Below are 72,089 nucleotides of genomic sequence, written 5' to 3' on the forward strand. Positions count from 1 at the left end.
TTTTGAAAGACTTCAAGACACATATCAAAGTACTTCTACTTAACAAAAATGCTTACAATTACATCCTCGTTCAGTTTCATCAACAATTCTACTCGTATGCACCCGTATTCGTACTCGTACAATACACAGCTTTTAGATGTATGTACTATTGGTATATACACTCCAATGATCAGCTCTTAGTAGCCCAGGTGAGTCACCTAACACATGTGGGAACCATCATTTGGCAACTAGCATGAAATATCTCATAAAATTACAAAAATATTAGTAATCATTCATGACTTATTTACATGAAAACAAAATTACGTATCCTTTATATCTAATCCATGTACCAACGACCAAAAACACCTACAAACACTTTCATTCTTCAATTTTCTTCATCTAATTGATCTCTATCAAGTTCCATCTTCGAGTTCTAAGTGTTCTTCATAAATTCCATAAGTATAGTTTCATAAAAATCTAGAATACTTCCAAGTTTGCAAGTCTACTTCCAAGCTTTCTAATCCATTCCAAGTAATCATCTAAGATCAAGAAACCTTTGTTATTTACAGTAGGTTATCTTTCTAATTCAAGGAATATTCATATTCAAACTTTGATTCAATTTCTACAACTATAACAATCTTATTTCGAGTGAAAATCTTACTTGAACTGTTTTCGTGTCATGATTCTGCTTCAAGAACTTTCAAGCCATCCAAGGATACTTTAAAGCTAGATCCATTTTTCTCATTTCCAGTAGTTTTATCCAGAAAACTTGAGGTATTAATGATGTTCATAACATCATTCGATTCATACATATAAAGCTATCTTATTCGAAGGTTTAAACTTGTAATCACTAGAACATAGTTTAGTAAATTCTAAACTTGTTCGCAAACAAAAGCTAATCCTTCTAACTTGACTTTTAAAATCAACTAAGCACATGTTCTATATCTATATGATATGCTAACTTATTGATTTAAAACCTGGAAACACGATGAACACCATAAAATCGGATATACGCCGTCGTAGTGAAACCGGTGCCTGTTTTGGTTTGGATAATTAAAAACTATGATAAACTTTGATTTAAAAGTTGAACTTCTGGGAAAATGATTTTTCATATGAACATGAAACTATATCCAAAAATCTTGGTTAAACTCAAAGTGAAAGTATGTTTTTCAAAATGGTCATCAAGATGTCGTTCTTTCGACGGAAATGACTAACTCTTTAGTAATTGACATGTAACTTAAATTTCTGACTATAAACCTATTTTTTCTGTTTGGATTCTTAAATTAGAGTTCAATATGAAACCATAGCAATTTGATTCACTCAAAACGGATTTAAAATGAAGAAGTTATGGGTAAAACAAGATTAGATATTTTTGATCTTTTTAGCTACGGGAAATATTTAACAAATCTATACAAATCATATCCTAGCTAACTTATATTGTATTATACATGTATTCTAATATATTATGTAATCTTGGGCTACCATAGACACGTATGCAAATGTTTTGACATATCATATCGACCCATGTATATATATTATTTGGAACAACCATAGACACTCTATATGCAGTAATGTTGGAGTTAGCTATACAGGGTTGAGGTTGATTCCAAAAATATATATACTTTGAGTTGTGATCTAGCCTGAGACGTGTATACACTGGGTCGTGGATTGATTCAAGATAATATATATCGATTTATTTCTGTACATCTAACTGTGGACAACTAGTTGTAGGTTACTAACGAGGACAGCTGACTTAATACACTCAAATCTTTAAAACATAATAAAAATGGTTGTAATTATATTTTGATCATACTTTGATATATATGTACATATTTGTATAGGTTCGTGAATCGACCCGTGGCCAAGTCTTATTTCCGAGGAAGGAAATATCTGTGAAAGTGAGTTATAGTTCCACTTTTAAAATCTAATATTTTTGGGATGAGAATACATGCAGGTTTTATAAATGATTTACAAAATAGACACAAGTACGTGAAACTACATTCTATGGTCGAATTATCGAAATCGAATATGCACCTTTTTATTAAGTCTGGTAATCTAAGAATTAGGGAACAGACACCCTAATTGACGCGAATCCTAAAAATAGATCTATTGGGCCTAACAAACTCCATCCAAAGTACCGGATGCTTTAGTACTTCGAAATTTATATCATATCCGAAGGGTGTCCCGGAATGATGGGGATATTCTTATATATGCATCTTGTTAATGTCGGTTACCAGGTGTTCACCATATGAATGATTTTTATCTCTATGTATGGGATGTGTATTGAAATATGAAATCTTGTGGTCTATTGTTACGATTTGATATATATAGGTTAAACATATAACTCACCAACATTTTTGTTGACGTTTAAAGCATGTTTATTCTCAGGTGAATACTAAGAGCTTCCGCTGTTGCATACTAAAATAAGGACAAGATTTGGAGTCCATGTTTGTATGATATTGTGTAAAAACTGCATTCAAGAAACATATGTCGATGTAATATATTTCTATTGTAAACCATTATGTAATGGTCATGTGTAAATAGTATATTTTAGATTATCATTATTTGATAATCTACGTAATGTTTTTAAAACCTTTATTGATAAAATAAAGGTTATGGTTGTTTTAAAAATGAATACAGTCTTTGAAAAACGTCTCATATATAGGTCAAAACCTCGCAACGAAATCAATTAATATGGAACGTTTATAATCAATATGAACGGGAAATTTCAGGGTCGTCGTCAATAGCTAGGCATTTCTTGAAAAGAAAAAGACCGGACCTTAGTAGTAGTAGACAAACAATAAGGGACGAAACCGAATCGCCAGATCAATCGCTAAAGAGAACCAAAACTGACAGTGAGACACGAACTGTGAATATGTCTCAAAAAACAATAGCCAGCTATCAAACTAATAATGTTAATGAGAAACCAGCATCAAAACTCTCATTTCAAGAATTAGAAGAAACGTATATTGCCCATGCACTTGAAATTGAAGGTATCGATGAGCTTCGAAAAACTGTTTTTGATATTCTTCAGAAAGCACATAAAAAATATCCAAACACAACTTGCAAAATGATTAGTCCCAGTGTTAATGACGTTGCGTCTAAGAGTTCTTATTGATGTGTGCGAGGTGTTGTACGAAATAGATTATATTTTACTACGAAATACTATTAAATACGCTACAATTTTACACAAGTTATTTATTTATTTATTGAATTGATATACCTAAACCTTGCTACAACACTTATAGGCATTGTACCTGATCATAGAGTAGTGTAGTTTTTAGTAAGTTCGGTTCGTTCCACAGGGATCTGCTGAGTTTAACGCTATATTTTAAAACATTATATTTGTATAAATATATATATATATACATATATATATATATATATATATACATATATATATATATATATGAATATATATACATATATATATATATATGTATATATATACATATATATATATGTATATATATACATATATATATATGTATATATATACATATATATATATATATATATGTATATATATACATATATATATATATATATATATATATATATATATATATATATATATATATTATAAAAGGGGGTTTTACCGTTTAATGACCGGTTTGTCAATTTTAGGTCCTAATGCAAAATATTAAAAATAAATATAACTTAATTTAAAGCGTAAAGTAAATGACGATAAATAAAAATGCGATAATTAAAAGTACGATAAATAAAATGACAATAAATAAAAGTACGATGAGATATAAAATAAAGGAATTATGCTTATTTAAACTTCCGTAATCATGATGTTTGACGTGTTGATTTTAATTTATTACCATGGATTAATTGTCCTTTGTCCTGGATTATTCGATATGTCCATCTGGTTTTGTCCATAATAGTCCATCGGTCATAATTATAAAGTGCGAGGGTCTTCGCCAAATTAACCTTATACCCGAAGTCAAATATTCCAACTAATTGGGGACTTAAACTGTAACAAGGTCTTAATACTTTGTTTAATGAATACACCAAGTTATCGACTGCGTGTAATCCAAGGTTTTAATACTTTGTTAACAATTACACCAATTACCCTTGAATGTAATCCACCCCTATTTTAATGAGTCCATTGACTATTAATCCATCCCCGTGTCCGGTCAAATGAATAATTATTAGTATTTATAAATATCCCGCCTACCGTACCTAGTTAAGCGTATGTGGTTATATATAAATACGTCAAATTATAAATCTCTATATTAAATTAACGAGATATCATTTAATTAATATAAAGCACATTAATAGCCCATAGTCCAATTTCCACAAGTGTCAATTTTTTGTCCAAACCCCAATTATGGTCCAAAGCCCAATAACCCCATCTTAATATTTAGTCCAACATCACGATTACTTCGGCTTAAATAAACATAATAATAACTTAGCTACGAGACATTAATTTAAAAAGGTTGAACATAACATACAATGAGTATTAATCGCGTAGTGTTACAAGGACAGAATTTCGACTTACAAACTTAAAACATTCGCCACTATAACCTTATTATTATTAACTTAATATTAAAATTAAAATTATAAAATATAAATATAAATATATAATTGAGAGAGAGTTTGATGATTGATGATGGTGTACTCCTCTCGTCCAAATTCGATTGCTATTTATAGATGTGGCCAGGTTCTGGGTGCCATGCTGTGATGACCCGGGAATTTCCGATCAAATTTGAACTTAATCTTTATATGTTTCCGACACATAAACTGAGCCTCAGAACTTTTGAACTGTTTACATGAATGCATTTAACCTCAGACTATGCTCGACGATTCACGAACAATTATTTATAGTTAAATATAAATATATATATTTTAAATTTATCTGTTTCAATATATATAATTAATATAAACTTATCTATGTAATTAAATTTGAGAAAACATCATTATAGACATAGTAATTTGAAAATACATGAATATGAATTCAATACATAAATATAATTATATGTATATTGTAAAATATATAAAATTTATAAATATTAAACCTTCATTATATATAATTATAATAGTAAATATTACATACTTTATAATATGTAAAGTATATATATATTAAATTTTATTACAAGTTAAAATAAGATTTGTTATAGTAATAATATTATTTACTTCCAATATTATTGTCAACATTTATAATATTACTATTTTAAAGACATAACATATAAATATGAAATTTGATATAAAATGATATATTATTACTACTAATATTATTATTATCTTTATTAGTTAGTACTATGATTGTTATCAATAACAATATTAATGTTATCGTTTTCTTTATTATTATTATAATTATCAATATCATTATTATTACTATATATATATATATATATATATAAATAAATAATACAAAGTATTATTTTTTAATAAGATTATTATTATCATGGTTAATTACTATTATTATTATCATTATTATTTATTATATATATTAGTTATTAATATTAAACAAAATTTATAAATATAGATAAGTACGCGTATTTATTTGTACATCACTATCTGCATCTTTATTTTTTGTTTTCTTCTTTTATCTATATTCTTTTTCTGTTACGCCTGTGAGATGGAACCCCACCACAGCAATTAATTTTTTTTTGAAATCAATCTTTCGCACAGCAGGATTATAACCCAGTTCTGCATATTGAGCTAAAGAAGCAGATATGATTTATTTCTTTCTTTCTTTCTTCTTTTTTCAGAAAAACCTTTGTTCCAACTCGCTTACTATCAGAATTCAAATTCGATATAATTGTTAGAATCAATTAATGTAGCTTTGTTAGGAATCTTTTACTCAAAATATCTTCAAAATTTCAGTTTCCAATTCTTTAAAACGAATTCGAATTGTAGAGTCAAAGTTTATAATGAAAAAGTCAATAATTTTGTTCATAGAGAAATTTGAAATCGTTTTGATGTTATAGGTTCAATTGATGATCAAGATAGTTTCCAACAACGATTTAGAACTTATATTATTTAGGAATCTTTCATCTAAAACGTGCCCGTAGTCAAAATCAATTTTTTTTTTGTTTCAGTCGACGAACAGCTCAGCTGTTATTTTTATTTTTTTGTATGTTAATCAAATTACTCACTTAAAATTATTCTGGTACTGAATATTAAATCCTAACATCGATCCATTTCAAAGTTTTGCATCGATTGTATAAATTGGTCGATGTAGTGTTAGTTTTGGAAGAAGGAGAAGACAAGTGAAACAGAATTAAGATTGGTTTAATAATATATGGGTTGTATATTAAAACAGAAAAATTATATTGGATCAATGGTTTGAGAGAGTGTCGGTTTACAAGGACGTCTTGGGTTCGAGTCTCCTTCAGGACCATTCCTTTTAGAAAAGATTCTTAAAGGGTATACTTTTTTTTATATTTCATTTTTCATTATCATTATGATTATTATTATTATTGTTATGATTATTATTACAAGTTATTAATGTTATAATTATGATTATAATTATTATTGTTATTAGTGTTATTATTATTAGTATTATTATTATTATTATTATTAAGATCACCATTATGATAATTATCAATATTGTTAACATTAGTAATATATCTATTATTATTATTAAAAGTATTAAATATGATATTACAATTACATTTAAAACTTAAGTATTATTATCATTTTCGCAAGTATTAGTATTAATATCATTTTATAAATAGTAGAAGTGTTAATATTGACCAATGTAATATTACTATCCCGAGTGTTATTATTAAGCAAAAGTATCGTTATTAACAATATCACTATTATTATTAATATTATCATTATCATTAATATAATTATCATAACCGGTATTATATTATTAAAGTTTAGCATAATTATTATTAAAAGTATCATTACTTTTAAATCTATCATTTTTACTAAAAATTATTATTTTACTATCATTAATATTAGTATCGGTATTATCTATATCATTATTATTAAAATAATTATAACTATGAAAATAAAAGTTTTAACGACGTTGTTAAGATTATAAGTATATAACAACTATATTAATAAATTATTTTAGAAATATTCATATATAACAATTTAGGTATTCATAATATGACACTAAGCAGATATACATATATATTAAAATAATTATAAAATAATAACTATTTTGAATGTACATACAAATTAAAAATATATATTATTAACATAAAAATGGTGTAACCAATAAATTTATATATATATCTATTCATTCAATTACGATTATATGTATTAATAAATATACAAATGATATAGGTTCGTGAATCCGAGGCCAACCCTGCATTGTTCAATATAGTCATATGTATTTTTACTACAAAATACATTAGGTGAGTTTCATTTGCCCTTTTTACTCTTTACGTTTTTGGGCTGAGAATACATGCAAAATGCTTTATGAACTATTTTACAATATTTATATGTGTGAGTTTCATTTGCCCTTTTTACTCTTTACATTTTTGGGCTGAGAATACATGCAAATCCTTTATTAACTGTTTTACAATATTTATATGCGTGAGTTTCATTAATCCTTTTTTGAATGCATTTGCAATATATATTTTTGGGACTGAGAATACATGCACTGCTTTTATAAATGTTTTTACGAAATAGACACAAGTAATCAAAACTACATTATATGGTTGAATGATCGAAATTGAATATGCCCCTTTTTATTAAGTCTGGTAATCTAAGAATTAGGGAACAGACACCCTAATTGACGCGAACTCTAAAGATAGATCTATCGGGCCCAACAAGCCCCATCCAAAGTACCGAATGCTTTAGTACTTCGAAATTTATATCATGTCCGAAGGAGGATCCCAGAATGATGGGGATATTCTTATATACATATTGTGAATGTCGGTTACCAGGTGTTCAATCCATATGAATGATATTTTTGTCTCTATGCATGGGAGGTATGTTTATGAGAAATGGAAATATGAAATCTTGTGGTCTATTAAAATAATGGAAATGATTGTTATGATAAACTAATGAACTCACCAACCTTTTGGTTGACACTTTAAAGCATGTTTATTCTCAGGTACGAAAGAAATCTTCCGCTGTGCATTTCCTCATATTAGAGATATTACTTGGAGTCATTCATGACATATTTCAAAAGACGTTGCATTCGAGTCGTTGAATTCATCAAGATTATTATTAAGTCAATTATAGTTAGATATATTATGAAATGGTATGCATGCCATCAACTTTCGATGTTATGGAAGATTATCTTTTCAAAAATGAATGCAATGTTTGTAAAATGTATCATATAGAGGTCAAGTACCTCGCGATGTAACCAACTGTTATGAATCGTTTGTAATCGATGTGGACTTCGTCTGGATGGATTAGGACGGGTCATGAAAGTTGGTATCAGAGCGGTGGTCTTAGTGAACCAGGTCTTGCATTAGTATGTCTAACTGATAGTCGTTAGGATGCATTAGTGAGTCTGGACTTCGACCGTGTCTGCATGTCAAAAGTTTTGCTTATCATTTTTGTCGAAAATCATCTGCTTATCATCCTTAGGAAATTACCTACTCATTATTCTTAGTCTAGACACGTTTTACTGCATTGACTGCATGAATAGTGTATAGAAAAAATTCATATCTTAGCGTATCTGACAATTCATATCTTAGCATATCTGTCACTGTAGACTTTGTCTGATATCTCTCGTAAATTTCTCCTTAATTTAAGGGATCCTGGTACTATATATATCTATGCAAATTATGCATTGAGAATACTATCCAACTATCAATTGCTGTCACTAAACTCTTCATACAAAAAAAAAAAAAAAAAAAAAAAACTTTCCTGAGATCGCGTAATATGGCCTCTACGAATCGACCAACTACCGTGATTACTGGAGAAAATGGGGGTGGGTTCGCGACATACTCACCCTATGGAGAAAGGAAGAAGGTACTCCATATCATGAATCAAATCTACCACCTAACCTTGGAGTACTTGACCCGCTCACCGGCGAACCCGTTCGCAACACCGTTTATACCCTATTTACAAGAATCTTTCGTCTTGAAACTACCATTAACGGAACTAGAGAAGATATCCGACCTCTACCTCACACTGATAAACAACCAGGGTTAGTAGAAGAAGTTAGAGAACTCCGAGCTCGAGTATTAACTTTAGAGAGCACGGTATATAATTTGCAATCACCAACAGTATCACCAACACCAGTAACATCACCAGCCTCAGCACCAATGGCACCAGTACCACCAACAACCCAAGTTTCAACAACCCATGCCTCAACATCTCATTCTGTACCCCGAGTATAATTATCGTTCCATGAATCATTCTACATCATTTATCTTCGTTCGACATGACGATTATGTAAACTCTAATATTTTAGAGATTATGTATCATAGTTCTAATCGTAAATCTGATGAGTTTAATATCACATTGACTCATTAAATCCATGATTACGTCTGAAGAAAATATATATGTATGTGTATTTTTTCATAAAGATTGTAATTAAAATTCTTTTGTACCAACTGTTAATGGTGAAAATATTTTAACGGGTAGGTAATACCCGAGGAATATTTAGATTTCACATTAATAAGTTACACTCTACATTCTTAGAATCTGATTCAACGGTCGATTACCATCCTACCTACATCTATCGATATACGAATCCGTTCACCACAGAATAACCATTCTCATTCAAATTCAATTTCATATTTGGATTTTGACTTACCAGAATCCAACAAGTGGCATAATGAAGAAATAATGGACACAATAAAAATTGATTAGAAACAGACTAATTAACAATATGAAATTTTGTTAAGAAACCACGCTAACTGTTTCAGTTAACTGTTCCTAGCTAACTGATTACATTCTATTTATCGCATTTTATTTATCGCAATTTAATTATCGCAATTTACATTCTCGCAATTTTATTTATTGTCATCTAATTTCTGTTATTTACTTTACGCACTTTATTTATCGTTATTTAATTCCTGTTATTTATTTTACGCACTTTAAATATCAGGACACGTATACAAGGTTTTGACATATCATATCGACGCATCTATATATATTATTTGGAATCACCATAGACACTCTATATGCAGTAATGATCGAGTTCTCTATACAGGGTTGAGGTTGATTCTATAATAATATATATACTTTGAGTTGTGATCGAGTCTGAGACAAATACGGGTCACGATACGCATTAATTAATTCGAATATTATATATTAAATTATATATGAATTATTGGACTGTCAACTGTGGACTATCGACTGTGGACTAATGACATTGGACAATTAAAATGAATTAAAATATTGATTATAACATATGGAACTAAACAATTCTTCAAGTTTGCCACTTGATTTCATCTTAAACCCCATTTGTATCTTGACGACTACAATCTGCGATTCAAACCTTTCATGATTCTTGAAAACTCCTCAATTGATAGGATGAACCAACCGCACTTCATCTACGGAAGAAAAGATTAATGCATATAGTTATGCACTTGAAAAACTCTCGGAAACTGAGTAAACGTTTAATGCATATAGTTATGCACTTGAAAAACTCTCGGAAACTGAGTAAACGTTTAACACGTAACTGTGCTAATTTCTTTAGTATTATTATTACCTAAAATAACTTTGCAGTTCTTCTTCAAAATAGCCAATTTTGTCACTGATGTTTGAGCAGAGGGGTATAAAATGCTATTAAATTTTAGCAGAAAATACTATTAAATACGATACAATTTTACACAAGATATTTATTTATTTATTGAATGGATATACTTAAACCTTGCTACAACACTTATAGGCAGTGTACCTAATCGTACAGTAGTGTAGTTTTTAGTAAGTCCGGTTCGGTCCACAAGGAATCTTTTAAACAAAGCTTAACGCTATATTAGTTTTATTTTATAAAAATACAAATATATATATAAGTAATATTATTCTTATAAAGGGGGGTTTTTACCGTTTAATGACCGGTTTGTTGATTTTAAAACTTTAGTCGCAGTTAAAACCAAATGTAAAATATAAATAAAAGACTTAACTTAAAGCATAAAGTAAATAACGATAATGAAATTGCGAATAATAAAAGTGCGATAAAATAAACTTGCGATAATTAAAAAGTACGATAATTAAAAGTGCAATTAAATACAATAACAATAAAAATGCGATAATTAGAAGTGCAATTAAATATAAAATAAAGGAAATTAAATATGAAATAAAAGAATTATGCTTATTTAAACTTCCGTAATCATGATGTTTGACGTGTTGATTTTAGTTTTATGCCCATGGGTTAATTGTCCTTTGTCCTGGATTATTTAATATGTCCATACGGATTTGTTCATAATAGTCCAGCAGTCATAAATATAAAGAGCGAAAGCCTTCGTCAAATTATTCTTATTCCCGAAGTCAAATATTCCAACTAATTGGGGATTCGAATTGTAACAAGGTTTTAATACTTTGTTTAATGAATACACCAGGTTATCGACTGCGTGTAAACCAAGGTTTTACTACTTTGTTAACAATTACACCAATTACCCTTGAATGTAATTCACCCCTATTTCAACAAGTCTATTAACTATTAATCCAGTTCCGTGTCCGGTAAAATGAATAATTATTGGTATTTATAGATATCCCGCCCACCGTACCCAGTCAAGCGTATGTGGTTATATATAAATACGTCGAATTATAAGTTTGTATATTAAATTAACAAGGTATTGTTTAGTTAATATAAAACCCATTAATAGCCCATAGTCTAATTTCCACAAGTGTCGTTCTTTTATCCAAACCCCAATTATGGTACAAAGCCCAATTACCCAATTTTAGTAATTAGCCCAACATCATGATTACTTCGGATTAAATAAGCATAATAATAACTTAGCTACGAGACATTAAATTAAAAAGGTTGAACATAACTTACAATGATTAAAAATAGCGTAGCGTTACACGGACAGAATTTCGACTTACACCCTTACAACATTCGCTAACATACCCTTATTATTAGAATTAAAATTAAAATTAAAATTAAAATATAAATATAAATATATTTACGTATACATATATAGAGAGAGATTGAATTATGGTTATTATTTTGCGATCAAACTGCGTTTGCTTTATAGGCAGTTTCAAAATTTGGGGCTCCACGACTCGCGTCCCTTTTCTTCTTCAAACTCCGCAAGTCGCGGAGATCGTATTTCCAGCTCACACATCTTTGTCTTTTAATCTGCTGACGGAATTTAATATATAAATATAATATAAATATATAATTTATATAATTAATTATATATTATATTATATTTATATACATAATTAATTTATAACTTTCGGTCCGTTGCGTCGAGCGTTGAGAGTTGACTCTGGTCCCGGTTCCGGATTTTCGAACGTCCTTGCGTACTATTTTATATCTTGTACTTTGCGTTTTGAATCTTGTACTCTTGTAATTTCGAGACGTTTCTTATCAATAATTGGAACCTCTTTGATTGTATTTTGTACTTTTGAGCTTTTTGGTTGTTTGCGTCTTCAATTCGTCGAATCTGTCTTTTGTCTTCACCTTTTATTATTTAAACGAATATCACTTTTAAATAGAACAATTGCAACTAAAAGCTTGTCTTTCTTGGGGAATAATGCTATGAAATATATGTTCGTTTTTAGCATTATCAGTCACAGCTCCAGCAAGACAACTTCGACTTTTCGTACGAAACAACCTTATTATAACGTTGATATATACGCGTGCTCTTTTATTGTTACCAGGGAACCTTTCATATTCCACCATATTACCATCAGCATTTAATCATCTAAAAACACAATTCTCCTGAAACCACCTCTGATTAATAACCGATGATTTAGATATCATAGCATTAAATGCAGAGGAAACAGAAAAATGGTAGATGGTCTAAACGGCCAAAAGTCCGATGATAAAGAAAGGAGTGTTAGGAACGCAGATAGAAAATTGGGTATTGAAAGACAGATTGAGCTACCCATGGAGGAGACCAAGGACAAATACTGTAGTGACCCGAACTTTTCCATGTTTATATATATTAATTGAGATTGATATTTACATGATTAAATGTTTCCAACATGTTAAGCAATCAAACTTGTTAAGACTTGATTAATTGAAATATGTTTCATATAGACAATTGACCACCCAAGTTGACCGGTGATTCACGAACGTTAAAACTTGTAAAAACTATATGATGACATATATATGGATATATATATAGTTAACATGATACTATGATAAGTAAATATATCATTAAGTATATTAACAATGAACTACATATGTAAAAACAAGACTACTAACTTAATGATTTTTAAACGAGACATATATGTAACGATTATCGTTGTAAAGACATTTAATGTATATATATCATATTAAGAGATATTCATACATGATAATATCATGATAATATAATAATTTAAAATCTCATTTGATATTATAAACATTGGGTTAACAACATTTAACAAGATCGTTAACCTAAAGGTTTCAAAACAACACTTACATGTAACGACTAACGATGACTTAACGACTCAGTTAAAATGTATATACATGTAGTGTTTTAATATGTATTTATACACTTTTGAAAGACTTCAATACACTTATCAAAATACTTTTATTTAACAAAAATTCTTACAATTACATCCTCGTTCAGTTTCATCAACAATTCTACTCGTATGCACCCGTATTCGTACTCGTACAATACACAACTTTTAGATGTATGTACTATTGGTATATACACTCCAATGATCAGCTCTTAGCAGCCCATGTGAGTCACCTAACACATGTGGGAACCATCATTTGGCAACTAGCATGAAATATCTCATAAAATTACAAAAATATGAGTAATCATTCATGACTTATTTACATGAAAACAAAATTACATATCCTTTATATCTAATCCATACACCAACGACCAAAAACACCTACAAACACTTTCATTCTTCAATTTTCTTCATCTAATTGATCTCTCTCAAGTTCTATCTTCAAGTTCTAAGTGTTCTTCATATATTCTACAAGTTCTAGTTACATAAAATCAAGAATACTTTCAAGTTTGCTAGCTCACTTCCAATCTTGTAAGGTAATCATCCAACCTCAAGAAATCTTTGTTTCTTACAGTAGGTTATCATTCTAATACAAGGTAATAATCATATTCAAACTTTGGTTCAATTTCTATAACTATAACAATCTTATTTCAAGTGATGATCTTACTTGAACTTGTTTTCGTGTCATGATTCTGCTTCAAGAACTTCGAGCCATCCAAGGATCCGTTGAAGCTAGATCCATTTTTCTCTTTTCCAGTAGGTTTATCCAAGGAACTTAAGGTAGTAATGATGTTCATAACATCATTCGATTCATACATATAAAGCTATCTTATTCGAAGGTTTAAACTTGTAATCACTAGAACATAGTTTAGTTAATTCTAAACTTGTTCGCAAATAAAAGTTAATCCTTCTAACTTGACTTTTAAAATCAACTAAACACATGTTCTATATCTATATGATATGCTAACTTAATGATTTAAAACCTGGAAACACGAAAAACACCATAAAACCGGATTTACGCCGTCGTAGTAACACCGCGGGCTGTTTTGGGTTAGTTAATTAAAAAGTATGATAAACTTTGATTTAAAAGTTGTTATTCTGAGAAAATGATTTTTATTATGAACATGAAACTATATCCAAAAATTATGGTTAAACTCAAAGTGGAAGTATGTTTTCTAAAATGGTCATCTAGACGTCGTTCTTTCGACTGAAATGACTACCTTTACAAAAATGACTTGTAACTTATTTTTCCGACTATAAACCTATACTTTTTATGTTTAGATTCATAAAATAGAGTTCAATATGAAACCATAGCAATTTGATTCACTCAAAACGGATTTAAAATGAAGAAGTTATGGGTAAAACAAGATTGGATAATTTTTCTCATTTTAGCTACGTGAAAATTGGTAACAAATCTATTCCAACCATAACTTAATCAACTTGTATTGTATATTATGTAATCTTGAGATACCATAGACACGTATACAATGTTTCGACCTATCATGTTGACACATCTATATATATTTCGGAACAACCATAGACACTCTATATGTGAATGTTGGAGTTAGCTATACAGGGTTGAGGTTGATTCCAAAATATATATAGTTTGAGTTGTGATCAATACTGAGATACATATACACTGGGTCGTGGATTGATTCAAGATAATATTTATCGATTTATTTCTGTACATCTAACTGTGGACAACTAGTTGTAGGTTACTAACGAGGACAGCTGACTTAATAAACTTAAAACATCAAAATATATTAAAAGTGTTGTAAATATATTTTGAACATACTTTGATATATATGTATATATTGTTATAGGTTCGTGAATCAACAAGTGGTCAAGTCTTACTTCCCGACGAAGTAAAAATCTTTGAAAGTGAGTTATAGTCCCACTTTTAAAATCTAATATTTTTGGGATGAGAATACATGCAGGTTTTATAAATGATTTACAAAATAGACACAAGTACGTGAAACTACATTCTATGGTTGAATTATCGAAATCGAATATGCCCTTTTTTATTAAGTCTGGTAATCTAAGAATTAGGGAACAGACACCATAATTGACGCGAATCCTAAAGATAGATCTATTGGGCCTAACAAACCCCATCCAAAGTACCGGATGCTTTAGTACTTCGAAATTTATATCATATCCGAAGGGTGTCCTGGAATGATGGGGATATTCTTATATATGCATCTTGTTAATGTCGGTTACCAGGTGTTCACCATATGAATGATTTTTATCTCTATGTATGGGATGTGTATTGAAATATGAAATCTTGTGGTCTATTGTTACGATTTGATATATATAGGTTAAACCTATAACTCACCAACATTTTTGTTGATGTTTAAAGCATGTTTATTCTCAGGTGAATACTAAGAGCTTCCGCTGTTGCATACTAAAATAAGGACAAGATTTGGAGTCCATGTTTGTATGATATTGTGTAAAAACTGCATTCAAGAAACTGATTTCGATGTAACATATTTGTATTGTAAACCATTATGAAATGGTCGTGTGTAAACAGGATATTTTAGATTATCTTTATTTGATAATCTACGTAAAGCTTTTTAAACCTTTATTTATGAAATAAAGGTTATGGTTTGTTTTAAAAATGAATGCAGTCTTTGAAAAACGTCTCATATAGAGGTCAAAACCTCGCAACGAAATCAATTAATATGGAACGTTTTTAATCAATAAGAACGGGACATTTCAGTTGGTATCCGAGCGTTGGTCTTAGAGAACCTGAAAATTTGCATTAGTGTGTCTTATCGAGTTTGTTAGGATGCATTAGTGAGTCTGGACTTCGACCGTGTTTTTTCTTTAAAAATGATTGCTTAACATTTTTTGTTGGAGACTATATATTATTAACATGTATATATTATGTGATATATTAATCTCTTAACATTTTGATATTGTGTGATAGATGTCTACCTCTAGCACAAATCCCATTGACTCACCTAATAATAACGAAGAGTCGAATATATATTAGACTGATTCACAAGTTCCCGAAGAAGAATCGGAAGAAGAATCAGAACCGGAAGAAGAATCAGAACCGGAAGAGGAGGAACCGGAGGAGGAAATAGAACCGGTGGGAGAAATAATAAAAAGGTTAAGTAAAAGAAAATCCTCAACCAACTTACCAAGGTTAATTATGGTCAATGGTGTTTCCGCCAAGGAAGCAAAATATTGGGAGGATTACCAATTCTCCGATGAATCGAATTCTGATGATGTTATAGAAATTACCCTAACTGAATTTAAAAAGGCAAAAGAAAATAATAAGGGAAAGGGCATAAAAATAGAGAAATCTAATTCCAACCTCGATGAACTTTATATGTATCGTCAACCCCCGAAGTCCTTAAGTTGTAACAATGACCCGGGAACCTCTAAACCACCAGGTTTTTCTAAACCAATGTGGAAAACGACGGCTCGTATTAGGGGAACATCATATATCCCTAGAAACTTGGCAAAACGAACCAAAACTGAAGAAGAAGAAACAAGCGAGTCGGAATAAGTTAGTTGTATTCATGTGGTGTAATATATGTAATATAGTGTGCTTATGCTTTATGATATATGTAAAAATTTCTTGTATTAATAAGTATTTTTTTTATGAATCTAACTCTTGTCTATTTTACAGTATAAAAACACAAAATGGATAGACAACCCAATATTTTAAGAGACCTACCCGGAGACATGATTGATGAAATCTTGTCTAGAGTCGGTCAGAATTCTTCGGCACAACTATTTAAGGCGAGATCAGTTTGTAAGACATTCGAAGAACGTTCCAAGAATGCCTTGGTTTATAAAAGGCTTTCGTTCGAAAGATGGGGGATATCACATTGGGAAATCCATAAGTTACGATGTGTTTACTTTGACGCATATATTGTGGAGAACCCAAATGCTATTTTACGCAATGGGTTAAGAAATTATTTTGACTCAATATATCCGAATATTGGACTTCGTGATTTAGAAAATGCGGCTAACATGCAACATAAAGAAGCATGTTATACTTACGGATTAGTAATGTTCGCTTCTCACCAAAGTGAGAACATGAACATCGGGCTACAACTATTAAACAAAACGTTTCCACAAGTGACGGAGTCGGTAATTGGGGTAAGAAATGAGGTTTTTAGATTGTTACGGGACTGTTGGACATTACGTAACCCTCGTCCCTTTGACGACGTTACAACACGCTGTCTTATCAACGGCCATAACGGTTATGTTCCATAAGACCAAGGATGGGAAGTAGTCCTAGTAAAACCAGAATGCATGACTTGTTTCTGGACGTATGAATTACGTATCTTTATTGCCTTTGCTGAATGACTTGTGTACTAGCTAGAATTATCTTCACAACCATCTTGTATCAAATTTATTGTGTGCTATATTTCATGCTATATGTAAAATAAGCGGTATTGTAAGTTTGTAAAATATTGTGTAAAAGTTTGAACGCGATATATTATTATAATCAGTTTTTCATATAGAATTGTAGTAGTTGAATTGTATATTAGCTACTAAGTATTAACTTAACGGGTAGGTACTACCCGAATTTAAACTTATAAAACGCTAATATGAAGAAAAAGCTTTTATAAATGAGTTCGTATTATGCTACGAAATACTATTAACTACTCTTAATATTCTGTATGATTAACTTGTTCCATTTGACTATTTTGAAGAAAATGGCACCGACTACTCGACACACCGTGAATATGAATGAAGAGGAATTCCGTACTTTTCTAGCTTCAAACATAGCCGCAGTACAGGTTGTGCTACATACCAACAATAACCTTGGATCTAGCAGTACAGGAAATCGTGTAGGATGCACCTATAAAGAATTCAATGCCTGCAAACCTTTGGAATTTGATGGAACCGAAGGACCGATTGGATTGAAACGGTGGACCGAGAAGGTCGAATCGGTGTTTACCATAAGTAAGTGTACTGAAGAGGACAAAGTGAAGTACGCTACGCATACCTTCACAGGTTCTGCGTTAACATGGTGGAATACCTATCTAGAGCAAGTGGGACAAGACGATGCGTACGCACTACCGTGGTCAGCATTCAAGCACTTGATGAACGAGAAGTACCGTCCCAGAACCGAGGTCAATAAGCTCAAGACAGAACTTAGAGGGTTACGAACCCAAGGATTTGATATTACCACGTACGAAAGACGATTCACAGAATTGTGCCTATTGTGTCCGGGAGCATTCGAAGATGAGGAAGAGAAGATCAACGCGTTTGTGAAAGGATTACCGGAAAGAATCCAAGAAGATATAAGTTCACACGAGCCCGCCTCCATACAACAGGCATGTAGAATGGCTCACAAACTAGTGAACCAGATTGAGGAAAGAATTAAAGAACAGACGGCTGAAGAGGCCAATGTGAAGCAAGTCAAAAGAAAGTGGGAGGAAAACGGTGATAAGAATCACCAATACAACAACAACAGCAATTACAATAATAATCGCAACAATTATTCCAACAATCGCAACATCAATCGCAACTACAACAAACGGCCCAACAACATCAACAACAACAATAACAACAACAACAACAACAACAACAACAACTACAATAATCATCCCAACAACAATAACAACCACAACAACAACAACAATCAGAAGCAGCTATGCCAAAGGTGTGAAAAGTATCACTCGGGGTTCTGCACCAAATTTTGCAACAAGAGTAAAAGAAATGGTCATAGCGCGGTGAAGTGTGAGGTCTACGGATCAGGGGTTAACAGAACAAAAGGAACAAATGGTGTCGGAATGAGTAATGGAGGAGCAAGTAGTGTCGGAGCAAGTTATGCCAATGTAGTTTGTTATAAATGTGGAAAACCGGGCCACATTATTAGAAATTGCCCGAACCAGGAGAACACGAATGGACAAGGCTGCGGAAGAGTTTTCAATATTAATGCGGCAGAGGCACAGGAAGACCCGGAGCTTGTTACGGGTACGTTTCTTATTGATAATAAATCTGCTTACGTTTTATTTGATTCGGGTGCGGATAGAAGCTATATGAGTAGAGATTTTTGTGCTAAATTAAGTTGTCCATTGACACCGTTGGATAGTAAATTTTTACTCGAATTAGGAAACGGTAAATTAATTTCAGCAGATAATATATGCCGAAATCGAGAAATTAAACTGGGTAGCGAAATATTTAAGATTGATTTGATACCAGTAGAGTTAGGGAGTTTTGATGTAATAGTTGGCATGGACTGGCTGAAGAAGGTGAAAGCAGAGATCGTATGTTATAAAAATGCAATTCGCATTGTATGAGAAGAAGAAGAACCCTTAATGGTGTACGGAGAAAAGGGCAACATGAAGCTACATCTTATTAGTAATTTGAAGGCACAAAAACTAATAAGAAAAGGTTGCTATGCTGTTCTAGCACACGTCGAGAAAGTACAAACTGAAGAAAAGAGCATCAATGATGTTCCCGTCGCAAAAGAATTTCCAGATGTATTTCCGAAAGAATTACCGGGACTACCTCCACATCGATCTGTTGACTTTCAAATAGATCTTGTACCAGGAGCTGCACCAATAGCTCGTGCTCCTTATAGACTCGCACCCAGCGAGATGAAAGAACTGCAAAACCAACTGCAAGAACTATTAGAACGTGGTTTCATTCGACCAAGCACATCACCATGGGGAGCTCCTGTTTTGTTTGTCAAGAAGAAGGATGGTACATTTAGGTTGTGTATTGACAACCGAGAGTTGAACAAACTTACCATCAAGAATCACTACCCACTACCGAGAATCGACGACTTATTTGATCAACTACAAGGCTCGTCTGTTTATTCAAAGATTGACTTACATTCCGAGTATCATTAAATGTGGGTGAAAGAAGATGATATTCCAAAGACTGCTTTCAGAACACGTTACGGTCATTACGAGTTTATGGTCATGCCGTTTGGTTTAACTAATGCACCAGCTGTGTTCATGGACCTTATGAACCGAGTGTGTGGACCATACCTTGACAAGTTTGTCATTGTTTTCATTGATGACATACTTATTTACTCAAAGAATGACCAAGAACACGGTGAACATTTGAGAAAGGTGTTAGAAGTATTGAGGAAGGAAGAATTGTACGCTAAGTTTTCAAAGTGTGCATTTTGGTTGGAAGAAGTTCAATTCCTCGGTCACATAGTGAACAAAGAAGGTATTAAGGTGGATCCGGCAAAGATAGAAACTGTTGAAAAGTGGGAAACCCCAAAAACTCCGAAACACATACGCTAGTTTTTAGGACTAGCTGGTTACTACAGAAGGTTCATCCAAGACTTTTCCAGAATAGCAAAACCCTTGACTGCATTAACGCATAAAGGGAAGAAATTTGAATGGAATGATGAACAAGAGAAAGCGTTTCAGTTATTGAAGAAAAAGCTAACTACGGCACCTATATTGTCATTGCCTGAAGGGAATGATGATTTTGTGATTTATTGTGATGCATCAAAGCAAGGTCTCGGTTGTGTATTAATGCAACGAACGAAGGTGATTGCTTATGCGTCTAGACAATTGAAGATTCACGAACAAAATTATACGACGCATGATTTGGAATTAGGCGAGGTTGTTTTTGCATTAAAGACTTGGAGGCACTACTTATATGGGGTCAAAAGTATTATATATACCGACCACAAAAGTCTTCAACACATATTTAATCAGAAACAACTGAATATGAGGCAGCGTAGGTGGATTGAATTATTAAATGATTACGACTTTGAGATTCGTTACCACCCGGGGAAGGCAAATGTGGTATCCGATGCCTTGAGCAGGAAGGACAGAGAACCCATTCGAGTAAAATCTATGAATATAATGATTCATAATAACCTTACTACTCAAATAAAGGAGGCGCAACAAGGAGTTTTAAAAAAGGGAAATTTAAAGGATGAAATACCCAAAGGATCGGAGAAGCATCTTAATATTCGGGAAGACGGAACCCGGTATAGGGCTGAAAGGATTTGGGTACCAAAATTTGGAGATATGAGAGAAATGGTACTTAGAGAAGCTCATAAAACCAGATACTCAATACATCCTGGAACGGGGAAGATGTACAAGGATCTCAAGAAACATTTTTGGTGGCCGGGTATGAAAGCCGATGTTGCTAAATACGTAGGAGAATGTTTGACGTTTTCTAAGGTCAAAGCTGAGCATCAGAAACCATCAGGTCTACTTCAACAACCCGAAATCCCGGAATGGAAATGGGAAAACATTACCATGGATTTCATCACTAAATTGTCAAGGACTGCAAGTGGTTTTGATACTGTTTGGGTAATAGTTGATCGTCTCACCAAATCAGCACACTTCCTGCCAATAAGAGAAGATGACAAGATGGAGAAGTTAGCACGACTGTATTTGAAGGAAGTCGTCTCCAGACATGAAATACCAATCTCTATTATCTCTGATAGGGATGGCAGATTTATTTCAAGATTCTGGCAGACATTACAGCAAGCATTAGGAACTCGTCTAGACATGAGTACTGCCTATCATCCACAAACTGATGGGCAGAGCGAAAGGACGATACAAACGCTTGAAGACATGCTACGAGCATGTGTTATTGATTTCGAAAACAGTTGGGATTGACATCTACCGTTAGCAGAATTTTCCTACAACAACAGCTACCATTCAAGCATTGAGATGGCGCCGTTTGAAGCACTTTATGGTAGAAAGTGCAGGTCTCCAATTTGTTGGAGTGAAGTGGGGGATAGATAGATTACGGGTCCGGAGATTATACAAGAAACTACCGAGAAGATCATCCAAATTCAACAACAGTTGAAAACCGCCCAAAGTCGACAAAAGAGCTACGCTGACATTAAAAGAAAAGATATAGAATTTGAAATTGGAGAGATGGTCATGCTTAAAGTTGCACCTTGGAAAGGCGTTGTTCGATTTGGTAAACGAGGGAAATTAAATCCAAGGTATATTGGACCATTCAAGATTATTGATCGTGTCGGACCAGTAGCTTACCAACTTGAGTTACCTCAACAACTCGCGGCTGTACATAACACTTTTCACGTCTCGAATTTGAAGAAATGTTTTGCTAAAGAAGATCTCACTATTCCATTAGATGAAATCCAAATCAACGAAAAACTTCAATTCATCGAAGAACCCGTCGAAATAATGGATCGTGAGGTTAAAAGACTTAAGCAAAACAAGATACCAATTGTTAAGGTTCGATGGAATGCTCGTAGAGGACCCGAGTTCACCTGGGAGCATGAAGATCAGATGAAGAAGAAATACCCGCATCTATTTCCAGAAGATTCGTCAACACCTTCAATAGCTTAAAATTTCGGGACGGAATTTATTTAACGGGTAGGTACTGTAGTGACCCGAACTTTTCCATGTTTATATATATTAATTGAGATTGATATTTACATGATTAAATGTTTCCAACATGTTAAGCAATCAAACTTGTTAAGACTTGATTAATTGAAATATGTTTCATATAGACAATTGACCACCCAAGTTGACCGGTGATTCACGAACGTTAAAACTTATAAAAACTATATGATGACATATATATGGATATATATATAGTTAACATGATACTATGATAAGTAAACATATCATTAAGTATATTAACAATGAACTACATATGTAAAAACAAGACTACTAACTTAATGATTTTTAAACGAGACATATATGTAACGATTATCGTTGTAAAGACATTTAATGTATATATATCATATTAAGAGATATTCATACATGATAATATCATGATAATATAATAATTTAAAATCTCATTTGATATTATAAACATTGGGTTAACAACATTTAACAAGATCGTTAACCTAAAGGTTTTCAAAACAACACTTACATGTAACGACTAACGATGACTTAACGACTCAGTTAAAATGTATATACATGTAGTGTTTTAATATGTATTTATACACTTTTGAAAGACTTCAATACACTTATTAAAATACTTCTACTTAACAAAAATGCTTACAATTACATCCTCGTTCACTTTCATCAATAATTCTACTCGTATGCACCTGTATTCGTACTCGTACAATACACAGCTTTTAGATGTATGTACTATAGGTATATACACTCCAATGATCAGCTCTTAGCAGCCCATGTGAGTCACCTAACACATGTGGGAACCATCATTTGGCAACTAGCATGAAATATCTCATAAAATTACAAAAATATGAGTAATCATTCATGACTTATTTACATGAAAACAAAATTACATATCCTTTATATCTAATCCATACACCAACGACCAAAAACACCTACAAACACTTTCATTCTTCAATTTTCTTCATCTAATTGATCTCTCTCAAGTTCTATCTTCAAGTTCTAAGTGTTCTTCATATATTCTACAAGTTCTAGTTACATAAAATCAAGAATACTTTCAAGTTTGCTAGCTCACTTCCAATCTTGTAAGGTGATCATCCAACCTCAAGAAATCTTTGTTTCTTACAGTAGGTTATCATTCTAATACAAGGTAATAATCATATTCAAACTTTGGTTCAATTTCTATAACTATAACAATCTTATTTCAAGTGATGATCTTACTTGAACTTGTTTTCGTGTCATGATTCTGCTTCAAGAACTTCGAGCCATCCAAGGATCCGTTGAAGCTAGATCCATTTTTCTCTTTTCCAGTAGGTTTATCCAAGGAACTTAAGGTAGTAATGATATTCATAACATCATTCGATTCATACATATAAAGCTATCTTATTCGAAGGTTTAAACTTGTAATCACTAGAATATAGTTTAGTTAATTCTAAACTTGTTCGCAAACAAAAGTTAATCCTTCTAACTTGACTTTTAAAATCAACTAAACACATGTTCTATATCTATATGATATGCTAACTTAATGATTTAAAACCTGGAAACACGAAAAACACCATAAAACCGGATTTACGCCGTCGTAGTAACACCGCGGGCTGTTTTGGGTTAGTTAATTAAAAAGTATGATAAACTTTGATTTAAAAGTTGTTATTCTGAGAAAATGATTTTTATTATGAACATGAAACTATATCCAAAAATTATGGTTAAACTCAAAGTGGAAGTATGTTTTCTAAAATGGTCATCTAGACGTCGTTCTTTCGACTGAAATGACTACCTTTACAAAAATGACTTGTAACTTATTTTTTCGACAATAAACCTATACTTTTTCTGTTTAGATTCATAAAATAGAGTTCAATATGAAACCATAGCAATTTGATTCACTCAAAATGGATTTAAAATGAAGAAGTTATGGGTAAAACAAGATTGGATAATTTTTCTCATTTTAGCTACGTGAAAATTGGTAACAAATCTATTCCAACCATAACTTAATCAACTTGTATTATATATTATGTAATCTTGAGATACCATAGACACGTATACAATGTTTCGACCTATCATGTCGACACATCTATATATATTTCGGAACAACCATAGACACTCTATATGTGAATGTTGGAGTTAGCTATACAGGGTTGAGGTTGATTCCAAAATATATATAGTTTGAGTTGTGATCAATACTGAGATACATATACACTGGGTCGTGGATTGATTCAAGATAATATTTATTGATTTATTTCTGTACATCTAACTGTGGACAACTAGTTGTAGGTTACTAACGAGGACAGCTGACTTAATAAACTTAAAACATCAAAATATATTAAAAGTGTTGTAAATATATTTTGAACATACTTTGATATATATGTATATATTGTTATAGGTTCGTGAATCAACAAGTGGTCAAGTCTTACTTCCCGACGAAGTAAAAATCTGTGAAAGTGAGATATAGTCCCACTTTTAAAATCTAATATTTTTGGGATGAGAATACATGCAGGTTTTATAAATGATTTACAAAATAGACACAAGTACGTGAAACTACATTCTATGGTTGAATTATCGAAATCGAATATGCCCTTTTTTATTAAGTCTGGTAATCTAAGAATTAGGGAACAGACACCCTAATTGACGCGAATCCTAAAGATAGATCTATTGGGCCTAACAAACCCCATCCAAAGTACCGGATGCTTTAGTACTTCGAAATTTATATCATATCCGAAGGGTGTCCCGGAATGATGGGGATATTCTTATATATGCATCTTGTTAATGTCGGTTACCAGGTGTTCACCATATGAATGATTTTTATCTCTATGTATGGGATGTGTATTGAAATATGAAATCTTGTGGTCTATTGTTACGATTTGATATATATAGGTTAAACCTATAACTCACCAACATTTTTGTTGACGTTTAAAGCATGTTTATTCTCAGGTGAATACTAAGAGCTTCCGCTGTTGCATACTAAAATAAGGACAAGATTTGGAGTCCATGTTTGTATGATATTGTGTAAAAACTGCATTCAAGAAACTGATTTCGATGTAACATATTTGTATTGTAAACCATTATGTAATGGTCGTGTGTAAACAGGATATTTTAGATTATCTTTATTTGATAATCTACGTAAAGCTTTTTAAACCTTTATTTATGAAATAAAGGTTATGGTTTGTTTTAAAAATGAATGCGGTCTTTGAAAAACGTCTCATATATAGGTCAAAACCTCGCAACGAAATCAATTAATATGGAACGTTTTTAATCAATAAGAACGGGACATTTCAAATACAAGGACCAAACCCTATAATCAAAGGATTCAGGTAATTCTGGATCCGTTGAAATCTTTAGAGAATATCTTGCTCCGAAGTCATGTTAAAATCTTGCGGAAAATCTTTCTCCATCAACCATCGAGCTTAGAAATTCCAAAATATCATCATCAATATCTTCAATATTTCTGAGCATATTTTCATAAATATTCTCGTCCGAAATTATATACCTCTTCGTGCTTCCTGTGTACCATTATATTGGAAACATTCAATAGAAAATTTAGTACCTAAAACAGATTATGCGAAACTATGAAGAAAGCCTTGGACAAATCACAAGGAATAAGTTTGACTTCAATGAATCCAAATGATTCAATGTCTACTAAAGTCTTTAGTGAATATCTTGCTCCTTACTCTAAACCCTTGCAGACAATAGTTTCTATCATTCTCTGATCTTAGATATTCCGAGATATTATCGTATCTTTCATTATAAATATCCTCCATATTTCTGGAGATATTTTATAACTATTCTTAACTGAAATCATTAATCTCTTCGTGTTATCAGTATTACATCATATTAAAACTGTTAGTTTCTATATTCTGTAAACTTTCGAGCTTAACATATGAATGTTATTGAAGTAATGTTGGGAACTGATGCATGAGTTAGTATAATATAATGACACTTGATCAACGTGATTATATTACAGTAATTCATGCTGAGTTTCTAATAGAACGTGATGATATGTGCCATGTTACATGACTCTTACGTTATGTCTAATTTTTAAACATATCAAGAACCTATTTTTCTTGATAGTCCTATCTTTCCTTGAATTCTGGTAATTTGACAAGTCAAATTGTGCTATTACCATTTCTTTCTTAGGACATTGACAATGTTCATTCTGAAACTTATATCTGCGAATTTTGGACCATTACAAGAGATGCCCAATCGTAAGAAGAAGAAATGAAGGGACAAAGCTCCGAAATAGAAATTGGAGTATAAATCGCAGCAAATAGGGGGGAGTATTAACTGGGGATGACAATGATTATAGAAAACATGAGCAAGGACTTCGAAGTATAAGGGATGATATAAAGCCTGATAACAACACACAAACTACAAACCGTGTATATCAATGTTTATCGCAACATAAAGACACGAGAAAATTAAAAACACTATAACCCCAAGGGCGAAGTAGAAGAAAACAGATTCCTCCGGTGGAAGTTGGAAAAGGAGAATGATTGTTGTGATAGTAAGGATAAGGACAAGGATCAGAACTGAATTAAGCATTTTCACGATCTTTTGGATGTATGAACTAAGAAAGAAAGTATAGGAATAGTGAGGATAATGGAACGGAAGAGTTTAATTTATAATGAGAACATTAGACAAAGTAATCGAGGCAGATCACCGTATTTAATTATAGAGATCTTAATTTCCTTATTTTTCGAAGAATCAAATCTTTTAGATTTCGAAGATTTCCTTTTGAAACCCTTGAATTCCGGAATTCAACCCTGTTTATATCAAAAGATAAGGACAACCTTATTTTCTTCAATTCACTCTTTTGCGATAGCTTCACTCGTATTCTTCGAATAATCGAATTAATCTTATCATCATTATCCAATGATGATAAAACTCTAATTTTCAACTTATATTCGTCATGAAAACATTTTTATTGTTAGCCATGACGACCTCACTCAAATTTCGGGATGAAATTTCTTTAACGGGTAGGTACTGTGATGACCCGGGAATTTCCGATCAAATTTGAACTTAATCTTTATATGTTTCCGACACGATAAACTGAGCCTCAGAACTTTTGAACTGTTTACATGAATGCATTTAACCTCAGACTATGCTCGACGATTCACGAACAATTATTTGTAGTTAAATATAAATATATATATTTTAAATTTATCTGTTTCAATATATATAATTAATATAAACTTATCTATGTAAATAAATTTGAGAAAACATAATTATAGACATAGTAATTTGAAAATATATGAATATGAATTCAATACATAAATATAATTATATGTATATTGTAAAATGTATAAAATTTATAAATATTAAACCTTCATTATATATAATTATAATAGTAAATATTACATACTTTATAATATGTAAAGTATATATATATTAAATTTTATTACAACTTAAAATAAGATTTGTTATAGTAATAATATTATTTACTTCCAATATTATTGTCAACATTTATAATATTACTATTTTAAAGACATAACATATAAATATGAAATTTGATATAAAATGATATATTATTACTACTTATATTATTATTATCTTTATTAGTTAGTACTATGATTGTTATCAATAACAATATTAATGTTATCGTTTTCTTTATTATTATTATAATTATCAATATCATTATTATTACTATTTATATATATATATATATATATATATATATATATAAATATAGATACACATATATATATATATATATATATATATATAAATAAATAATACTAAGTATTATTTTTTAATAAGATTATTATTATCATGGTTAATTACTATTATTATTATCATTATTATTTATTATTATTAATTATATATATTAGTTATTAATATTAAACAAAATTTATAAATATAGATAAGTAAGCGTATTTATTTGTACATCACTATCTGCATCTTTATTTTTTGTTTTCTTCTTTTATCTATATTCTTTTTCTGTTACGCTTGTGAGATGGAACTGTAACGACCCTACTTTTTCCGTTATCTTTTACCGTTAATTATTTAACGACCGTTAATTGGTATCGTGCCACGTCATTTCTATGACCTATATTATTATTTTTGTAATAATATATTAATTATTATGTGTTATGTGAATATTTGTATTCATATTTAAAATCTTGCGTGTCTACGTGTCGTGGATTTCTATCCGGCGAATCTTTTCGGTTTTCAAACCAACGGTCAAACTTTTGAGATTTTTAAATCCAAATTATTTTAAATATGATATTTTAATGTCATATGATTATATATAGTGTTTATATATTTTATTCGTCGCGTATTTGTTATCTCTCCGAAAAATCAATCGCGTAGTAGCGTTTGCGCGTTTCGAGTTTTGTTCGGGCATTCTGGCCGCAAGCATTTACACTTAACATCAAATTGAGCTAATGGGGCCCACCCCCTCTAAAAATTTCGGCCAAATTAGGCCTAACCCCCATTTTATTTCATTTAGTCATTTTACCTTATATTTGTTATTTCCCATTTTTCAAGATTCATGACCTAATACTTTCTCATTTCATTTTCTCTTTCTCTTTTTCTCTCTTGAAAGCCGTCACCCAACACTCCCAAAATCATCATCATCTTCATCAATTTGTTGCTTGTTTCAAGAAGCTTTCATCATAATTGGATTCACCGCATCGTTCTCTACGCATCTATACTAATCTTTTCTTCATGAGGGTATAAACCCTAACCCTAGCTTTTTAATTTTTCTTTAATTTTCTGTATTTTGATGTTATTGTGATAGTATGATGCTTATATGTTATTGTATTGTTGATTGGATGCGTAGAATTACTCGTTTGCATATGTTTTCGGTTTGATTTAATTGGGACAGCAGCTTTTTCGTGTGTTTCTGACTTTGTAACTGATATAAAAGTTAAAATAAAGTATATAAATGAGTTCCTCTCATCAAGACATTAATTTTAGACTCCGGATTCATGTCGTTTCGATTCCCGGAGCCCTAGATATGCTTAATTTGATTTTTGGTAAAGATTGAAAGGTGTTATGGGCAAGAACAAGGTATGGTCCGACTTTGTGATCATCCTTGGTGTCTTTAGGGTGTGTCATTTGGTTAGGACTGATGGTGGGACGAATTTTCATGTTCGGGTCACCTGAATCCGAGCCACGGTTCACCCGTTGTGCCTAAATCACTGTTTTGAGTAAATTGAATTCCCAAGTGTTGTCATGGCTGTATATCACGACTTGTGGGATGTTCATGGTGTGTTCTTGAGTGTACCAAAGTGTCGGGTGGTTTGCTTAGGCGGAGATATATGTAAGGCTCGCCGAAAACCGACACCCGGGGCTCAGGATACGACCCGATGAACTTTTGATTTAAAACTTGGGATTTATTATTAAACTTATGATATAAATAATGGATTTCATTATCATTTAATTACTTATGATATAAAAAGTAATTATTATTATTATTTAAGACTTATGATATATATTTATTATATCATTTAATTAATACTTATGATTTAATTAACATTTTAATTAAACTTGTGATTAATAATACTTTCATTATTAATGGAAAATACTTATGATAAGTATTAAACTTATATTATGAGATTATTATAATAAGACTTATAATAAGGATTAATTAATTATTTAATTATTATAAGGCTTAGTTATTATTTAATTATAATTTAATTATTAAATACTTATGATTTAATAAGTATAATTAGAAATTTATGATATGATTAATAATTCATTATTAATTAATAATACTTATGATATGATTTAAAATTTATTATTAATTAATAATACTTATATTATGACTAATATTTAATTAAGTAATTAAATACTTATGTTATATTAATTATATCATTTAAACTTATCTAAACTTTAATAATTCATTTTTATTTAATTAAACTTATGTTAAGACATAATTATACACTTTTGACTTTAATAAACATTATAACCTATGTTATTATTATAACTTACACTTTTCAAATTAATGTTGACTATGTTTGACCAAGGTTGACTTTTGAGTTGACTTTCGGTTGACTTTGACTTTCAGTTTGTAGTGACCCGAACTTTTCCATGATTATATATATTAATTGAGATTGATGTTTACATAATTAAATGTTTCCAACATGTTAAGCAATCAAACTTGTTAAGACTTGATTAATTGAAATAGGTTTCATATAGACAATTGACCACCCAAGTTGACCGGTGATTCACGAACGTTAAAACTTGTAAAAAAAACTATATGATGACATATATATGGTTATATATATAGTTAACATGATATTATGATAAGTAAACATATCATTAATTATATTAACAATGAACTACATATGTAAAAACAAGACTACTAACTTAATGATTTGGAAACGAGACATATATGTAACGTTTATCGTTGTAACGACATTTAATGTATATATATCATATTAAGAGATATTCGTACATCATAATATCATGATAATATAATAATTTAAAATCTCTTTTGATATTATAAACATTGGGTTAACAACATTTAACAAGATCGTTAACCTAAAGGTTTCAAAACAACACTTACATGTAACGACTAACGATGACTTAACGACTCAGTTAAAATGTATATACATGTAGTGTTTTAATATGTATTTATACACTTTTGAAAGACTTCAATACACTTATCAAAATACTTCTACTTAACAAAAATGCTTACAATTACATTCTCGTTCAGTTTCATCAACAATTCTACTCGTATGCACCCGTATTCGTACTCGTACACTACACAGCTTTTAGATGTATGTACTATTGGTATATACACTCCAATGATCAGCTCTTAGCAGCCCATGTGAGTCACCTAACACATGTGGGAACCATCATTTGGCAACTAGCATGAAATATCTCATAAGATTACAAAAATATGAGTAATCATTCATGACTTATTTACATGAAAACAAAATTACATATCCTTTATATCTAATCCATACACCAACGACCAAAAACACCTACAAACACTTTCATTCTTCAATTTTATTCATCTAATTGAACTCTCTCAAGTTCTATCTTCAAGTTCTAAGTGTTCTTCATAAATTCCAAAAGTTCTAGTTTCATAAAATCAAGAATACTTTCAAGTTTGCTAGCTCACTTCCAATCTTGTAAGGTGATCATCCAACCTCAAGAAATCTTTGTTTCTTACAGTAGGTTATCATTCTAATACAAGGTAATAATCATATTCAAACTTTGGTTCAATTTCTATAACTATAACAATCTTATTTCAAGTGATGATCTTACTTGAACTTGTTTTCGTGTCATGATTTTGCTTCAAGAACTTTGAGCCATCCAAGGATCCATTGAAGCTAGATCCATTTTTTCTCTTTTCCAGTAGGTTCATCCAAGGAACTTAAGGTAGTAATGATGTTCATAACATCATTCGATTCATACATATAAAGCTATCGTATTCGAAGGTTTAAACTTGTAATCACTAGAACATAGTTTAGTTAATTCTAAACTTGTTCGCAAACAAAAGTTAATCCTTCTAACTTGACTTTTAAAATCAACTAAACACATGTTCTATATCTATATTATATGCTAACTTAATGATTTAAAACCTGGAAACACGAAAAACACCGTAAAACCGGATTTACGCCGTCGTAGTAACACCGCGGGCTGTTTTGGGTTAGTTAATTAAAAACTATGATAAACTTTGATTTAAAAGTTGTTATTCTGAGAAAATGATTTTTATTATGAACATGAAACTATATCCAAAAATTATGGTTAAACTCAAAGTGGAAGTATGTTTTCTAAAATGGTCATCTAGACGTCGTTCTTTCGACTGAAATGACTACCTTTACAAAAACGACTTGTAACTTATTTTTCCAACTAGAAACCTATACTTTTTTTGTTTAGATTCATAAAATAGAGTTCAATATGAAACCATAGCAATTTGATTCACTCAAAACGGATTTAAAATGAAGAAGTTATGGGTAAAACAAGATTGGATAATTTTTCTCATTTTAGCTACGTGAAAATTGGTAACAAATCTATTCCAACCATAACTTAATCAACTTGTATTATATATTATGTAATCTTGAGATACCATAGACACGTATACAATGTTTCGACCTATCATGTCGACACATCTATATATATTTCGGAACAACCATAGACACTCTATATGTGAATGTTGGAGTTAGCTATACAGGGTTGAGGTTGATTCCAAAATATATATAGTTTGAGTTGTGATCAATACTGAGATACGTATACACTGGGTCGTGGATTGATTCAAGATAATATTTATCGATTTATTTCTGTACATCTAACTGTGGACAACTAGTTGTAGGTTACTAACGAGGACAGCTGACTTAATAAACTTAAAACATCAAAATATATTAAAAGTGTTGTAAATATATTTTGAACATACTTTGATATATATGTATATATTATTATAGGTTCGTGAATCAACCAGTGGCCAAGTCTTACTTCCCGACGAAGTAAAAAATCTGTGAAAGTGAGTTATAGTCCCACTTTTAAAATCTAATATTTTTGGGATGAGAATACATGCAGGTTTTATAAATGATTTACAAAATAGACACAAGTACGTGAAACTACATTCTATGGTTGAATTATCGAAATCGAATATGCCCCTTTTTATTAAGTCTGGTAATCTAAGAATTAGGGAACAGACACCCTAATTGACGCGAATCCTAAAGATAGATCTATTGGGCTTAACAAACCCCATCCAAAGTACCGGATGCTTTAGTACTTCGAAATTTATATCATATCCGAAGGGTGTCCCGGAATGATGGGAATATTCTTATATATGCATCTTGTTAATGTCGGTTACCAGGTGTTCACCATATGAATGATTTTTATCTCTATGTATGGGATGTGTATTGAAATATGAAATCTTGTGGTCTATTATTATGATTTGATATATATAGGTTAAACCTATAACTCACCAACATTTTTGTTGACGTTTTAAGCATGTTTATTCTCAGGTGATTATTAAGAGCTTCCGCTGTCGCATACTTAAATAAGGACAAGATTTGGAGTCCATGCTTGTATGATATTGTGTAAAAACTGCATTCAAGAAACTTATTTTGTTGTAACATATTTGTATTGTAAACCATTATGTAATGGTCGTGTGTAAACAGGATATTTTAGATTATCATTATTTGATAATCTACGTAAAGCTTTTTAAACCTTTATTGATGAAATAAAGGTTATGGTTTGTTTAAAAATGAATGCAGTCTTTGAAAAACGTCTCATATATAGGTCAAAACCTCGCAACGAAATCAATTAATATGGAACGTTTTTAATCAATAAGAACGGGACATTTCAGTTGGTATCCGAGCGTTGGTCTTAGAGAACCAGAAAATTTGCATTAGTGTGTCTTATCGAGTTTGTTAGGATGCATTAGTGAGTCTGGACTTCGACCGTGTTTTCTTTAAAAATGATTGCTTAACATTTTTGTTGGAAACTATATATTTTTAACATATGAATATTATGTGATATATTAATCTCTTAACGTGTTTGATATTATGTGATAGATGTCTACCTCTAGAACAAGTCCCATTGACTCACCTAATAATAATGAAGAGTCAAATGTAAATTGGAATGATTTGTGGACTGATTCACAAGTTCCCGAAGAGGAACCGGAAGAAGAGTCGGAACCGGAAGAAGAATCGGAACCGGAAGAAGAATCGGAACCGGATGAAGAAATAGAACCGGTGGGGGAAATAATAAAACGGTTAAGTAAAAGAAAATCCTCAACCAACCGACCAAAGTTAATTATGGTCAATGGTGTTTCCGCCAAGGAAGCAAAATATTGGGAGGATTACCAATTCTCCGATGAATCGGATTTCGACGAGAATTCCGATGATGTTATAGAAATTACCCCAACTGAATTTAAAAAGGCAAAAGAAAATAATAAGGGAAAGGGCATAAAAATAGAGAAATCTAATTCCAACCCCGATGAACTTTATATGTATCGTCAACCCCCGAAGTCCTTAAGTTGTAACAATGACCCGGGAACCTCTAAACCACCAGGTTTTTCTAAACCAATGTGGACAACGACGGCTCGTATTAGGGGAACATCATATATCCCTAGAAACTTGGCAAAACGAACCAAAACCGAAGAAGAAGAAACGAGCGAGTCGGAATAAGATAGTTGTATTCGTGTGGTGTAATATATGGAATATAGTGTTCTTATGCTTTATGATATATGTAAAAATTGCTTGTATTAATAAGTATTTTTTTTATGAATCTAACTCTTGTCTATTTTACAGTTTAAAAACACAAAATGGATAGACAACCCAATATTTTAAGAGACCTACCCGGAGACATGATTGATGAAATCTTGTCTAGAGTCGGCCAGAATTCTTCGGCACAACTATTTAAGGCGAGATCAGTTTGTAAGACATTCGAAGAACGTTCCAAGAATGTCTTGGTTTATAAGAGACTTTCGTTTGAAAGATGGGGGATATCACATTGGGAAACCCATAAGTTACGATGTGTTTACTTTGACGCATATATTGCGGGGAACCCAAATGCTATTTTACGCAACGGGTTAAGAAATTATTTTGACTCAATATATCCGAATATTGGACTTCGTGATTTAGAAAAAGCGGCTAACATGCAACATAAAGAAGCATGTTATGCTTACGGATTAGTAATGTTCGCTTCTCACCAAAGTGAGAACAAGAACATCGGGCTACAACTATTAAACAAAACGTTTCCACAAGTGACGGAGTCGGTAATTGGGGTAAGAAATGAGGTTTTTAGATTATTACGGGACTGTTGGACATTACGTAACCCTCGTCCCTTTGATGACGTTACAACACGATGTCTTATCAACGGCCATAACGGTTATGTTGCACAAGACCAAGGATGGGAAGTAATCCTAGTAAAACCAGAATGCATGACTTGTTTCTGGACGTATGAATTACGTGTCTTTATTGCCTTTGCTGAACGACTTGTGTACTAGCTAGAATTATCTTCACAACCATCTTGTATCAAATTTATTGTGTGCTATATTTCATGCTATATGTAAAATAAGCGGTATTGTAAGTTTGTAAAATATTGGGTAAAAGTTTGAACGCGAAATATTATTATAATCAGTTTTTCATATAGAATTGTAGTAGTTGAATTGTATATTAGCTACTAAGTATGAACTTAACGGGTAGGTACTACCCGAATTTAAACTTATAAAACGCTAATATGAAGAAAAAGCTTTTATAAATGAGTTCATATTATGCTACGAAATACTATTAACTACTCTTAATATTCTGTATGATTAACTTGTTCCATTTGACTATTTTGAAGGAAATGGCACCGACTACTCGACACACCGTGAATATGAATGAAGAGGAATTCCGTACTTTTCTAGCTTCAAACATAGCCGCAGTACAGGCTGCGCTACATACCAACAATAACCTTGGATCTAGCAGTACAGGAAATCGTGTAGGATGCACCTACAAAGAATTCACTGCCTGCAAACCTTTGGAATTTGATGGAACCGAAGGACCGATTGGATTGAAACAATGGACCGAGAAGGTCGAATCGGTGTTTGCCATAAGTAAGTGTACTGAAGAGGACAAAGTGAAGTACGCTACGCATACCTTCACAGGTTCTGCGTTAACATGGTGGAATACCTATCTAGAGCAAGTGGGACAAGACGATGCGTACGCACTACCGTGGTCAGCATTCAAGCACTTGATGAACGAGAAGTACCGTCCCAGAACCGAGGTCAATAAGCTCAAGACAGAACTTAGAGGGTTACGAACCCAAGGATTTGATATTACCACGTACGAAAGATGATTCACAGAATTGTGCCTATTGTGTCCGGGAGCATTCGAAGATGAGGAAGAGAAGATCGACGCGTTTGTGAAAGGATTACCGGAAAGAATCCAAGAAGATATAAGTTCACACGAGCCCGCCTCCATACAACAGGCATGTAGAATGGCTCACAAACTAGTGAACCAGATTGAAGAAAGAATTAAAGAACAGACTGCTGAAGAGGCCAATGTGAAGCAAGTCAAAAGAAAGTGGGAGGAAAACGGTGATAAGAATCACCAATACAACAACAACAGCAATTACAACAATAATCGCAACAATTATCCCAACAATCGCAACATCAATCGCAACTACAACAAACGGCCCAACAACAACAACAACAACAACATCAACTACAACAATCATCCCAACAACAATAATAACCGCAACAACAACAACAATCAGAAGCAACTATGCCAAAGGTGTGAAAAGAATCACTCAGGGTTCTGCACCAAATTTTGCAACAAGTGTAAAAGAAATGGTCATAGCGCGGCGAAGTGTGAGGTCTACGGACCAGGGGTTAATAGAACGAAAGGAACAAATGGTGTCGGAACGAGTAATGGCGGAGCAAGTAGTGTCGGAGCAAGTTATACCAATGTAGTTTGTTATAAATGTGGAAAACCAGGCCACATTATTAGAAATTGCCCGAACCAGGAGAACACGAATGGACAAGGCCGTGGAAGAGTTTTCAATATTAATGCGGTAGAGGCACAGGAAGACCCGGAGCTTGTTACGGGTACGTTTCTTATTGACAATAAATCTGCTTACGTTTTATTTGATTCGGGTGCGGATAGAAGCTATATGAGTAGAGATTTTTGTGCTAAATTAAGTTGTCCATTGACGCCTTTGGATAGTAAATTTTTACTCGAATTAGCAAATGGTAAATTAATTTCAGCAGATAATATATGTCGGAATCGAGAAATTAAACTGGTTAGCGAAACATTTAAGATTGATTTGATACCAGTAGAGTTAGGGAGTTTTGATGTGATAATCGGTATGGACTGGTTGAAAGAAGTGAAAGCGGAGATCGTTTGTTACAAAAATGCAATTCGCATTATACGAGAAAAAGGAAAACCCTTAATGGTGTACGGAGAAAAGGGCAACACGAAGCTACATCTTATTAGTAATTTGAAGGCACAAAAACTAATAAGAAAAGGTTGCTATGCTGTTCTAGCACACGTCGAGAAAGGTCAAACTGAAGAAAAGAGCATCAATGATGTTCCCATTGCAAAAGAATTTCCCGATGTATTTCCGAAAGAATTACCGGGATTACCCCCACATCGATCCGTTGAATTTCAAATAGATCTTGTACCAGGAGCTGCACCAATAGCTCGTGCTCCTTACAGACTCGCACCCAGCGAGATGAAAGAACTGCAAAGCCAATTACAAGAACTTTTAGAGCGTGGTTTCATTCGACCAAGCACATCTCCTTGGGGAGCTCCTGTTTTATTTGTCAAGAAGAAAGATGGTACATTCAGGTTGTGTATCGACTACCGAGAGTTGAACAAACTTACCATCAAGAATCGCTACCCACTACCGAGAATCGACGACTTATTTGATCAACTACAAGGCTCGTCTGTTTATTCAAAGATTGACTTACGTTCCGGGTATCATCAAATGCGGGTGAAAGAAGATGATATTCCAAAGACTGCTTTCAGAACACGTTACGGTCATTACGAGTTTATGGTCATGCCGTTTGGTTTAACTAATGCACCAGCTGTGTTCATGGACCTTATGAACCGAGTGTGTGGACCATACCTTGACAAGTTTGTCATTGTTTTCATTGATGACATACTTATTTACTCAAAGAATGACCGAGAACACGGTGAACATTTGAGAAAGGTGTTAGAAGTATTGAGGAAGGAAGAATTGTACGCTAAGTTTTCAAAGTGTGCATTTTGGTTGGAAGAAGTTCAATTCCTCGGTCACATAGTGAACAAAGAAGGTATTAAGGTGGATCCGGCAAAGATAGAAACTGTTGAAAAGTGGGAAACCCCGAAAACTCCGAAACACATACGCCAGTTTTTAGGACTAGCTGGTTACTACAGAAGGTTCATCCAAGACTTTTCCAGAATAGCAAAACCCTTGACTGTATTAACGCATAAAGGGAAGAAATTTGAATGGAATGATGAACAAGAGAAAGCGTTTCAGTTATTGAAGAAAAAGCTAACTACGGCACCTATATTGTCATTGCCTGAAGGGAATGATGATTTTGTGATTTATTGTGACGCATCAAAGCAAGGTCTCGGTTGTGTATTAATGCAACGAACGAAGGTGATTGCTTATGCGTCTAGACAATTGAAGATTCACGAACAAAATTATACGACGCATGATTTGGAATTAGGCGCGGTTGTTTTTGCATTAAAGACTTGGAGGCACTACTTGTATGGGGTCAAAAGTATTATATATACCGACCACAAAAGTCTTCAACACATATTTAATCAGAAACAACTGAATATGAGGCAGCGTAGGTGGATTGAATTATTGAATGATTACGATTTTGAGATTCGTTACCACCCGGGGAAGGCAAATGTGGTAGCCGATGCCTTGAGCAGGAAGGATAGAGAACCCATTCGAGTAAAATCTATGAATATAATGATTCATAATAACATTACTACTCAAATAAAGGAGGCGCAACAAGGAGTTTTAAAAGAGGGAAATTTAAAGGATGAAATACCCAAAGGATCGGAGAAGCATCTTAATATTCGGGAAGACGGAACCCGGTATAGGGCTGAAAGGATTTGGGTACCAAAATTTGGAGATATGAGAGAAATGGTACTTAGAGAAGCTCATAAAACCAGATACTCAATACATCCTGGAACGGGGAAGATGTACAAGGATCTCAAGAAACATTTTTGGTGGCCGGGTATGAAAGCCGATGTTGCTAAATACGTAGGAGAATGTTTGACGTGTTCTAAGGTCAAAGCTGAGCATCAGAAACCATCAGGTCTACTTCAACAACCCGAAATCCCGGAATGGAAATGGGAAAACATTACCATGGATTTCATCACTAAATTGCCAAGGACTGCAAGTGGTTTTGATACTATTTGGGTAATAGTTGATCGTCTCACCAAATCAGCACACTTCCTACCAATAAGAGAAGATGACAAGATGGAGAAGTTAGCACGACTGTATTTGAAGGAAGTCGTCTCCAGACATGGAATACCAATCTCTATTATCTCTGATAGGGATGGCAGATTTATTTCAAGATTCTGGCAGACATTACAGCAAGCATTAGGAACTCGTCTAGACATGAGTACTGCCTATCATCCACAAACTGATGGGCAGAGCGAAAGGACGATACAAACGCTTGAAGACATGCTACGAGCATGTGTTATTGATTTCGGAAACAGTTGGGATCGACATCTACCGTTAGCAGAATTTTCCTACAACAACAGCTACCATTCAAGCATTGAGATGGCGCCGTTTGAAGCACTTTATGGTAGAAAGTGCAGGTCTCCGATTTGTTGGAGTGAGGTGGGGGATAGACAGATTACGGGTCCGGAGATTATACAAGAAACTACCGAGAAGATCATCCAAATTCAACAACGGTTGAAAACCGCCCAAAGTCGACAAAAGAGCTACGCTGACATTAAAAGAAAAGATATAGAATTTGAAATTGGAGAGATGGTCATGCTTAAAGTTTCACCTTGGAAAGGCGTTGTTCGATTTGGTAAACGAGGGAAATTAAATCCAAGGTATATTGGACCATTCAAGATTATTGATCGTGTCGGACCAGTAGCTTACCGACTTGAGTTACCTCAACAACTCGCGGCTGTACATAACACTTTCCACGTCTCGAATTTGAAGAAATGTTTTGCTAAAGAAGATCTCACTATTCCGTTAGATGAAATCCAAATCAACGAAAAACTCCAATTCATCGAAGAACCCGTCGAAATAATGGATCGTGAGGTTAAAAGACTTAAGCAAAACAAGATACCAATTGTTAAGGTTCGATGGAATGCTCGTAGAGGACCCGAGTTCACCTGGGAGCGTGAAGATCAGATGAAGAAGAAATACCCGCATCTATTTCCAGAAGATTCGTCAACACCTTCAACAGCTTAAAATTTCGGGACGAAATTTATTTAACGGGTAGGTACTGTAGTGACCCGAACTTTTCCATGATTATATATATTAATTGAGATTGATGTTTACATAATTAAATGTTTCCAACATGTTAAGCAATCAAACTTGTTAAGACTTGATTAATTGAAATAGGTTTCATATAGACAATTGACCACCCAAGTTGACCGGTGATTCACGAACGTTAAAACTTGTAAAAAAAACTATATGATGACATATATATGGTTATATATATAGTTAACATGATATTATGATAAGTAAACATATCATTAATTATATTAACAATGAACTACATATGTAAAAACAAGACTACTAACTTAATGATTTTGAAACGAGACATATATGTAACGTTTATCGTTGTAACGACATTTAATGTATATATATCATATTAAGAGATATTCGTACATCATAATATCATGATAATATAATAATTTAAAATCTCTTTTGATATTATAAACATTGGGTTAACAACATTTAACAAGATCGTTAACCTAAAGGTTTCAAAACAACACTTACATGTAACGACTAACGATGACTTAACGACTCAGTTAAAATGTATATACATGTAGTGTTTTAATATGTATTTATACACTTTTGAAAGACTTCAATACACTTATCAAAATACTTCTACTTAACAAAAATGCTTACAATTACATTCTCGTTCAGTTTCATCAACAATTCTACTCGTATGCACCCGTATTCGTACTCGTACACTACACAGCTTTTAGATGTATGTACTATTGGTATATACACTCCAATGATCAGCTCTTAGCAGCCCATGTGAGTCACCTAACACATGTGGGAACCATCATTTGGCAACTAGCATGAAATATCTCATAAGATTACAAAAATATGAGTAATCATTCATGACTTATTTACATGAAAACAAAATTACATATCCTTTATATCTAATCCATACACCAACGACCAAAAACACCTACAAACACTTTCATTCTTCAATTTTCTTCATCTAATTGAACTCTCTCAAGTTCTATCTTCAAGTTCTAAGTGTTCTTCATAAATTCCAAAAGTTCTAGTTTCATAAAATCAAGAATACTTTCAAGTTTGCTAGCTCACTTCCAATCTTGTAAGGTGATCATCCAACCTCAAGAAATCTTTGTTTCTTACAGTAGGTTATCATTCTAATACAAGGTAATAATCATATTCAAACTTTGGTTCAATTTCTATAACTATAACAATCTTATTTCAAGTGATGATCTTACTTGAACTTGTTTTCGTGTCATGATTTTGCTTCAAGAACTTTGAGCCATCCAAGGATCCATTGAAGCTAGATCCATTTTTTCTCTTTTCCAGTAGGTTCATCCAAGGAACTTAAGGTAGTAATGATGTTCATAACATCATTCGATTCATACATATAAAGCTATCTTATTCGAAGGTTTAAACTTGTAATCACTAGAACATAGTTTAGTTAATTCTAAACTTGTTCGCAAACAAAAGTTAATCCTTCTAACTTGACTTTTAAAATCAACTAAACACATGTTCTATATCTATATTATATGCTAACTTAATGATTTAAAACCTGGAAACACGAAAAACACCGTAAAACCGGATTTACGCCGTCGTAGTAACACCGCGGGCTGTTTTGGGTTAGTTAATTAAAAACTATGATAAACTTTGATTTAAAAGTTGTTATTCTGAGAAAATGATTTTTATTATGAACATGAAACTATATCCAAAAATTATGGTTAAACTCAAAGTGGAAGTATGTTTTCTAAAATGGTCATCTAGACGTCGTTCTTTCGACTGAAATGACTACCTTTACAAAAACGACTTGTAACTTATTTTTCCAACTAGAAACCTATACTTTTTTTGTTTAGATTCATAAAATAGAGTTCAATATGAAACCATAGCAATTTGATTCACTCAAAACGGATTTAAAATGAAGAAGTTATGGGTAAAACAAGATTGGATAATTTTTCTCATTTTAGCTACGTGAAAATTGGTAACAAATCTATTCCAACCATAACTTAATCAACTTGTATTATATATTATGTAATCTTGAGATACCATAGACACGTATACAATGTTTCGACCTATCATGTCGACACATCTATATATATTTCGGAACAACCATAGACACTCTATATGTGAATGTTGGAGTTAGCTATACAGGGTTGAGGTTGATTCCAAAATATATATAGTTTGAGTTGTGATCAATACTGAGATACGTATACACTGGGTCGTGGATTGATTCAAGATAATATTTATCGATTTATTTCTGTACATCTAACTGTGGACAACTAGTTGTAGGTTACTAACGAGGACAGCTGACTTAATAAACTTAAAACATCAAAATATATTAAAAGTGTTGTAAATATATTTTGAACATACTTTGATATATATGTATATATTATTATAGGTTCGTGAATCAACCAGTGGCCAAGTCTTACTTCCCGACGAAGTAAAAAATCTGTGAAAGTGAGTTATAGTCCCACTTTTAAAATCTAATATTTTTGGGATGAGAATACATGCAGGTTTTATAAATGATTTACAAAATAGACACAAGTACGTGAAACTACATTCTATGGTTGAATTATCGAAATCGAATATGCCCCTTTTTATTAAGTCTGGTAATCTAAGAATTAGGGAACAGACACCCTAATTGACGCGAATCCTAAAGATAGATCTATTGGGCTTAACAAACCCCATCCAAAGTACCGGATGCTTTAGTACTTCGAAATTTATATCATATCCGAAGGGTGTCCCGGAATGATGGGAATATTCTTATATATGCATCTTGTTAATGTCGGTTACCAGGTGTTCACCATATGAATGATTTTTATCTCTATGTATGGGATGTGTATTGAAATATGAAATCTTGTGGTCTATTATTATGATTTGATATATATAGGTTAAACCTATAACTCACCAACATTTTTGTTGACGTTTTAAGCATGTTTATTCTCAGGTGATTATTAAGAGCTTCCGCTGTCGCATACTTAAATAAGGACAAGATTTGGAGTCCATGCTTGTATGATATTGTGTAAAAACTGCATTCAAGAAACTTATTTTGTTGTAACATATTTGTATTGTAAACCATTATGTAATGGTCGTGTGTAAACAGGATATTTTAGATTATCATTATTTGATAATCTACGTAAAGCTTTTTAAACCTTTATTGATGAAATAAAGGTTATGGTTTGTTTAAAAATGAATGCAGTCTTTGAAAAACGTCTCATATAGAGGTCAAAACCTCGCAACGAAATCAATTAATATGGAACGTTTTTAATCAATAAGAACGGGACATTTCACAGTTGACTTCTGTTGACTTTCTAAATAAGGACACTTTCCTAACTTCAAAACTTTCTAAAAATAGAACTTTCTAAATTTGGAAACTTTCCAAAAATAGAAACTTTCCAAAAATAGAAACTTTCCAAAAATAGAAACTTTCCAAAAATAGAAACTTTCCTAAAATAGAAAACTTTCCAAAAATGGAAACCTGCTAAAAATAGAAACTTTCTAAAAATAGAAAGTGTGTGTCCGTATGCTGTTCCAGTCAAACCGATGCTTGCCGAGTGTTATTCTATGTCTACTTGCAACATGTACAATAGCTATCATACTAAGACTTGACCTAAGTTAGTTATTTATATCGGCCTGCTTTATTTATAGGTCGGCGTTGCGATCTTTCTTGATCACTTTACTTTATTTGCTGTTCGCTTGTTTGTGAGATTTCTTCAGTTGCTATTAAGGTGAGTTATAGTCCCATTTTCTATTTTAAATCTTTTGGGATGAGAATACATGCAATTAATTTTATATTTTGGACACAAGTGGAAGTTGGTTTAAATTATTCATTGTGAGTTGAACAAAAATATTCCCTAGTCTGGTAACTGTAATCACTGGTTTCTACTGGTGAACGCGAATCCTATGGATAGATCTATCGGGTTTGACAACCCCATTTCGAGCTAGTCGCGCTAGCAATTTGTTATCGGAATGTTTAGTACTTCGTATTTTGTTGTAGATACACTTGTTCGGTGTATATTATTTATTGTGTTTGGCAAGGGTAAATAAATGGTTAAGTGGTTACCAGGTGGCTCACGGAAAATGGAATAATGTTTTATTATATGTTTTCTAGCATATAATTTGGTGGTTCAAAAAGGAGTTTTTATGTTTTCAAACATAGATTTTTATTGTTTAAATTAAATATTGTCTGCAATATTAAACCTATAATTCACTCAACATTTTTGTTGACAGTTACTCGCATGTTTTATTCTCAGGTTCATGATTGATTGCTTCCGCTGTGCTTAGAGAGTCTGCATATTTATGATGGCAGCTTTTGTTAAACATTAACTTGCATTCTATTTTGTTACATTAAAAAGTGGTTGTTTGTTGACTTTATTTTGGTCAACTTTTGGTTAAAGTATTATTGTATAGTTTTTCTAAACTTATACATTTTAGTAGATTTCCTTTATAGGAAATCATTTTTAAATAAAGAATGCAAGGTTGTTTTATTAAATTCATATAGAGTTTCGATCAAGCTGTGGGACCAAGTGACGGAGCCGTTAAGTGTTTTGACGGAGTCGCCACAGTTGGTATCAGAGCTCTGGTTGTAGCGAATTAGGCTGCATTGATGTCGTTACCCGAGTCAATAGGGAGCATTAGTGAGTCTAGTCTACAGCCCGGCCTATTATATATTATTATATGTGATTATTTGTATCGTGTTGGTATGTATGTTGTTATCATACATACATTCCTATTATGTTCTGAATCCGGGAGGAACTCCCATTCCGATTTAAACGTATTCTCCGACTCATGCGAGTTCATCTTTTAAAGGAACACCTCGGTTAGTGAAACCGAGGGGGTGTCATTCTTGACTTCTGAAATTCTCGACATTTCTATGTCATAATTTGTGTTTATTGATATAACGTTTAAGTTACATTACGTGTTCTAGAATTCTCGGCATTTCTATGTCATCTATTATGGTTATGTATATAACGTTTGAGTTATATTACGCGAGATGTCATTCTTGACTTCTAAATGCTCGGCATTTCAATGTCAGCTATTATGTTTAGGTATATAACATTTTTGTTATATTACGTGCATTTGTGACGTTGTGCCTATGTGCTTTGGTTGTTGAAACGGAAAACGTCATTCTTACTTTTAGAGATTCTTGGTACTTCGAAGACATTTTTATGTCAGCGTTACTCCTATTCATTACTTTTGATGTCTTTGTCTCTTGTGCTATCCTTAGCACATTGTTAAGAAATTGTTTTAGGGAAATTGTGTTGAAATTCGAGGTTGACCACGTGTCCTGACCTTATGTAGTGATATTGGAATGGAACTATGAGTTAGTGAAATATAATGGCGTCAGGCCAACGTGATTATATTACTTTAATTCATAAAAAGTCCCAATATTGTGACATGAGGAATAGAAAGCGAGTCAAAGAAAATTTGTACACCACTCATTCGGAAATTCTAACGTTATTACATGAGTAAGGAAGATACTCATTATCTTATTTGTTGATATGCGAGAGACTCATCTTAACCGAACTACCTACCCCATGTTTTATCATTTATAACTCGCTTGTTAGTGACAGCTTCGCACGTGAATAGTTTTGACCCAAGGACTTGTGTTCTGATAAAAGTCAAGACATTATTTAACTCTTTGGTTTTCATGACCTCGTAGCATTTATTGAAGAGATGTCGCAAGACGATTCAAGTCCATCACCCGAGCTTTAACGATCTTACTTCAACTCGTAACCTCTGTGATGCGGATACCCTGCTTTTCATTAAAAATTTTACACATTTGTGTAATTGGGCGGTTCTCACGAGATTTATGGGCGAATAGAAGTAATGAAATACTTTGTCATGTATACTATTTATAAAATCATATATGTACGTATGAATTCAAATGGACAAATTTACCCTTACCTATTTTGGCTAGTATACACTAATTTATACCTTCAAAATTATTTTAAAACCACTCTTATTGAGTTGTCTAGTTAACTCAAATTGATTTACGTAAAATGGTACACGTTGTACATACTTCTAAATTTACTAAGAGCTTCGTTCCATTTATGGGGTTACATTAGACGTTTAAAGCTTTTTCAAAACTTCTTTGACTGATTACATTAGAATTTTCGCATTACTCTACAGAGTGTTTGGATCACATTTCTTCTCATCCTCCGTTTAAGGATGAAAATTTACCATTAAGTCCATGGATAGAAATTCTTACACCAGTTTGGATGCCGGTTTTATAAAATTTGTTGGAAAGTCTTTGCGCTCATAGAATTTTCCCTCTTATGGTTGGACATGGCCGAAACGCAGACCGATAAATCAAGTTTCTGGGGTACACTCGATGGTCACCTTATTGTAGAAAAGGCGCTAGGTGGGTTTCTACCCCAACTGTTGTTATAATGGGTATCATGGATATATATTACTCTAGACCGTTTGAGGAGTTTCTACTCTCAATTTTCGCTGTCAACCGCAACACCCTCGTAAACATCAATCCTAGGATTCGATACTTTAGGGTGCACGAAATTATTTTTGGAGATTCATCTCACCTGGAGTCGGCCATTCTTTATAACCCATGATTCGCGTTCTTTTCATCCGCACATAAATTTAAGAATATGGATGAATCCTAGACTTCCTCGCTCATTGTACAAGGAAGTTCACTCTCGTTGAATTATCACACCTTTCATACGTCTTCCTTTCGGAAATATAATGAAAATTTACTTTGGAGTCCATGATCCTCGTTAACTCCTTTGAGAGAATTGCCTTAAATATCTATGCCACCGATGTGACTACTCCATATTTATTTCTTCCTTCATTATTGCAACTTTATTTCATCCGGCCCAGTTCGTCCCCTTGGGGAGCTCCCGTTTTGTTCGTTGAGAAGAAAGATGGTTCATTTCGTTTGTGTATTGATTATCGTGAATTGAACGAGCTTACTGTTAAAAACCGTTACCCTCTTTCGAGAATTGATGATCTGTTCGATCAACTTCAAGGTTCGTCCGTTTATTATAAGATTGATCTTCGTTCCGGTTATCACCAATTACGCGCTAAAGAAACTGATATTCTGAAAACTGCTTTCCGCACCCGTTACGGTCACTTTGAATTTCTTGTTATGCCGTTCGGATTGATAAATGCACCTGCTGTGTTTATGGACCTCATGAACCGTGTGTGCAGACCCTATCTGGACATATTCGTTGTTGTTTTTATCGACGACATCCTTATTTATTCTAAGAGTGATGAAGAACACGAAGAATATTTGAAGTTGGTGCTTGATTTATTGAGAAAAGAAGAATTGTACGCTAAGTTCTCTAAGTGTAATTTCTGATTAAGAGAAGTTCAATTCCTTGGATATATTGTTAGTAAACAAGGAATACTAGTTGATCCCGCCAAGATTGAGGCAATTGAAAAGTGGGAAATTCCGAAAACTCCTACTCAGATTCGCCAGTTTCTAGGATTAGCAGGCTATTATAGAAGGTTCATTCAAGATTTTTCACGAGTAGCGAAACCTCTGACTGCTTTAACGCATAAGGGGAAGAAGTACGAGTGGAAGAGTGAACAAGAGTCTGCTTTCCAAACTCTGAAGAAGAAGTTAACTTCTGCACCGATATTATCACTACCTGAGGGTAATGATGATTTTGTTATCTATTGTGATGCTTCGTGTCAAGACTTTGGTTGTGTTTTGATGCAACGAAAGAAAGTTATTGCGTACGCGTCACGTCAGTTGAAGATTCACGAGCAGAATTACGTAACCCATGATTTAGAGTTGAGAGCTATTGTGTTTGCGCTTAAGATTTGCAGACATTATCTATATGGGGTCAAAGGTACATTGTACACTGATCACAAAAGTCTTCAACATATTCTTGATCAGAAACAGTTAAATATGAGGCAACGAAGATGGGTTGAGACGTTAAATGATTATGATGGCGAACTTTTATATCATCCGGGAAAGGCCAATGATGTGGCTGATGCATTAAGTCGTAAAGAAAGGGCTGAACCTCGCAGGTTTAGGGCCTTGAATATGACAATTCAAACAAACCTCGCTAGGCAGATCCTTGAGGCACAATAAGAAGCCTTGAAGGAGGAAAATTTTGTAACGGGAAGGTCCGAGGCTTGAGTAAACAGTTAGAGGTACAAACCGATGGTACTCGGTATTTTGCGGGATGCCTTTGGGTTCCGAAGTTTGGTGATCTACGAAAACTTGTTTTAGATGAGGCTCATAAGTCTAGGTACTCTATTCATCCTGGTTCAGGAAAGATGTATCATGATCTTAAGGAGCTGTATTGGTGGCCTAATTTGAAAGCTGATGTGGCTACGTATGTGGCTAAGTGTTTGACCTGCGCTAAGGTTAAAGCTGAACATCAGAAACCGTCTGGACTTTTGGTGCAACCTGAAATTCCCGAGTGGAAGTGGGAAGGTATTAAGATGGACTTTATTACGAAGTTACCGGGAGTTGTGGGTGGTTATGATATCATTTGGGTGATTGTTACCGACTCGCTAAGTCAACTCTTTTCTTGCCAATTAAGGAAACATATTCAATGAAGAAGTTTACTCGTTTGTATTTGAAGGAGATTATTTCGAGACATGGTGTTCCCGTATCGATTATGTTGGACTGAGGCAGTCCTAACAAGGTGCTCTAGGAACTAAATTGGATATGAGCACCGCTTATCATCCACAGACGGATGGTCAGAGTGAAAGGACCATTCAAACGTAGAAAACATGTTAAGAGCGTGTGTTATTGATTTTGGAAATGGGTGGGATAAATATTTGCCGCTGGATGAGTTTTCTTATAACAGCAGTTATCATGCAAGTATTAAAGCCGCACCATTTGAAGCTCTGTATGGTAGAAAGTGTAGGTCTCCTGTCTGTTGGAATGAGGTTGGGGATGCTCAACTCACATGACCAGAGATCATTCACGAGACTACCGAGAAGATTGCACAGATTAAGGAAAGATTGAGAACTGCCAGGAGTAGGCAAAAGAGTTATGCTGATAAGAGAAGGAACGATATCGACTTTCAGGTCGGTGATCGTGTTATGTTGAAAGTTTCACCTTGGAAGGGTGTGGTACGTTTTGGTAAAAGGGGAAAGTTGAATCCTCGAATTGTTGGACCTTTTGGGATTATTGAGAGAGTTGGACCAGTGGCTTATCGTTTGAAATTGCCACAAGAACTCAGTGCTATTCGTGACGTTTTTCATGTATCGAATTTAAAGAAGTGTTTGGCCGAGGCCAATGAAACTATTCTTTTTGATGAACTTCATGTTGATAAGCAACTTTATTTTATTGAAGAACCGGTTGAAATTATGGACCGAGAGGTAAAGACTCTTAAGCAGAGTAAAATTCCTATTGTTCGAGTTAGATGGAACACCGGATGCGGTCCCGAGTTCACTTGGGAGCGTGAAGATCAGATGAAGCAGAAGTACCCGCATTTTTTCCCAGATTCTGAGTTAACCCCTGCACCTGCTTAAATTTCGGGACGAAATTTCCGTAACGGGAAGGTACTGTAACGACCCTACTTTTTCCGTTATCTTTTACCGTTAATTATTTAACGACCGTTAATTGGTATCGTGCCACGTCATTTCTATGACCTATATTATTATTTTTGTAATAATATATTAATTATTATGTGTTATGTGAATATTTGTATTCATATTTAAAATCTTGCGTGTCTACGTGTCGTGGATTTCTATCCGGCGAATCTTTTCGGTTTTCAAACCAACGGTCAAACTTTTGAGATTTTTAAATCCAAATTATTTTAAATATGATATTTTAATGTCATATGATTATATATAGTGTTTATATATTTTATTCGTCGCGTATTTGTTATCTCTCCGAAAAATCAATCGCGTAGTAGCGTTTGCGCGTTTCGAGTTTTGTTCGGGCATTCTGGCCGCAAGCATTTACACTTAACATCAAATTGAGCTAATGGGGCCCACCCCCTCTAAAAATTTCGGCCAAATTAGGCCTAACCCCCATTTTATTTCATTTAGTCATTTTACCTTATATTTGTTATTTCCCATTTTTCAAGATTCATGACCTAATACTTTCTCATTTCATTTTCTCTTTCTCTTTTTCTCTCTTGAAAGCCGTCACCCAACACTCCCAAAATCATCATCATCTTCATCAATTTGTTGCTTGTTTCAAGAAGCTTTCATCATAATTGGATTCACCGCATCGTTCTCTACGCATCTATACTAATCTTTTCTTCATGAGGGTATAAACCCTAACCCTAGCTTTTTAATTTTTCTTTAATTTTCTGTATTTTGATGTTATTGTGATAGTATGATGCTTATATGTTATTGTATTGTTGATTGGATGCGTAGAATTACTCGTTTGCATATGTTTTCGGTTTGATTTAATTGGGACAGCAGCTTTTTCGTGTGTTTCTGACTTTGTAACTGATATAAAAGTTAAAATAAAGTATATAAATGAGTTCCTCTCATCAAGACATTAATTTTAGACTCCGGATTCATGTCGTTTCGATTCCCGGAGCCCTAGATATGCTTAATTTGATTTTTGGTAAAGATTGAAAGGTGTTATGGGCAAGAACAAGGTATGGTCCGACTTTGTGATCATCCTTGGTGTCTTTAGGGTGTGTCATTTGGTTAGGACTGATGGTGGGACGAATTTTCATGTTCGGGTCACCTGAATCCGAGCCACGGTTCACCCGTTGTGCCTAAATCACTGTTTTGAGTAAATTAAATTCCCAAGTGTTGTCATGGCTGTATATCACGACTTGTGGGATGTTCATGGTGTGTTCTTGAGTGTACCAAAGTGTCGGGTGGTTTGCTTAGGCGGAGATATATGTAAGGCTCGCCGAAAACCGACACCCGGGGCTCAGGATACGACCCGATGAACTTTTGATTTAAAACTTGGGATTTATTATTAAACTTATGATATAAATAATGGATTTCATTATCATTTAATTACTTATGATATAAAAAGTAATTATTATTATTATTTAAGACTTATGATATATATTTATTATATCATTTAATTAATACTTATGATTTAATTAACATTTTAATTAAACTTGTGATTAATAATACTTTCATTATTAATGGAAAATACTTATGATAAGTATTAAACTTATATTATGAGATTATTATAATAAGACTTATAATAAGGATTAATTAATTATTTAATTATTATAAGGCTTAGTTATTATTTAATTATAATTTAATTATTAAATACTTATGATTTAATAAGTATAATTAGAAATTTATGATATGATTAATAATTCATTATTAATTAATAATACTTATGATATGATTTAAAATTTATTATTAATTAATAATACTTATATTATGACTAATATTTAATTAAGTAATTAAATACTTATGTTATATTAATTATATCATTTAAACTTATCTAAACTTTAATAATTCATTATTATTTAATTAAACTTATGTTAAGACATAATTATACACTTTTGACTTTAATAAACATTATAACCTATGTTATTATTATAACTTACACTTTTCAAATTAATGTTGACTATGTTTGACCAAGGTTGACTTTTGAGTTGACTTTCGGTTGACTTTGACTTTCAGTTGACTTCTGTTGACTTTCTAAATAAGGACACTTTCCTAACTTCAAAACTTTCTAAAAATAGAACTTTCTAAATTTGGAAACTTTCCAAAAATAGAAACTTTCCAAAAATAGAAACTTTCCAAAAATAGAAACTTTCCAAAAATAGAAACTTTCCTAAAATAGAAAACTTTCCAAAAATGGAAACCTGCTAAAAATAGAAACTTTCTAAAAATAGAAAGTGTGTGTCCGTATGCTGTTCCAGTCAAACCGATGCTTGCCGAGTGTTATTCTATGTCTACTTGCAACATGTACAATAGCTATCATACTAAGACTTGACCTAAGTTAGTTATTTATATCGGCCTGCTTTATTTATAGGTCGGCGTTGCGATCTTTCTTGATCACTTTACTTTATTTGCTGTTCGCTTGTTTGTGAGATTTCTTCAGTTGCTATTAAGGTGAGTTATAGTCCCATTTTCTATTTTAAATCTTTTGGGATGAGAATACATGCAATTAATTTTATATTTTGGACACAAGTGGAAGTTGGTTTAAATTATTCATTGTGAGTTGAACAAAAATATTCCCTAGTCTGGTAACTGTAATCACTGGTTTCTACTGGTGAACGCGAATCCTATGGATAGATCTATCGGGTTTGACAACCCCATTTCGAGCTAGTCGCGCTAGCAATTTGTTATCGGAATGTTTAGTACTTCGTATTTTGTTGTAGATACACTTGTTCGGTGTATATTATTTATTGTGTTTGGCAAGGGTAAATAAATGGTTAAGTGGTTACCAGGTGGCTCACGGAAAATGGAATAATGTTTTATTATATGTTTTCTAGCATATAATTTGGTGGTTCAAAAAGGAGTTTTTATGTTTTCAAACATAGATTTTTATTGTTTAAATTAAATATTGTCTGCAATATTAAACCTATAATTCACTCAACATTTTTGTTGACAGTTACTCGCATGTTTTATTCTCAGGTTCATGATTGATTGCTTCCGCTGTGCTTAGAGAGTCTGCATATTTATGATGGCAGCTTTTGTTAAACATTAACTTGCATTCTATTTTGTTACATTAAAAAGTGGTTGTTTGTTGACTTTATTTTGGTCAACTTTTGGTTAAAGTATTATTGTATAGTTTTTCTAAACTTATACATTTTAGTAGATTTCCTTTATAGGAAATCATTTTTAAATAAAGAATGCAAGGTTGTTTTATTAAATTCATATAGAGTTTCGATCAAGCTGTGGGACCAAGTGACGGAGCCGTTAAGTGTTTTGAAGGAGTCGCCACAGGAACCCTACCACAACAATTTTTTTTTTTTAAATCAATCTTTCGCACAGCAGGATTATAACCCAGTTCTGCATATAGAGCTAAAGAAGCAGATATGATTTATTTCTTTCTTTCTTTCTTCTTTTTTTAGAAAAACCTCTGTTCCAACTCGCTTACTATCAGAATTCGAATTCGATATAATTGTTAGAATCCATTAACGTAGCTTTGTTAGGAATCTTTTACTCAAAATATCTTCAAAATTTTAGTTTCCAATTCTTTAAAACGAATTCGAATTGTAGAGTCAAAGTTTATAATGAAAAAGTCAATAATTTTGTTCATAGAGAAATTTGAAATCTTTTTGATGTTATAGGTTCAATTGATGATCAAGATAGTTTCCAACAATGATTTAGAACTTATGTTATTTAGGAATCTTTCATCTAAAACGTGCCCGTAGTCAAAATCAATTTTTTTTTTTGTTTCAGTCGACGAACAGCTCAGCTGTTATTTTTATTTTTATTTTATTTTTTTTGTATGTTAATCAAATTATTCACTTAAAATTATTCTGGTACTGAATATTAAATCCTAAAATCGATCCATTTCAAAGTTTTGCATCGATTGTATAAATTGGTCGATGCAGTGTTAGTTTTTGAAGAAGGAGAAGACAAGTGAAACAGAATTAAGATAGGTTTAATAATATATGGGTTGTATATTAAAACAGAAAAATTGTATTGGATCAATGGTTTGAGAGAGTGTCGGTTTACAAGGACGTCTTGGGTTCGAGTCTCCTTCAGGACCATTCTTTTTAGAAAAGATTCTTAAAGGGTATACTTATTTTTTTATATCTTATTTTTCATTATCATTATGATTATTATTATTATTATTGTTATGATTATTATTACAAGTTATTAATGTTATAATTATGATTATAATTATTATTGTTATTAGTGTTATTAATATTATTATTATTAGTATTATTATTATTATTATTATTAAGATCACCATTATGATAATTATCAATATTGTTAACATTAGTAATATATCTATTATTATTATTATTAAAAGTATTAAATATGATATTACAATTACATTTAAAACTTAAGTATTATTATCATTTTCGCAAGTATTAGTATTAATATCATTTTATAAATAGTAGAAGTGTTAATATTGACCAATGTAATATTACTATCCCGAGTGTTATTATTAAACAAAAGTATCGTTATTAACAATATCACTATTATTATTAATATTATCATTATCATTAATATAATTATCATAATCGGTATTATATTATTAAAGATTAGCATAATAATTATTAAAAGTATCATTACTTTTAAATCTATCATTTTTACTAAAAATTATTATTTTACTATCATTTATATTAGTATCGGTATTATCTATATCATTATTATTAAAATAATTATAACTATGAAAATAAAAGTTTTAACGACGTTGTTAAGATTATAGTATATAACAACTATATTAATAAATTATTTTAGAAATATTCATATATAACAATTTAGGTATTCATAATATGACACTAAGCAGATATACATATATATTAAAATAACTATAAAATAATAACTATTTTGAATGTATATACAAATTAAAAATATATATTATTAACATAAAAATGGTGTAACCAATAAATTTATATATATATATATATATATATATATATATATATATATATATATATATATATATATATATATATATATATATATATATATATATATATCTATATCTATTCATTTAATTACGATTATATGTATTAATAAATATACAAATGATATAGGTTCGTGAATCCGAGGCCAACCCTGCATTGTTTAATATAGTCATATGTATTTTTACTACAAAATACATTAGGTGAGTTTCATTTGCCCTTTTTACTCTTTACGTTTTTGGGCTGAGAATACATGCAAAATGCTTTATGAACTGTTTTACAATATTTATATGTGTGAGTTTCATTTGCCCTTTTTACTCTTTACATTTTTGGGCTGAGAATATATGCAAATGCTTTATTAACTGTTTTACAATATTTATATGTGTGAGTTTCATTAATCCCTTTTTAAATGCTTTTGCAATATATATTTTTGGGACTGAGAATACATGCACTGCTTTTATAAATGTTTTTACGAAATAGACACAAGTAATCAAAACTACATTATATGGTTGAATGATCGAAATCGAATATGCCCCTTTTTATTAAGTCTGGTAATCTAAGAATTAGGGAACAGACACCCTAATTGACGCGAACTCTAAAGATAGATCTATCGGGCCCAACAAGCCCTATCCAAAGTACCGGATGCTTTAGTACTTCGAAATTTATATCATGTCCGAAGGAGGATCCCGGAATGATGGGGATATTCTTATATACATATTGTGAATGTCGGTTACCAGGTGTTCAATCCATATGAATGATATTTTTGTCTCTATGCATGAGACGTATGTTTATGAGAAATGGAAATATGAAATCTTGTGGTCTATTAAAATAATGGAAATGATTGTTATGATAAACTAATGAACTCACCAACCTTTTGGTTGACACTTTAAAGCATGTTTATTCTCAGGTACGAAAGACCTCTTCCGCTGTGCATTTGCTTATATTAGAGATATTACTTGGAGTCATTCATGACATATTTCTAAAGACGTTGCATTCGAGTCGTTGAATTCATCAAGATTATTATTAAGTCAATTATAGTTAGATATATTATGAAATGGTATGCATGCCGTCAACTTTCGATGTTATGGAAGATTATCTTTTCAAAAATGAATGCAATGTTTGTAAAATGTATCATATAGAGGTCAAGTACCTCGTGATGTAGCCAACTGTTATGAATCGTTTGTAATCGATGTGGACTTCGTCTGGATGGATTAGGACAGGTCATGAAACATGTGATCGAATGGGAATAAGGCACCCAGGTCATGCGATCGCATGGACAAGCTGTCCAGCTCCAAATGGTTCCAAAACGTGGGCTGCTGCGATTTATTTAATATATAATATAATATATATAATTTTATATAATTATATATATATATATATATATATATATATATATATATATATATATATATATATATATATATATATATATATATATTATATTATATTCATGTGCATCGTTGACTTGTAATTTTAGTTCCATTACGTCGCGTGTTGATACTCGGTTCAGGTCCCAGTTCCGGATTTTCGAACGTCCTTTCGTACAATTTAATATCTTGTACTTTGCGTTTTGCGGCTTGTACTCTTGTCATTTTTAGACGTTTCACATCAATAAATTGAACCACTTAGATTGTAACTTGTACTTTTTAGCTTTTTGGTCGTTTGCATCTTTAAATCGTCGAATCTGTCTTTTGTCTTCACCTTTTATTATTTAAACGAATATTACTTGAAAATAGAACAATTGCAACTAAAAGCTTGTCTTTCTAGAAGGATAATGCTATGAAATATATGTTCGTTTTTAGCATTATCAAATATTCCCACACTTGAGCGTTGCTTGTCCTCAAGCAATATAGAACTTGAATAAAACTTTGCTAGAATCACTTCTTTATTCTTCACACTTTGTACATCAGTGATTTTTATACAGTGGTATGAACAATGATAGTAACATTGTGGTTTACAGTCCCACATGACTATAAAAATTTAGATCCTTAAGGAAATTGGATCTTTATGAAAATATTTGATCTTTTGAAAATACAATCTAGCTTTTACCCTAGATAAGTTTTCCAGAATAACCCTTCACCGGTGTTTGCAAAATGTTTTTGTGGGTTTTGTGGGTTTCAGATTTGAAAATTTTAGCTCAAAACTTATGGTTTTGTGTCACCCACTTGCTAACCTTGTATTGGGAAAGCAATACGTCCAGTATACTTACTCCGTATATTACCTTTCGGTAAACTACCGTCCGGTTGTAAAGGAAAGCGTTGAACAAGCAACTGTTAAGGCAATGTCTAATGACATACTTTTGATTATGGTCTACATCGTGTCGGATGCAATTACTATCCTTTGTAGGAGCAATAGCAAAGATCACCCTATAGTTTTTCGGTCTGGCACAAGGTCCTGTCTTTGACCATGCTATGCAACCACCGTTCTTACGGTTGACACCCGATTTGGTTCAGGTGACCTAATGAATTCCGGTGAATTCTCAGAATTTTACGTTCAATGGTAATGAATGCATTGAAAATGGATTTTTAGAAAACAAATCGGTTTGTAATTTTGATCAGAATATTTTCTCGTTCAAGCTCGAGTTTAGATATCATCGAATTCCATGAGTTTGAATTCTCAATCTTTAAGGTCAATCTCAATGATTGAGTAATATCAGTCTTAAAAGCTGATTTTTAATCTTTTAAGGAGATTATCCTTTCTGGGGATCTGATTCATTAGTCTTAAAAGCTAATTTGCATGGTGCCCCCCATTGTACGAGACAGATCCTCTCATGGTTAGGATAAGTCTGACCACTTGACGACCCTGTTTGATGCTGAGATCCGTGGATTTAAAGCTGATTTTTGAGAAAACTTTTCAAGGTTTTTCGTAGACTCTACAACTGGTCTGGACGAAAACTTCCTGACCTAAATCAAGAAGCGCGTGTCTTTTTCTCAGAAGACATTACTTCCTTTTAAATCAAGTGGCACATTTCTTTCAAATATATTATAAGAAATCGGGTAAAACTGATAAAAATCGTCCAAAACAAAAGTATCTTCAATTATTTGTACAAAAATATGTGATATATGTTCTAAATAACTTGGTAAATTTTTCCCATACTTGGCTTTTATTTTTCTTTCTTTGCCTTTTTATTCTCCTCTATTCCATTTTTAAATGAATTCTAGCATTTTGATTTGTTTCTCAATTTATGTTCTTTCCGAGGTAACAATAATTTCGGTGTTAACACCTAGTGTTATCGTTCATAAATATGTATAAACATAATTTTGAATTCAATTATTTGAAAAAAAAATTTAAAAGTTTTACTAGAAGTGGGTAGTCAGTATATAAGACTAGGACTGTTCTTTATTATCAGAGAGCACTAGATTCTAATACAACTACTGCTTTACTAGTATTTTAACGGTGGCTATTAAACCAAGTGTATAAGTCAAAATTTTAAAACCAAAAGAATTTAATCCCTTCCCACACTTAAGATCTTGCAATGCCCTCATTTGCAAGAAATCAGTAACAATTTAAATTATTGAGGGTGATTAGTGTAGAAAAATGATTAAAATTTTACCAAAGTTTCTAACATATTGTTGTTTATTTGAATGATAAATGGTGCAGTTCATTTGTTCATTCCTGCAGTTCTTATTTCACATATATTTTTCGTCTTGTCGTCAAAATTAATAGCTTTTGCTGAACTTAATGCCAGTCTTTGAAAGTTCGCTTTTTACCCTGTTGTGTACAATTCACAATATACATACAATACCAATATAAACATGCATGGTAATTTGAAATGGGACTTAATATCCCACTTTCAAATTATAAATATGAAATATTAGTAACACAGTAATAAAAATGTTAAAAATTACATAAAAGTATCAAAATATTAAATGTTTAACATAAATAAATAAAAATGATAAAAGATAAGAAATCACCAATGGAACATTATCAATCTGGATATGGATTTCAGTTCATATCATCGCTCGGGTTCCATGGCTGGTGATAGGTGTTCTAATAGGCTTGGTTGGGGTCGTACAGGTCAAATGGTGGTCGCATGTCATGCTGATGTGGTGGATAGTATGCAGGTCGAGTCGGGATATAGTTATGTGGTACCTGATATGATAGCTGGCTCATGATCTGGTGTTGATGAATGGCCCATCTATCATGCTAGCATTTCCTGGATTGTTCGTACACATCCGCGGCTCTCCACTGCTCATACTGATGATGCCTAGCCTGGTTATTCATTTCTACCTCATCTATATGCTGATAAACATCAGTATAATTATCCCTAATGACATCCCTAATGTTATCTGCTTCCTCCATCTCCTCATCTGAACCCCTCTACCTGTGGATGGGTGCCCCAATATGGTATTGGCCTATTGTGACTCCGAGTTAGTACCTTTGCACCTTGATATACCTGCAATCCTATACTCTCGGTTTGTTCCTGAACCACCATCATTGAACTCCCTTGTTCCCTATCTATACCTAAATACTCTCCAATGAGAGTAACAAAAATGCCTCCTCCTATTATTCCCCCCTCCTGTATACCTTCCACCATTTTGGACAGATAATAACCAACACAGTAGGGGATATTAACAAAGCCTCTAGGGTCTCGAATGCACTTGAGGTAGAATAAATCGTTTAGAGTCATTTTCACCTTGTTTTTAGCTCGTTGTGTAATCGAGTTCGCTAAAAACCTATGAATTACGTGAAGCTCTGCTTTGTTAATATCTAAATAGGAGTGTCTTCCACCCCGCCTAAACTCATTAAAGTTTGACATACGCCTCCATATGGCATTAGCGTCAAAATTTCTATCTACCCTCTTACCTTCATAAATTAAAGCTGTACAATCAGGTGATAATAATTCAGCGGGGTGTAAATCTGTAAAACCCTAGCCATGTCCAGCATGGACATCCTGTACATCCTACCTCCAAGTAAAAATCTAAGAAAAGTCCTATCGTCTATCCTATCTACATCCTTATTTAATGCTACAGTACTCATTAATTCAACACATCATTCCTTATATACAGGCCTACGAATGGTAAACAAACGTTCCCAGTTAGGAAAAGAAGAGTTCCCATACCTTTGGATTAGTAACAGCCTAACTTAGTTAGCTAGGTTGACTTCTTCCAAAGGTCTCCAATCTATTACCTTTGGTACTTCCACATTTTTGTTGTAAAGCTTAAATTTGTTACTATGGTACGTTGGATAATCTCTCCAGCTTCGCTCAAATCTCAGATTGGGATGTAATTCCTGTTCGTGAACTCTTGAGTTTATTATTAATTGATGAGGCGGAAATTGTACGTAGGCAGTAAAAAATTGTAGATTCGGTTCATAATATGGTAGGTGTTGATTATGATGTTGTTGCTCTTGTTGTGGCTCAGGTGGCATCTCTGGCTGTGGCTCTTGTTCAGGTTGTCTAGACAATGATGCACCGTCAGTATCTGTATTTCTCTGCAAAACACATTAAACACAAAATTTGTGCATCCAAATATGCATTAGTGTTAGCAGAATAACAACTTAAAACAATTACAACAACATGTTTAATCCATATTAAACTTATACTCATTTTCATATTTTTATCAATTCTACAATTTTTCAAATAAGCATATATGAAAATATATACAAAGTTCATAAGAATTCAACTCAAATAATATGTTAAAATAACCATTAATAGCAATTAAACAAGTTTCAAATGGAATTCATATCAAAATAATCAAGTTTATGAATTTTAGACTTAAAAAGTCCACTTTGATGCTCAAAAATCATGTTTAGGATCAAAGTTTGGATCATTTAGCAACCTAAACATGTTACACTACTTAATTTAGCAATAATTCATAACAAAAATCGACCATAACTTGTTTATATCAAAAAGCCCCAAATTGCTCAAGAACACAAACCCTAGATTTTCTAAATTTTTTGAAGTTTAAGACTTCTAATCATGATAAATAGCATCAATCTAGGTTATACAAGCATAATATACTAACAATTTAACTCTAATTAAGCTAGAAATCATTAAAATTAAATTAGGTAAAAATTGTTCAAGAACACTATAAATCCGAATTAAAAAGTGTTTTAGGGGTAGAATCGTTACCTTTCTTGAAAAACTTCTTGATAGGAAACTCCTCATTGTGATTTTAGTGAAGATTTGATGAATTTTGGTGAAAAATTACGAATTTTGGGAGTGTTTGTGTGTGTTTTTCGTGATATGTGTGTGTGTATTGTGTGGAGACAGAAGCAGGTCGACTGCTTTTGATCCTGTCCAGTTTTATCAGACCATGCGATCACATGGTTTCAAAGTACAAACCCCATGCGATCGCATGGGGTATATTGTTTTGTTTTTGTTTTTTTTTTTTTAATAAAACCTTTAACTACTAAAACAAAAATTGATTTATTTTTTAAAATTTTGTTCCTTTTTAGGTTGAGGTCGTTTCGGTACGTTCACCTAGTCCGTCCCTCTACAAAATTTAAAATTTGTCATTTTAAAGCGTTTGTTTTAAAAGCAAAGATTTTTGAGTTTTTTAATGTTTTTGGCATACTTTAAATCAATAAGATTAAAAATAATAATAACAAAATTTGTCGCCCTGCCCTCGGGTAAAGCAATTTCGGTTCAATGACCTAGTCTTCAACTCACGACGAATTTTAAATATCAAATTTAACTTAATGAAGTAAAGTAAATTTTGTTTTTAAATTCACACCAAACTTAAATTTAAAATGCATAAAATTTCATATAAATATTATTAATATATACATTACTTTTACAAAACTTATATTTAAAATAATATAGTTATATATTAATTTAAAATAATATAGTTATATATTAATTTTAAAAAAAAGGTAAAAATCTTTTTAGTCTTTTATCCCACTTTAATCAATCAAATATTAACAAAAATATACGTCCCTCTTTTGAGTAAAGTAATTTCGGCTATATTACCTAGTTTTACTCATGACGAATTTCTGAAATATTTTGAATTAATTGATTAAAGATATTTATACCTTATGAATAAACGGTAAATTTCGCAGTGATGAATTAAATTTTTGTATGATATCAATAATTTCGGTTTATTATACCTAATTTTATTGAATATCAATTTAATACTTTACAGTGAACGATTCAACGTTTATTATCAAAAGGTTAAAAGCAATAAATAAAAATAAAAATAAAAATGTACATACTTACCTATGAGATAGAATTCTCAGAGACCTGCTTTAGTCGACTCATAGGAGAGTCGTTCGATTTGGTTTTCCATTGCTACATAAGCGTAACCACGAATTTTCAATAACTTTTCTTCTAAACATATGAACGGTCCTTCTCTGCATAAAGTAACGAATTCAGAATTGGAATGTGTCTGATTGTTCGAACATTTCCCTTCGTGTGACCATTTTCCGCATTTATGACATCTTTCAAGGTGTATGCTCTTCTTTTTGTTGCGGATTTTGATTTTACTTTACCAAAATGTATCTTATGATGATTCTTCCTGAGTTCTTTCCTCACTTCATCCATTTTGCCTCTTATGAATGATACCAGTTCACTAGGGAAGATGTTATTATTACGTTTAGTAATCATAGCATGTAGTAGTAGACCGTGGTTCAAATCAAAGGAATTCTTTATCTCGTAAAACCTAAAAATACAAAAATTCAGAATGGAGGGAGAAGACTAGTTCTTTAGGGTCTGCTAGGGAAAGACCATTCGGATTCCATTTTCGGAAACTACACGAAAACAGAAAATCTAACTCTAGACAACATTATATTATCCTTTAAAACATTTGAATCTCCCCACACTTAGTTAGCTGTGGTGTCGAAATTGTGATTAACTTCATTATCAACTTCCATCGGATCATGTATGTAATGTTTAACTCTGTGACCATTAACTTTAAATTCAATCCCATTTGAATTTATCAACTCTATTGTTCCGTATGGAAAAACTCTTTTGACTATGAATGGTCCAGACCATCTTGATTTCAATTTTTCAGGAAATAGCTTGAATCTTGAATTGAAAAGAAGGACTCTGTCTCCTTCCTTAAATTCTTTTGAACTTCTGATTCTTTTATCATGCCATTTCTTCGTTCTTTTCTTATAGATTAATGAATTTTCATATGCATCATGTCTTAATTCTTCTAATTCGTTTAGTTGACTTAATCGTAGACGTTCGGCTTCATGTAAATCAAGATTACATGTCTTCAAAGCCCAAAATGCTTTGTGCTCAATTTCTACTGGAAGGTGACATGCTTTTCCGTAAACAAATTTAAAAGGTGTGGTGCCAATTGGAGTTTTGTAGGCTGTTCGAAAAGCCCAGAGTGCATCCTTCAATTTCATGGACCATTCCTTCAGATTTGATCCTACAGTATTCTCTAGAACACTTTTTAATGCTCGGTTGGTATTTTCAACTTGTCTACTTTTTTGCGGATGATAAGCAGTTGAGATTTTATGTGTTACTCCATATCTTTTGAGAACTTTCTCAAGTTGATTATTACAGAAATGAGTACCCCGATCACTTATTAAAGCTTTCGGTGTTCCAAACCTTGCAAAAAGACGTTTAGAAGTTGACTACAACTCGTGCATCGTTAGTTGGGAGAGCTTGTGCTTCCGCCCATTTAGATACATAATCAATGGCAACGAGAATGTAGAGATTATTATGAGATTTTGGAAATGGACCCATAAAGTCAATACCCCAAATGTCAAATACTTCACATACTTGAATGACATTTTGTGGCATTTCATCACGTTGACTTATTTTTCCGGCCCTTTGACATGCATCACAGGATTTACAAAGAAGGTGTGCGTCTTTGAAAATTGAAGGCGAATAGAATCCAGCGTCATAAACTTTTCTTGATGTGAGTTGAGGCCCATAATGCCCTCTTGTTGGTCCTGTGTGACAATGGTTTAAGATTTGACTAGCTTCATCTCCGAATACGCATCGGCGTATTATTCCATTGGGACATCTCTTAAACAAATGCGGATCTTCCCAAAAATAGTGTTTTATCTCACTAAAGAATTTTTTTGTTTTTGGTACGACAACCCTTTTTCAAGGAATCCACATACTAAGTAGTTTTCAAAGTGTGCAAACCACAGAATTTCATTATAATCGATTTTCAAGAGATATTCATCAGGAAAGTTGTCTTGTATAGCCGATTCATTTAGAACTTCTAATCCAGGATTTTCAAGGCGAGAAAGATGATCAGCTGCGAGATTTCCTGCTCCCTTTTTGTCTCGAATTTCAATAACGAACTCTTGTAAGAGTAAGATCCAACGGATTAATCATGGTTTGGCATCTTATTTTGAAAATAGGTATCTAAGAGCAGAATGGTCGGTATAGACCACCGTTTTGGCTAGAACGAGATATGAACGAAATTTGTCAAAAGCAAAGACAATAGCAAGGAGTTCTTTTTCGGTAGTTATGTAATTCGTTTGTGCTCCTTGTAACGTCTTACTAGCGTAATAAATAGGTTGAAATCGTTTTTCAATCCTTTGTCCTAAAACGGCTCCCATTGCAAAATCACTTGCATCGCACATGAGTTCAAATGGTAGATTCCAATTTGGAGTTATCATGATCGGCGCATTAGTGAGTTTTTCTTTAAGAATATTAAAAGATTTGATGCATTCATCCGAGAAGATGAATGGAGCATCTTTTTCAAGGAGTTTATCCATAGGAGTGGCAATTTTAGAAAAGTCTTTTATGAAACGTCGGTAAAAACCGACATGCCCTAGAAAACTCCTAACTCCTCTAACATTGGTTGGATGTGGAAGTTTAGCAATTACATCTACTTTAGCTCTATCCACTTCAATTCCTTCCTTTGAATTTTTATGACCAAGAACGATGCCTTCTTTAACCATGAAATGGCATTTCTCCCAATTAAGTACTAGATTTGATTGTTCGCATCTAATAAGCATTCGTTCAAGATTAACTAGACATGATTCAAAAGTATCACCGAAGACTGAAAAGTCATCCATGAAAACTTCCATGCATTCTTCTATCATTTCATGAAAAATCGCCATCATGCACATTTGAAAGGTTGCAGGGGCGTTGCATAGTCCAAATGGCATGCATTTGTAAGCAAAAGTACCATAAGGGCACGTGAACGTGGTTTTCTCTTGGTCCTCGGGTGCGATTGGAATTTGAAAGTATCTGGAGAAACCATCAAGAAAACAATAGTAACTATTCTCAGCTAACCTTTCCAACATTTAATCAATGAAAGGTAAGGGAAAGTGATCTTTTCTGGTGGCGTCATTTAATTTTCTATAATCAATACAAAAACGTCATCTTGTTACAGTCCTAGTAGGAATAAGCTCATCTTTTTCATTTGTGATGACAGTCATGCCACCCTTCTTAGGTACGCGTTGAACTGGGCTTACCCATGGACTATCAGAGATTGGATAAATTAAACCTGCATCTAGCAGTTTAATTATTTCTTCCTTAATTACATCTTGCATATTAGGATTTAGTCTTCATTGGCGTTGCACATATGTTTTATAACCTTCTTCCATAAGGATATTATGTGTGCAATATGAAGGACTTATGCCTTTAATGTCATGAATCTTCCATGCAATAGTTGGTTTATGATCTTTTAGTACAGAAATGAGTTAAGATTTTTCATTTTTCGTAAGAGAAGAATATATTATTACAGGTAATTCATATTCACCATGTAAATAAGAGTATTCCAAATGGTTTGGAAGTGTCTTTAACTCCAATATCAGTGGTTCTTCTATCGATGATTTGTATCGATATCTGTCTTCCTCTTTCAGCATGTGAAGTTCTTCTGTTGTTGGTTCATATTCATTAGCCATTAGTGTAGCTAACATTTCAGCTTCGTCAATTGGTTCAGTTCCTTCTCCTAGAGAACATTCTCCCGTTCCTTGTAATTCTGGAAATTCTTGTAGCAATTCTGCATGTGAATCTATAGTTTGAATATAATAACATGTATCATCTGCAGATTGTGGTTGTTGCGTGGCTCTATCAACAGAAAAGGTAACACTCTCGTCCTTTATACTTAGGGTCAGTTTCTTACCAAACACGTCTATTATTGCTTTAGCCGTGTTTAAGAATGGTCTTCCTAATATGAGAGGAACTCGAGAATATTCTTCCATGTCCAGAATAACAAAGTCTACTGGAAATACTAAAGTACCAACTTTAACTAGCATGTTCTCCATTATCCCTCTAGGATATTTTGCTGATCGATCGGCTAGTTGTATGCTTATTCGTGTTGGTTTCAATTTTTCAAGGTCTAGTTTAGCGTATAATGAATACGGCATTAAATTTATACTAGCACCTAAGTCTGCCAATGCTTTTATTGAACTAAGACTACCCAGAAAACATGGAATTGTGAAACTTCCTGGATCTAATAATTTTTCTGGTAGTTTATTCAATAGCACTGCAGAACAATTAGCATTCATAGTAACAGCCGAGAGTTCTTCCATTTTCTTTCTAGTTGTGATTAGATCTTTCAAAAATTTAGCATATCTTGGCATTCCTGAAATCACATCAATGAAAGGAAGATTGACATTTATTTGTTTAAACAAATCCAAGAATTTGGATTGCTCGGCTTCAAGTCTTTATTTTCTCATTTTACTCGGGTAAGGAAGCGGTGGTTGGTATGGTTTAATATAATGTGATGCCCCGTACTAAATCAACATGTACGGACCATCAACAACAGAATCATTACAAGGTCAAACATTATATGCGTTTTCAAAACAAGTTTGCATTCATGATAAAAGGTGACGTCATAACTAACGTCAAATATTTTACATCAAAAGCATGCTTCAATGAACAGAAGAAAGTAGTAATAGTACGTGACCCTTAGGTCGTTACAAATCATAGTTCAAAAGTAGTAATGTTTGAATGCAAGTAAACGTTCATGCAGTGACATCTCTAAAGCAGCGGGTGTCTACAGCAAGACTAGTATACAACGGAAGCAACCTTAAGAACCTGAGAAAAACATGCTTAAAAACGTCAACACAAAGGTTGGTGAGCTATAGTTTAAGTATAACAGTAATGTAAGGTAGGCCACGAGATTTCAGTGCTTCAAAGAGCGTTTCAAAACAGTAATCCAAATCAGTATGATAAAGTATATGTTCAACCGTGGGCACTCGGTAACTAACTTAACGTTTAATAATATATCACCCCCTGAAAGTACACTTGGCAAGTGCATATGTTTACGAAGTATTAAACACTCGTTAAATGCTAGCGCGACTAGCCCGAGTGGGGATGTCAAACCCTATGGATCCATATCTAAGATTCGCGTTCACGGTTCAAAAACCAATGATTAAACGTTACCGAGCTAAAGGGAGTGTTTATGCCGTTGTATAACCCATACATATATAAGTTTAAGTACTCATGCCTAGTATGTAAAACATAAAATCCGCATGTATTCTCAGTTCCCAAAATAAGTTAAAGTAATAAGGGAATGATATAACTCACAATGATAAAGTAGCAGTAAAGTATGAGTCGGAAAGTAAGCAAGTATGTAGGTTGTCCAAACGGGTCCTCAACCTAAGTCAAATATCACTAAGTCAGTAAATCGTCCCAATAGGTTTAAATGTAAGTAAATAAGGTCTTAAGGGTCATCATCATTCATCATCAAACAAAAGGTATAAAGTAAGTTTTGTTCAAGGAAAGAGTTTAAAACAAGGGCTGACTTCGGTCAGTCACCACGGTCTCAATACCTACTGAAATAAGGTGAGACCAGTGGACATGGCTCCGTATATGAGTCCTTTAAGTGTGGTAAAAATTGCAGAAGCAAACTCGTCTTCGTTTGACCGTGGTGACGGTCTAAGTGCGAGTAGGTCAGAATTTTCAGCACAACATTAAAAGGACATAGTGACGATCGGAGGGCCATAAATCCTAAACCGTAACTCGGATTAAGACGAGTCCTATATGAAAAGTTATCTACTCGAACAGAGATATCTAAAAATCATACTTACAGTAGCCCAGGTCTTACTAATCGGACCCATAAACAGTATAACAGTAGGTTCCGGGGTTTCTTGGTGCTCGATGCTTATCACGGTTCTCATCCTTGATGCATATAGCTTCAAGTGTACAACTCGTTGATGTGTTTGCATCATCTTTATCAAGTTTTGACCATATTAACCCAAGTGTAAGTCTATGACATGTAGCACAACTCACTTAAGTGTTGCAAGTGTTTTGATGAACCAAAGTTACATCAAAGTCTTAGATTTAACACATACATGAAATATAAAAGTAATATTGAACTACAAACTTGAAAATAAACTAACTAATCAAGATCTTAAGATGTAGAACATAGTTCTTAGTTAGATCTTGAAGATCCAAGACCCAAAGGTCTAGATCTAAAGTTATTAAGTTAACTCTAACACAAGTGTATAAAGTTATAACTAAAAAGTTACACTTCTATGTTCTTGAACCTTTAAAGTTAACTTTTGTTCAAGAAATATGAGATCAAGACTAACTTGTAATACTTGACCATTTAAACCAATAAACATGAAATTTAAAGTGCATAATATGAAGTAGTAAACTTAAATAAACAAGTTAATAAGTTCATGGGTTTCATACTTTTAAAGATTCAAGCCTAAGTCTTGATCTTTAGAAAGTAAACTTTTAAGTTTACTTCATGAACACAAGTATGCTTTAACTCATGAACTTTCTTTAAAACATTAAGTGTAGAACATAACTAAAGAGCTTATGTTCTTGTATGTCTTGTAGGAACAAGATAAAAAGAAGAATTAAACTAGATAGTTTGATTCTTGTATTAGTAAGTAACAACAATTTAGTAAGTAACAATTAATCAAAGACAAGTAACATTAAACAAAAGAATGATGATGATGAAGGTGTATGGGTTCGGTTTCTAGCAAGGAAAAGAGGAGAGGATTTGTTCATAATACTTACAAGAAAAGAGAGAGATGTTTGAGAAAAAAAAATGCAAGTAATTTTTGTGTGTGAGAATGAAGTGAATACAAGTGATATGTAATTAAATTTGAAACAAAAAAAATCATCCTCGTACACTACTAGGCCAACGGCCAAAATGGAATCAAGGGGGAGGCAATTGTCTACTAGTTCTTTCATGTAATTAGCTTAAAAGGTGGTTACAAGATGTGTGCATGGGAACATGGTGTAACTAAGTAGTAACAAGATTCTATAAGCATTAAGCTACTAGTTTCATCTTAAATGTAATACTTACATAATGAGTTGGGCTAGTTAGTCCATTAAAGATGTAGGGTGGGCTCTTAAGTCCATTAACCTTAATAGAAGCCCAAGTTTAAGTAATAATCCAAGTAAAAGTCCATTAACACTAATAAAGACCCAAGTAATCAACTAATAACCTTAGTTAATTAAAATAATTAACAAAATCAATCATGAATGTAAATAATATTCTAAAAATATTATTCGTGAAAGTTTCGTGTGTCACAAAGACGTTTCGGGCATTCAAAAGTCATGTATGATCAATCATGGTAACAAGTAAATGTAATAACATACATTCGTTAAATTACATGTATTAATAATAACCATTATTAATTAAGGATGGAAAAACCAGGGTCGTTACATTACCCACCTGTTAAAGAAAATTTCGTCCCGAAATTTTAATGAGTGACCAACAATGGTACCGTATTCGAACAAGAAGGGGCGTATCAAAGTTCCGTGAGACTCGTGGCTCAGAAGCAAGTTATTTACCTTGAAAGGTACTTCGCGTATGAAAGTAAGAATAGGCATCTGCCGTTAATTAAGTCTCTTGTCCTAAGTGATCAACAATTTGATTCCGTTTCCGATTAACCTGAGTATGTCCTCTGAATGTACATCCATAAAAGGAAAGATGATGTGTTTAGCCTTACAGGCATCTTCGGTAAGTTGGATGCGTCAAATGCATCATGAATGATTCTAAGCTCATCTAAAACGTTGAGCGTGTATGTCGTAATATAAAGCTGACAGGTAGAATGGAAAATATGGTGATCACAACCATGCGATTTGATGTCTAGATAGTGATAGCCACGGATTTTACTAAACCCCTTAATTTCGGAAGGAGACCATAGGCATAAGGAACCCGATATTTAAGAACGTTTCATTTGAATAAGTGAATTGAAAGTTAGCTAAAAGTGATCAATCGGACTTGCAAGCCATAATTATTCATAGTGTCTTCAGATCGGTCCGATTGAACAATGAGGGATATCATCTAGTTTTCCATACTATAGGTGAAACTATCCTTGGATGAAATGAAAACACAGTTCCGCAATGTAACTTCATCCTTTCAGTTACATGTTGAATTTAGGGTTAACGTTAACTAGAGCAACATACAGTTGCAACCAATGAAGGAAGAAATATATAGAGTATCCACCTGAGTGTCGTAGATGTTTTAAGCAGTCTCTTCCCAAAAGGGATAACGAGATTCATAGGTTCTCAAAGTATCATATATTACATTTCCAAAAGAAAGTCGCACGAAAGGCGTGAGAGTGAACTCTTCGAGTGGTTCGTTCTGAATTTATCTGTGTACTTAAGGGGAGCGGATGGGAAGATACGTGAACTCTTGGTCCTAAAGAATGGTTTATTCCGAGTGAAAAGAATCTCCAAAAATGATCCTTGTATCTCAACATACTGATTCATAGAGATGATGTTTACGAGGGTGTTGCGTTTAGCCGTGAAATTTTGAGAGTAGAAACTCACCTAGTGCCTGTCCTACAATGGGGTGACCACTGAGTGTACCCTGAAAAACTGATTTATCGACCCGCGTTTTTATCATGACTAACCTTAAAAAGAACATTTTATGGGTCCAGAGATTTTTCTAACAAATTTTATAAAACCGCCATCCAAGTGGCTCAGGAGTTTTTAACAAAGATCTTAATAGTAAGATTCATCCCTATCGGAGGGCGAGAAGAAGTGTGATCCCTACATTGTGTAGTCTTAATACGAAAACCTTTGATAATATCAACTAAGGGAGTTTTGAAAAAAAAAACCTTTAAACGTTTGTTGTGACAACATAAACGGAACAAAGTTCCTAGTAAATTTAGAAGTAGGCACAACGTGTACCATTTTGCACAAAACTATTTGACTTAAGTTGAATAACTCAGTAAAGGAGCGGTTTTTAAATAATTTGAAGTTATAACTTAGTATCAAAATAAGTAAGTATAAATTTATATATATATGATTTTGTAAATCGTATAAGTGACAGAAAAGTTTTTAGTACTTTCATTGTCTGTAAATCTTGTGAGGACCGCACAAATAAACAACGTGTAAAAATTTTTTCTGATAAACATAGTTTTTTTTTTTCGTATTTCAAAGGTTACGAGTTGGAAAAGATTGAGTGGAAAAGCTTTGAATCATCGGGTGACCAGTTACTAGGTAATGAAAACTAATGACATAAATTTAGTTTTGGTAATTAGCAGGACACAAGTCCTTGGGCCAAAAATATTTACGTGCGAGGCCGTTGCTAAAAGTGAGGTGCGAAGGATAGAGCTCGAGGATGAGAAGTTAATTGCTTCTTGGATTTGCAAAGTGCCAAACAGGTTATGACTAGTATTAAAGTCGGAATAATGATGGTATTAATACCACTAAATGAGAATCCCTTGGAATAAGTCAGGACTTAGAGTTATGCAAGAAAGACCATTGTTCCAACAGGCGTGGCAAATAAGATTCTTGGGGTAACGCAATGATTTTTAAATGGTTTAAGTGTCAGTGGATGCCCAAAGGCTCTGAATGACGTGGCAAAAGTGTCTTCAACACATACACACATGAATCTCTCAATTTCGACGGTTGTAAGGTCTTCACGATGACTTGGGCACGAATGAGCAACGAAGAATTTTATATATCATTCAACGAAAATTTTTATAGAAATTGAATGTATGGAAAGAAACAAAGTTCTAGTAAACTAAGGTTATGATTTCAAAAATTTGTACGAATGGCAAACAAATAAATTTATTTTTATAAATCTTTGAGAGGATAGCACAGTAAAACAATGTGTAAAAAAAAAAAATTTAGCAAACAAAGTTTTCATATTTCGGAGGTTACAAGTTGGAAAAGGTTGATGAGAATCGAGTAAAAGACTTTTGAAAGTTTCAAGTGATATTTGAGGTAATGCAAACCATTGAATTTATAGGTGATTGACGTCTATTAGTAGGGCAT

This window comes from Rutidosis leptorrhynchoides, chromosome 11 (assembly GCF_046630445.1).
Source record: "Rutidosis leptorrhynchoides isolate AG116_Rl617_1_P2 chromosome 11, CSIRO_AGI_Rlap_v1, whole genome shotgun sequence".
NCBI lineage: Eukaryota > Viridiplantae > Streptophyta > Magnoliopsida > Asterales > Asteraceae > Rutidosis > Rutidosis leptorrhynchoides.